Raw genomic sequence first — 72,089 nt, forward strand, 5'->3', positions numbered from 1 at the left:
TCCAATCGCTCCTTCGAAACATGAGGGTCAATCTATCCTTCTCAAGAAATTCAAGTGCCTACAATAAACGATGAGCCAAACGATATAATCGTTCATTCTCAATAGGGCCAATCAAGTACAACACGAGTATAAAGGATACGTGCATGGAAGGGACAAGCAATACATATGGGTTCTATGGTGACTCTAAGGGCCTCTCTTGGTGATGGAAGCACGCCTATGGATGAACGAGGTAGACCCCATCGAATGTGTTGCACCATATTCGAGGAGTATTATTCGAAACTTCCTGAATTCATTAAGCCCCATGTCTTATTTACCGATGATGTGGATGTGGATGGGAATTGTGGTTATCATGTTGCGTCCGAAAAAATAGGTCATATAAGTTTGGCGGAAGATGAGAACCTAACCCAATGGCGACATTTTAGAAAGAAGATGATGGCCTTACGCCCACAAGAAGACAAGGATTTTTACATTTCAATGATGACGGAAGGATCATGAAAGGATGAAGAAGTGAGATTTTATGAAATGGTTGCTGGTGTACAAGGTCCAAAGGGGAATGAACCAGTTACCCCAGAGTATTGGATGAGCATGCCTCTATGTGGTCATCTTCTTGCGGAAACGTGGAGTTGTGTTGTTCATTTATCTAGTCAGGGAACATATTTTACATACGCCCCCAAGTACACCATTTGGGATGAAGAGCTTAAATATCAGAGAATTGTTTTATTCAACCCTAACAACATACATTATATCGGTCTCAGGCTACATGAAGATTGTCCATTACCACCACTGTATAAGTTTCATTATGACTCAGAGCTCACCAAGAAATGACTTGAAAAATACGAGCCCAACATGAAGCGTTTGGAAGAGTTAGTCGAGCCGGATCAAGTGAAGGGTCTCCAAGTGTTGGAATGAGTATTTCCCTTTTGTTAATAACTTGAACTATCAGATGCTTCTATTTTGTCGCTTTCATATATTGTATGTTACAAACTGAACCAAGCTTAATGAATGAAAGTGATTTGTATTTTTTGGGTACGTTGGACTCATGAAATTTGTAACATAATCGGTCTTCTATTTTTAAAATCTGATTCTGGAGGTAGTGCTTTTTCGGAATAGGTTTATACTACAACTATTATAAACCGATTCTAAATTCAAATAAGAATCGGTTTAAGCAGGAACTATTATAAACCGATTTTGAACAAAACTTGTCTGAGATTCTTTCGAAATCGGTCTTTGTGGACGACAATGTAATCCGATTTTGGGAAGAAAAGTTACAAAAGAGCAGACAATTTTTAACCCAATAATCGGATTATATATGGTCTACCATGATCCGATTGTGGACCATTTTCACTTTTCATAAATTCTTAAAATTTAAACTAGCATGGTTCTATTTTTTAGTATGAGCTTCAACTATCAATGCCACTTAGTTGGAATTGCTCTTGACCTCGTTTCTTTGCCTTGAGTATCTCTTCATATTTTATCACAGTCGATGACGATGATATGGTTTCTTTTGTAGTTGTTTGTTTCTTAACACTTCATCCATTACATTAATATATTTGTTAGATGATGAATACAAAGTCGCGTTTGTAGTTATTTGTTCGCTTCTTTTGCGTATCTCTTCTTCCGCTGCCGCAATTGATTTGGTTGTTTGCTTGCATCTTCTAAGTATGTGTTCGATTGATTTGGTAATTGATGACGATGGGCTTGACATCTTAAAATGAAAAAAATTAACAATGGAAAAAGGTTTCTTTGAATTAGGTAGTGTATGATAGAGAATAGGCTATCCTCTTTATATATATAAAGTACCAACGACTATAATTTCAAAAAGAAAAATAGCCGTTAACAGTCAATCAGATTATATAGATGCACTAATAATCTGATTCTTGATTTCTCTACAAATCCGAACTTGATCCCAAAATCGGTTGATGTTTGCACTAGCGTAAAACGATTATGGTTGATGTTCATCACATCAACCCAGAATCGGGTTATGTAGGTGCACAATAAAAACCGATTGCTTGTAACATCAACCACAATCGGACTTATATGGTGCACACATAAACCGATTCTGGGTGGATTTTCAGAAAATTTTATGAATGAACTTTAAAGATTTAAAGGTAAATCATTGTAGAGTACCTCTTAAAGGAATGGATTAAAGGGATTTAACTCAATCACTTGAGTTGTTTGTTTTTGGTTTTCTTTTTCAAAACCCAAAAAGATATTAGATTTTAATTGTTGTTTGTAATTGATTAGGTTTTAGTTTTGATTTTGATTGAAATAGAAAAAAAAAAAGTTTTGATTAATGATTTTTGTATTTGTTAATTAAGTGATTATGATTGTGATTATGTATTGTATTTGTATTAGACTAATTAAGTTTTCTTTAAAGGTTAATTTAGTATTTTTACCATTTGACACCCCATATCCTTCTCATTGGGTTGGTTGAAGAAATTTATAGGACCCAAATAATCACCATAGGGCGCCCCAATTTAGCTTTTCCGGAACGAACTCCTTTTTGGTAGGTATATTAAGCTTTGCAAGAAGACCATATTCCTAAAATATTAGCTTCGCATCCGATATTATTATTTTTATTTTTATCGAAAAGAGGTCTAAAACGGGTACCTAGCTCAGGTGGTCATCTTTGTTTCCAAAAGTTTTATGCGTTCCAGGAGGTCCCGGGTCGATCCCTCAATGGGTAATATTGCAGGAATTAACATGGAAGGTAGTGTTAGCTTGCCCCCTTGCGACACAATCTAATCCCCCATCTGCTTCGGATCCCTTGGCTAGGTTACCCATGAGACTCGCTGATAGGTTAGCACGACAACCTGTTCAATTAATTTAGTAGTATGTCGTCGGAGCTTAGCTTGTTAGGGAAATTCCTATGGAATGAACAAACCTGGAGTTTGTTAATTTTTCTCCCCCAATGGAGTGAACAAACATGAAAAATGGATGTTCAAATCAAAAAATCTGTTGATTTGAACATTGAGTCGGAACACCCCGCACGTGTCTGTGGTAAGGATGCGCGCCATTGCTACCAACGCTGGCGTCAACAGAAAAAACGCCAGTGTTTGCGCTTCGAATGCGCGTTTTTACTTACAGCGCCATAGTCATTACTAGAAACGCCAGCCTCCGGCCTAATGGCGCCAACAACTCAATCTGAACGACTAAGAAATCTTGTGATCCAACGGCTACGTTTTTTGAAATCTATAAATACTCCTCATTTTAACTCTAAATTCACACATTTTACACATTCTCTTCACTCTCAATTCTTGATTGAACATGTCTCGGCCCCGGTTAGTTCCGCGAGTTCCGTATGCTAAAGAAGAAGATGAATCTATTTGCAGAAACTATGTTTTTTTATCTACTCAACTTGCTTTGGCAAACTATCCATGGGTGAATTTCTGGGCGGTTATTAACGATGGGTTATGCAGTGACACTCGTAATCCTAGTCGTCGTTCTATATGCGACATATAACATCATTTTGGTACAATTAAGAAAGAAGTTAGTGAGTTTATAGGTTTAACCATACAAGTAAATCGATATCGATTAAGAGGTGAAACTGATGCTGAGATGGTAACAAGATCTTTGGCTGAATGGCGAAGATGGAAAAATGTGGCTTTTCCTTTCGAATTTTTTTTTGAAATCCTTAAGGTGTTGAACAGTTTCAACCCCTTCTTTGTAGTACCTAGTACTTCTTTTCATTAGTGAAGTCAATGTTATGTAGTCCGTCACAATTTAGTGAAGCCAATGTAAAACGCTTACTTTTAAACATATGTAATTTTATTTAATTAAAGATTGTCGTACTTTTAAAACTAAAACTACAAATATAGCAGAATTAAAAATTACAATAATCTCTATAACGTCGCTCATCTCTAGCTCCCCCATTGTTATTTTCTGGAGCCAATAATTCAGAAAGTCCTGGGGATAGACCCGGGAAATCACCCAAAGCCAACATAGTTTGTAAATTTCCTAATGGGGATAGACCTGATAGACCCGGCTGAACAAAATTAAGAGATTAGTAAGCACTCTGTGTACTCGGTCCTCCAAGCATATAAGAGGTTTGTTGTTGTGGTGATGTTGCTATGTAGCATTCATTTGGGTTGTAGGGCACATTTGGGTTGTAGGGCGAGAATGATGATGAAATGCGCCTAGGTTCAACCCGAAATGCCTGAGGTTGAGATACATGCACAATTTGTGGTGAAGTAGTATTGTGCTGTGTTTCTAGCACCATATTGTGCCGTGTTTCTCGCACCATTGTTTCTTCACTTTCGTGCCATGATGATCTGTTATTTTCTTCACTTTCATGAATGATGATCTGTTGCTCCTGGTGGAATAGGAAGAATGTGACCGCCGCCCATCATCATTTACATTTGGACTTACAGTTGGAGTCAATCCATACATTGTGTCTGTATTCCATTTTCGTACTTGTTCCAAGTGCATCGCCTCTATTTTCCGATTCCGCCAATGCAAATCGTTGAGTTGAATCCGCAACTCTTCCTCAGTGGCAGAGACATTGTAGTAAGGTTAATCACGGTTCATACCTTGGGAAACAATGGGTATCGTGGTTGTCTCACCTTGTGAAGTAATACTTTGCAGCTCCCAACGAATTTCAGGCATGTTTAACGAGGATGATGAAGAACTTGCACCAGTCCTGGGATAAGTCATAAAGCTTGGCTCTTCTGGAGATGATTATCTAGGAACAATACTTGGATTATGGGACATGTTTGATAACCCTGGGAAATCAAACTCATAGACGTGCATGTTCTATGTCCCAATCACAGGCTTCGTAATTGACCGGTACAAGTTGACATACTCCGCTTCACTAATTTCCAACCTTGTATTTAGTTCATATCTCTCCCAACCGGTTCTTCTCAGCCGATAAAAATATGATTCAGAGGCTTGCATCTGTTATAGCGGGTTAATTGCAATTGCAAATATACCTTGTATTTAGTACTGCACTCTTTCTCCCATATACCAAACCCCTCTTTTTGATTCCGGACTGTAAAATACAACTCTACGCTTAGAATAATCAACAATACTTACTCCAAAATCTATACTGAGGTAAATCAGCGTAAGGGTGAACAATTACGTTGTTGTGGCTCCGAGTCATCTGATGTAACCTGTGAACAAAACTGGAACCCAAGACGTCGCTGCCAGTGTTCTTGTCTAAGTTGTCCTTCATATACATGTCCAACATTGGAAATCTAACTGTCCCGTCTTTTAGGACCGATTTACCAACACGGAAGTAAATATACCACCAATACTGCAAATTACTCCATAATTTTAGTATATTGACTAAATAATCTACATTTGTTCATAAAAATTATTTAAATTTAGTAATAATAATAAATTTAAAAATAATAATTTTGATATTTACCTATATGATGTTCCGGAAACCAGTGAAGTTTTTATCGCCAGCGCACAGTACAATTCTGCTAAAATCGCAGATCCCCGGTCATAATCTGGTGCTTTGTCGATATCTTCTAACGCTTCAAGCCAACCAACATGAGCAATAAAAGTTGAGTTTGGAAAGAATGCCTGACCCAATACCCATAAGATAAACATCCTTCCGAGTTCAGGATAGTCATCTAAATGTTACGGGTTTCTGGCTTTGGATAGGAAAATCTTCAAGGCCGCACATCTAATCCCACCTCCTTTCAAACCTTTATAATATCCACGCATTTATGTTTCCAGAAACGAGGGACAAAGCGTTTCCCATTTACTATTTGAAATCCTTCGTCTTCGTTGAATGGTGGCGGGTCTCCCGTTCCACTTGGAATCCCAATAATGAAATACAAATCAATGGAAGTAATTCCTATTACAAGTATAATATCAACTATGATTAATTCTTTTGATTATTTAATAATTATTTAAATTTAAGTTAAGTTAAAAAAACTTACCAATTTCGAAATCCAGAAAATGAAATGTGTGCGTCGTCATCCACCACCTTTCTACCACTGTTTTCGGGATTTTTTTTGCTATGTTTTCTAGGCTGTATTCTATAAAGAGCACGTCAAGGATATCTGTCAATCCTTTCTCGGATTGCAGGCGGTAGACCAACATAAACAACATTTAATTCTGAAAATCCACCTCTCGTGTTATAATAATCCTCAGACCGTTCATGATGCCCCGACACATGACCTGGGACTAATAATGAATCAACAACTATATTTGGCGAAGCAAACTTTGCTTCTCGATTTTGAGAAAAATCTACACCTGTGTGAGGCAACAGTATCGATTCATTTTTCCGATCTCTTTTTCTTATTTATACTATTCGCCGCTCTTCTCATGATGTTCATATTGTATACAAATTTATAGTGTAGGAATTTGACCGTTGGAAATATAAGCGTTAGATAGTCGACCATTAGAGACTTTGTTTCTAACGCCCGCGTCAGCACGCCGAGCGCCCGAGTCAGCACGCCGAGCGCCCGAGTCCACACGCCGAGCGCCCGAGTCCAGCCTTTCAACGCCCGCGTTTTGTTTGCAAATGCCCGAGTCTGTGCTTCGGTCGCGCGCCTGTTGGTCCAACGCCCTTCGTTTTACTATAATGGAAAACCCAGTTTAACCATCCACGTGGGTCAACAAATCTTTGAGTTTGGCCATTACCATAGGAATTGCTGAACGGCTTCCAAACGTATGTTCAATTAATGTGAATTCTTGGTAAAAAGGCACACCTTAAATGCCTCGTAATAAATTAAAAAAAATGGTGCTAATAACACTTCATTTTCCACTACTTAAATTAAAATAACGTTTAACGCTATTTTTATTGGCGTTTCCATGGATTCCACAAACCCTTCCACGAAATGGTGGAATCTTGCTTGAATTTTTTGTGGAAGACCCCAACTTGAAAGCCATTAGACTTGACATTCCATGATTTTTCCACACTTAAAATAGGTTGGATTCCACCGTAAGACTTGCTCTAAAACCCCACTTCTGTTGGAGATTGTCCCAGCGATACAGCATCCAATTCATTAAATAAGATCTTCTGAAGTCTTCGCAAAGAGAAGACTCGCAGAATAAAACACACGAAGCCAAAATAAAACCCTAATCTCCGATCAATTAACTTCAATATCAGATCACTCCCACACAACAAAACCATGATTCTTTAGAGAAATTGAATTGTATTCACAAGATCAAAGTAATGGATCTTCATTCCAGATCTGTAAGGTATATTACAGTTTGGGTTTTGATTATCACCATCGTTATTAGCTTGTCTGGAAGTCCTGTAACTTCTGAGAATCGACGCCCAAAGAATGTTGAGGTAGCTCTTCGTGCTAAGTGGTCTGGAACTCCATTTCTATTAGAAGCCGGGTATGTTACACTCTTTCATTTCTCTCTTCATAAATTCTTCCTTTGTCTCCTGTTTATAATTCTCTTAGTGTATCATTGAATGGTTGGATTATCCTCGCCCCCTGCATCTGATACTAAGTGACCCTAGTCCGACATTGCATATCATTGAAGAGTCACCCGACTTGAAATGAAATTTTGTACACATCATTCAAGTCGTTCGAAAGTTAATTAAGTTTGAGATAATTCCCCACAGTTTAGGAGCAATATATAAGGACCAACAGAGAGAGTTGCCTCTTGGTAACTATCATGATTAAATTATGCAGGACATGTGGGATTTTAAACCTTAGATCGTCTTAAGTCATCTGAGACTTCCAAAACAATATGGGAGTGACATGTTGAGGTCCGCAGAGAGGGTTTCCTCTTGGTAACCGCTGCAATTAATTCTTTCAAACAACTTGAAATTTTGAACATGAATGTAACATGAGTAGATTCGAAGGTGGTAATTAGGTTGACAATATCAATGTTAGCTGATTCAACAGAGCACATGATTAGATGCACTGAGATATGAAGTTGATAATAAAGTAGAGATGGTAATGACGCTACTTAGGATAGGCGTAAATGATTTGACATTTACCGTAAATGATTTGACATTTACCGTAAATGATTTGACATTTACCGTAAATGATTTGACATTTACTATTAGGGTGATATATATGCAACTGAGAAGGGTATGGATCTTCTGTATTCGGGCAGGAAAGGTATTTTCGATGAGTTTGTTATGGTAAATTTTATTTGCATGCTCATTGTTCAAATTGTTCTAGATTCGCTTATATCTTTTGAACTAAATATACTTTTGTGGGGCATTTGACTCTGTTAGTATCTTCTGCTCGTGTTATTTATGTGCAATCGCCTGTGGTGTTTGACGGTTTAGGTGGGGGAATGTAATAGTCTAACCCTTTGAAAAGATTGTTGAGACTGCTTGATGTCAACCTTTTCACATGTCGTTCAAGTGCTTCTGATGTTTCTCTAAAGCTATCAAGCGTTCACCTCCGATGATTTCTAATTCTGTGTTTTCTTGATAGTGAATTACTTTCTAAAGAATGGAAGGACTTGTTCTGGGAATTCATTGAGGTCTGGCTACGTTCCGAGAATGATTCTGAAACCTCTTCAGCCAAACATTGTGCTAAAAAAATTGCCAAACTTGGACGCTCCCTTCTCAGTGAACCTTTATCATCAATATTTGAGTTTTCTCTGACTCTCCGGTCGTCATCCCCCAGATTAGTGCTTTATCGGCAGTTAGCCGAAGAATCTATATCTTCTTTTCCTCAAGCAGATGAATCCAACTCGAGGCATGTGGCTGCTGACACTCTAGAAGAAGGTGTTGAGAGCTTTGGAAGCAAAGGAGCAGATAACATGCTGATAGGCACGAATCCAGAAGGTCCTAGTGGAAAATGTTGCTGGGTTGATACTGGTGCGGTTCTGTATTCTGATGTTTCCGAATTGCAATTGTGGCTTGACTCGCACACGGGATCGTAAGTTCTGCTCTCTCTTTGTTTCTTTTTCTCATCACTCTGTCTCATTAGGATAACTCGCGTTGAAAATTGCATCCTTATGAAAATTACTCTTCTGTTACCAGGTCTAGAGATTCATTTGAGCCGCCTGAAATTTATGATTTTGATCATGTGCATTTTGATTCCATTACTGAGAGTCCAGTTGCGATTTTGTACGGGGCACTTGGAACAAATTGTTTTAAAGCTTTTCACGTTGTCCTAGCCGAAGCATCTCGAAAGGTCTGTTTGAACCTTCTAGTCAACAATGCATGTGTATTATGGTGTATTTTTTCTGTGGTTAACGTTATTTTAGTGTCTGGCTTTAAAGGTTGAATGGAAAATTAATATAGTTAGATTGAAAGGTTGATGTCATAAACAATGTGTTTACAGTTGTTTGAATCTGACGCCCTGAAGCTCTCTTATGGCGAGTGTTTGCTAGTGTACCTGTATCTTATCAGAATTTGGAATAGTGTCAGCCCTGCAACTCTGCAACTTATCCGCCATATATTTATATTATAATAACACCATTGCTTCTCTAATTTTTTTATTCGCGAAGCGAACTCTCATTGGCTGTTCACGAAGGTTTCTAGCTGTAGTTGCTTAAATGCCAAAGTTGTCTGATCTATTCCTTGAATGATAGTGCATATTTTGCAGCAAATAAATCTAACTGATCTTGTATCAACCGTTTTTGTTTCATTTTATAGTGTTGTTGTATTATCACGAGGTTACAGAATTTAGGGCTCATGCTACACCCCATTGGTTCCCTAGTTACTGTCTTTGTCTTTTATGCATGGCATGGGGTACCGTCTTTGTCTCTTGTATCAGGCACGGGATGCTTATATCCTCTGATTTGTAATGTCCGGATGGTTTGGAATTGTCTTCATTATTAATAACACCTTTCAGATGTCCTCTACTTATTTTTGTTGTTCTGTCTGAAATCTTCACTCCTCATTACCATGTCACCTTTTACTTTGATGCTATTGGTAGGTTGAAACTGAAACTTTAGGCTCTAGGTACTGTTAGGCTCATTTGCTGCTGAAGTAATAGCTTGCATGTTGATATAGTACTCCTAATGTATCCAGGGAAGAGTAAAATACGTTGTCAGGCCTGTATTACCTTCTGGATGTGAAGCAACAACTGGCTCCTGTGGTGCTGTTGGTACAGGGGATGCCCTTAACTTGGGTGGTTATGGTGTAGAACTTGCATTGAAAAATATGGAGTACAAAGCTATGGACGACAGTGCAATAAAGAAAGGTCGGTATCATTATTTTTAGCATCATACAGCTAGTTGCTGAGCGGTCAGCACATTGTAGTTTTATGATGTCGATCTTGTAAATCGATGCAATCTTGCGTCCTGCTAGTATAATCTCAATTGTCTCGATTGGCTGGCTAGGCCAGTTTTCTTTGTAGATCAGATTCAAGGCTTTCAACTAAGAGTTGTTTGTCGTGTCTTCACTACCAGCACTCTATATTTAGTAAAATTGTCCATACTATAATATGACAGATAACATTAGCCTTGTAACCCTGTCGACTTGCTTCTCTTGTTGAATATAATTTCTACCCTCTCTTTATACATGTTCACTCAACTTGGGACTTATTTCAGGTAGGGATTTCAATTGCTAAAATCTGTACATGTAGCCCAGGACACTTTGAGACCCATTTTAGGTGTGTTATGTTTCTTCTTAAGTATTCTAAACCTTTCTTCTAAACCCAAAGCAGACACTGCATTAATCAGATCATACACTTTATTCTGCTCAACAAAATTTTAGAGATTGCCTTTAGTAAACGTTTAAGCAATGAGAGACACTTGCTAACACAGCATTATTTCAAGTACAATTATTTCAACTTTAATATCGTCATTTAAGACAAATATAATTTTTATTTCATCAATGCTTGATATAGTCTTGGTGTACGTCAGTCTATCATGAGATATTGTTTCTATATTCTTAGTGGTCAATATATATCTGCCATTATACTGTCTCTGAATACTTTAACTAGTTTGGTATAGTCAGGCATTAGTTCATTTTCTAAAAGCTCCAGGCGATATTTATTCTGTTTTCTTACGATGCATAAAATTTAGTTGCCACTAACCAGATACCTACCAAGAAGCAACATCTGTACATTTACTTTTTCTTCGTTGTATTGAAAAAGCGTGGGTATGGTACTGCTATGAGATAATTCATACATTCACTCGTTTCGATCTTGTAGTCATATGACAGTAGAAGCCTCCTTTTATGTTATTATCTCTCATGTTTAGAAGCCTTCAGAAAGTTGCTTGTGTTATAATAACTGGACTGTATAAGTCATCTAGACATCTTGCTTTTAGAACTGCAAGACTCGAAAATTGAGTTTTTTATATGGATGTTTTGCCTTTATCTCTGACATATAGTTTCCTATCTCTACCTATGGTTATTAGGGTAGAAATTCAAATCTTTCTGGATCTTGATCATGTATAATTATGTATATTAACATCTCAACATGAGCCAGTTTTAACATTACTTTATCCGTTTTTCAGGTGTTACTCTAGAAGATCCTCAGACTGAAGACCTGTCTCAAGATGTTAGAGGATTCATATTCTCCAAAATATTGGTTTGTATTTTAAAATCTTAATGAAATCCCCGTTTCCTATATATATAGTACCTTTCTTTGTTAAACTTAAAAGAAAGCCCATGTGGTGAAACCTGTGGTATTGGCTAGTACATTAATTTCCCATCATAATGTGGTAATGGATGATAAATATGCCTGCATTTTTACTATATAATGTAGTGAACCCTTTTTCCAATCATATTATGGTTGCTATTCAGGGTTTGTATTACGTAATGATAAAGAGGTGGTCAAACTTGACGGAACCATAGGTTTGTGGGCTTTATTTTCTAGTACTGTGACCTACAAGTGTGTAATACTTTAGCTCCCGGTGAATTGTAAACAAATGTAACTTTGTAGCTGTAGGCTCATCCTGAAGGTGTTGTTCTTTGTTTTCTAGTGATGATACTTTGTTGACACGGAGCCATGGTTTTGATGTATCACCCCTCTTCAAAGTATCCCTGCTGAGATATATTATAATCTTGATCGACTTATTTTGGGGCGTCTTTCTCCATTCCACTGTTCTGTATTGAATGTTTCTTTTTAAAATCTAAATGAAATCCCCCAAATTTCTTATATATATAGTACCTTTCTTTGTTAAACTTAAAAGAAACCCCATGCAGTGAAACCTGTGGTGTTGGCTAGTACATTAATTGCCCATCATAATGTGGTTATGGATGATAAATATGCCTGCATTTTTACTATATAATGTAGTGAACCTTTTTTCCAGTCATATTATGGTTGCTATTCAGGTTTTGTATTACGTAATGATAAAGAGGTGGTCAAACTTGACGGAACCATAGGTTATTTTCTAGTACTGTGACCTTCAAGTGTGTGATAGTATAGCTCCTGGTGAATTGTAAACAAATGTAACTTTGTAGCTGTAGGCTCGTCCTGAAGGTGTTGTTCTTTGTTTTTTACTGATGATACCTTGTCGACATGGAGCCATGGTTTTGATGTATCACCCCTCTTCAAAATATCTCTGCTGAGATATATTATAATCTTGATCGACTTATTTTGGGGTGTCTTTCTCAATTCCAGTGTTCTGTGTTGAATGTTTTTTTTTCTTTTTTCTTGTTACAGCATCTTGTTGTTCGTTGACTTTTTCTGAATACGAATGATAGCTCAAAGTGTTACTATTGCAACTGTAATTTGTGTGCTTTCTTTGAATTTGCAGGAGCGCAAGCCTGAGATGACAGCTGAAATAATGGCATTTAGAGATTATCTTTTATCCTCAACAGTATCGGAAACACTGGATGTTTGGGAATTAAAAGGTGAATTTCATTGTATTTGTCGACTTGTAGTCTTCATATTTTCTCCGCAATTTTTTAATATCCATCCTTTTTACAGATTTAGGGCACCAAACTGCACAGAGGATAGTTCATGCTTCTGATCCTTTGCAGTCGATGCAGGAGATCAACCAAAATTTTCCTACTGTAGTTTCATCCCTGTCACGCATGAAGGTACAGCATCTTCTTAGGCAGGATTTCGTGTCGTAAATGTATGAAGTATTTGTCATAGTTACATGTGTTCTGTTGATGCCACTTAATCTCTTCTTTGCAATGTGCCAGATCAATGAGTCTATTAAGGAGGAAATTCTAGCTAACCAGCGAATGATTCCACCTGGAAAGTCCTTAATGGCTGTGAATGGTGCTTTAATCAATATCGAAGATATTGATCTCTATCTGTAATGTTTCTTGACTCTCTCTCTCTCTCTCTCTCTACACATACACATACACACACGCATAAATATATATATCTGCTACTTTCTATAAAAAAATTTACTCCTGAAACGTGCTGTGAGTGGTCACTCTTTCCTTCATCTTTACTCTCTATCATGAAATTGGCTGTGTTGCAACGGTACGCCTAAAAAAAAAATCAGCCGTATCGATACGTATTTACACGGATACGCGTACTAATACTCCGGATACTTCAAGATACAACTCAGTTAGAAAACTTTGACTAAATATTAGATATCAACAGCTGTCAAGATAAATGATAAATCTCAACACCTTAATATTAGAAAATTCAGATATTTTATTAGATTCTATGAGAAGTTTTAACTATAGTGACAAAATATTAGTTCCAAATCTGTTTACTGATCTTGCTCTAGACTTTCTTCCTTCTTATCCAGGCCTCTTCTCTCTCCAGTGAGGTTAATCATACATATTATAATTTAATCATGCAAACACATATATAATATATTTATGTTAAACTACTGATCAATATTGAGTATGCCGTATCGCCGTATTTTAGTTTTTCAAGTTGGTGTATCATAGTAGCGTATTGGTATCTTGTATCCGATACCGTATCCGTATCGTTGCAACGCAGGAAATTGGGCATAAAGTGTCAGCTCACTTGTCTTGAGCTTGTGGTGTAGCGTTTGAACTTTATCTTCTTGCCCACAACATTGTGAAAAAAAAGAAGAAATTTGGAGAAATTTAAAGTTATTTGAACAGACTGAAAACTCTAGATAATATCTACATATTGGGGTCAGTGTTGTAGCACAAGATTAAATGCTGATAGGATTTCTCGTACCATTGATGTCATATGAACAGACATTTTTGGATCGGCTCTCAACTGTTAGAAGTGGGAGGATTGTCTGATAAGTGAAATCGGCAATTGTCCATGAGGTTGGAGTCTAAACTAGAAGTTGTTAGTTACATTCATGTTCTTTAGGGTATTACTTATGTCTCTCATAAACTAGTTTGTGGATTTGACATTATTATGAACTTTCTCTTCATTAAGACGACGGCTCTTATTTATAACTTCGCAGTGCTCAACCAAGTTTCCAATTATTTCTGTAAATGTTTTCTTAACCTAGCTAGAAATATGTTTTTGGCAAGATCATTGCTCGTTGTTTTGGTTATACCTGAATATTTTATTATCAGTATTTGTTTGTACATAATATATATTCAGCTAGCTAATGAAGGTTCATCATCTCCCACCTAAGGCCCCACCTGATTGGTTCTGCTTAGTATCTTTCGTATTTTATTATTTTATTTTTTAATTTGGGATATCTTATTGCCTCAGGTTGCTTGACATGGTTCATCAGGAAATCTCTTTGGCTGATCAATTTTCAAAACTTAAGGTCAGTAATATTGTTTACTGCTTTACTTGCGAGCTTCATTTTCCAAAGCCTAAACTCCAGTCAATCTTCAGTTTGACTTGGATTTATTTTAGTTATAGATGGCATACCTTTTCTGTTAGCCCATCTTCGCAATTATCCACACATGATTTCTCCAGTATCTTTTATTCAGGTAGTAAAGCAAGTTCTCTTTTTTACCTTAAGGTTTCAGCCTTCCACTCCTTCATGCCTTAATTTTACATCTGTTAATGATTTGGTCATACGGTGACATAATTTTATCTATTTTTCTCCATCCTTATCCCCGAATAAGTCAGTTCTTCTTAATGTCGTGTGCTGTCCTCTTATAGTGTTTTCGGATCATTTCCAGTTCACTAGCATCTGTGTACATGTGATCCTTCCTTCTTAGCCGTTATAGTTGTTAATGCTTCAGGAATGGCCATTTTATATGTGATATCCTTCTTCAGTGTGCCGTTAGTTGCGAGTGCATGAAATGCTCGTGTATAGTTTCTGCAGATAAGTAATTTTTTTTCTTTTTTCTGTTGGACAACATGTAATGGTCCATTTGCCATCCTCAGTATTTTGGCGGGGTCCAGGTTTGCTACAAACAAGATTCTGACTGAAAATATTAGTGGTTGCTTGGTATGTGATGATGTAGTTATCATAGTAGATAGTTTGGTTGGTATGCCAGCGATTAAGAGGGGAGGAAAGTAGGGGGGAAATAGGAGGTTGGGTAAACTTGATTGCTTCTTCGTTGTAATATGTTAGAGAGAGTAAGCCAAAGGCCTTCCTATGAAGTTTTCTTTCTTTGAGTACCAGAATGTCTGGACGATCGACATAACCTTTGCCATGTGGTTCTCAGTTACGAGGAACTTTACCGTAGCCTTTACCATGCTTTATCACCAATGCAGTTTTTATGTCTGATCTTCGCTAATTTATTTTACCTGTTGTTGAGGAGCCAAGTTTCCAAGTTATTAACTCAATAACATTTTCAGATTCCAAGACGGACTATAAAAAAACTTCTGTCAACTTTACCACCTTCTGAAGCGAGTTCATTTCGCGTTGATTTTCGTTCAACCCACGTTCGTTATCTCAACAATCTGGAGGAAGATGATTTGTACAAGCGATGGAGGAGCAACTTAAATGATGTAGGTCCTTACTTTTGTTATATGTGGATTCAGAGCTCATTTATTTCAATCCTTGCTATCATGGTTTGTGCTCAGAACTTGACACTGTTCCTTTTTCTATTGTAGCTTTTGATGCCAGTTTATCCTGGCCAAATGAGATATATCCGCAAAAATTTGTTTCATGCAGTTTATGTTTTTGATCCAGCTTCTGTCTGTGGGCTTGAGGCAAGCTAGTTTCCCTGACTATTTCCAGTTTGTTATTATTGTGTTTCTGCTGAGGTTACTAAGATTTGTTGTTTTCTTTTTTCATTTTGGCATCTTTCAGTCTGTCGACACGATTTTATCAATGTATGAAAATAATTTTCCCATAAGATTTGGTGTCATACTCTACTCAGCAAAGTTGATCAAGAAGATTGAACAGCAAGCTGGTAAACTACCTCTATCCTCTGTAGGGAAGGATGACAGTATGGAGGATATATCCAGCCTGGTAATTTGTTATCTTGAGATTCCTTTTTTTTTTTATATTTGTATTTTTTATTTTGATTTTTCTGAATTACTGTGTTTGTTCATCAGCATAAAGGTGGCAGGGTTTAGAAGTTGTTCACATGTTTGAGCATAAATGAAGTTGTTTACTAGTCTTGAATCACGACTCTCACTTGTTGAATTTGAAATAATGAAAATACATCTTTATTAGTTTTCAAAATCAACAAAATCACAAATCCATGAGTTTCTCCAACGTACCTGGATGAACATGTTTGAAATTATTTTCATGCAGCACCGGGTCAATTTAGGTTTGGCAGTAGCATATTTATTATCTTATTACAAATTACATCGTCAACCAAAAAATAAAGCTGTATGAAAGATGAAATGGTCTTTGTCCATAAGGGTGATAGACGATGCTTCAAAATAAAAGAAGAAGAAAAGGGCGATGGATGAGTGCTCTTTATAACCATAAAAATATCACTCATATATAATCAACTGCCTGCTTCATTTTTCCATTATGTTTCGTTCTGTTTTAATTGGTTGTGTTGGACAAGTAAACTGTGGGTTAATTCTATATCCATGTGCAGATTACACGTCTATTCTTATATATTGAGGAGAATCATGGGCCTCGGCTGGCGTACCAGTTTCTGAGCAATGTGAGTCGGGTGATTTGCACTTTTTCTTATAAGTCTAATCATTCTGGTTTTGGAATTTAGCATAGTGGATCAGCAGGACATTTGAATTAAGGCTCTATTGTGTTTTGTAACTCTGTACATATTTTTGCAGGTAAATAAATTGCGAAGCGAGGAAGATCTTACTGAAGAAACACTTGAGGTGCATCATGTTGAAGGAGCATTTATTGAAACAATATTGTATGTCAAGTACTGGGATCTTCAGTGAAATTCATTTCATCCAAGCATCAGTGCAGATTAATTATTTGCTTACTTAATCTATACTAAACACCGTACGGGTTCTTTGTCATCATGTATTGTGTTATTTTGTTTGGCTTAATGATAGTATCGGTTTTTGCACAGACCAAAGGTAAAATCTCCACCTCAAGATGTATTACTGAAACTTCAGAAGGAGCTGACGTTCAAGGAGAGAGCTGAAGAAAGCTCCCTTTTGGTTTTCAACCTTGGCTTGTTTAAGTTGAAATGTTGCCTCTTGATGAACGGGCTTGTCTCTGAGTCAACTGAGGTATGTAATGGCATTTTTGACAGACATGTTTAGCTACCCGGGGTTGTGACTGATTCATAGTTTTTGCATCATATTACGGTTGCAACTGTAGATGTTGTATGGATATTTCCTGTTTAAGGTTTTCTCGTTAAACCTTTTTTTTTTGTTAAACCTTTGTGGCTTCCTATATATTGACATACTGCTTAGTTCGTTCAACCTTTTTTTTTTGTTGAGATTTTTTGCCGAATACCCAAGATGCTATTAGGTTAATCCGCAAATAGTTATGACTCTTACCTCTAGCACTCCGACTCCATTTTCAAGTATTAAACCCTAGTTAGCCGCACTCCTCAAGAAATGCCTATACAGTACTTTGTATCACCAAAAACCCATTTTATGCCTGGAACGTGTTTTCTTGTGTCCTCTTCTAAAAAGGTGCACATAAGGGGTGTTTGTACAGTTAGATCATCATCGTTACTACAGCTTTTCTGTTGTTGTTTTTTTGCACCATAGATCTTTTCCCAAATGTGTCTTATAAGGGTATCATGTTTTTGTCTACCTTTATTTGTATTTCTCGAATACATGTGACAACTCATCATAATGCTTTTGAAATCCAACTTTGTTTAGGATGCTGTGGTAAATGCTATGAATGATGAGCTACCCAGAATTCAGGAACAAGTTTACTATGGTCATATAAACTCACACACTGATGTTCTGGACCATTTTCTTGCTGAAAATGGCTATCGTCGCTACAATCCACAGGTACATCTGCTTTTCCGTCAAGTACTTGACCCTCCTATCTTGGATTAAGGTAGTCTTGTTTATCTATTAAGCATGTCAACTAGCTAACTCTTCCATTCTTATGTGATGATGTAGATTATTGGTGAGGAGAAGAATCAGAAAAAGTTTAAATCGCTTGCTGCCTCCATTCTTGGAAGTGATTCTGTGCTAAATGATATAAGTTACTTGCACTCTCCTGGAAGTAAGACTTGCTGAAACTTCAGATACTACTACTTACTTGCCATAAGTGCTGTTACTCTGGGTCATTTATTGCGCATGTTTCTCATGGTTCAACATATGTTTCAGCTGTTGATGATGTGAAGCCAGTAACTCATCTCCTTGTTGTCAACCTAACATCGAAAAAAGGGATAAACTTACTCCGCGAAGGAATACATTACCTGGTTATTATTCTTCATTTTCCGATTGCGCCTCTCGTGATATTCCTTATTTTCATGTCTGTTCTTCTATATGTTGTTATCTGAACTGGAAAGGGGTCATGCTAATGCAGATGGGGGGATCCAAAAGAGCCCGTCTCGGGGCATTATTTACCACCGCAGATGTTGCAGGATCACCAACTCCTCTTTTTGTGAACGTTTTCCGCTTCACTGTAGCCAAATTCAGGTTTGTCATGTCTCTCATAATTCTAATTATCGGAGTTTCCTCTCAATGAAATCCATAAATTGGCAGTTTCTGTTCAACATACCTATAAAGCTATTTTCTTATTGGACACAGTTATAAAAAAAATGTGTTGGAGATTTTGGACCAGCTATGTGTACTTTTTGAGAGGGACAATCTGTTTACGGTGGAGAAAGTTATTGAGCTAGCCAAAGCAAATAACTTGCCCGCTGAAGAGTTTGAAGCTTCTCTATCAGATGTTTCCAAAGAATTGGTTAGGAGCCATTTGGATAAGGTATCTTTTTATGCGCTGTACTGTGATTGTAATTTCCCGTTTGAAAAGCTGTACTCATTTTCTTTCTTATGACTTTTCTTTTGAGATAAATAGCTTTAAAGGTGAGCTGGATTCGGGATTGATGTTATGTTCTCTCTGTTACAAAGAGTTTAGTAGTTAATCTATATTTCACATCTCCACTTAGATTCCGGAATCCAATATTAACTGCCTCTTGAAATTTATTGCTCAAGGCCTTAGAATATCACATATAGCATGTGTGGTATAAGTTAATTGAGTTCTCATATTCCATATGCAGGTTTCACAATTTCTATATAGAGAAATGGGGCTCGACTTTGGCGCTACTGGAGTGATCACTAATGGAAGGGTGGGTGTTATATGATTTATATTTGGTTATTGTTAGGTTGGGAAACCTACCGTATGGATTTCGGTGGAGTTGCATTAAATATTTTCATTGTTGCTTACATTTTCTTATTCTATATTACAGATCATGCTTCCTGCCCACGGGAGCACTTTTTCGCGATACGATCTTGATCTTCTAGAATCAGTAGAGTTTGGACAAAGAATAAAACACATAATGGAAGCTGTCGAAGAAACAAAATGGGATGATATGGACCCGGATATGCTTACAAGGTCTGTCAATATCAATGTTGTTTATGTATTAGCATGTAATGCATATATTGTGATAACCTCTTTGTTGTTCTATGAGCTCTGTTGTCATTTCCATTGGATATCTTGCACAATCCTTGCCCTAATTGTACGTTTCTGCCAAACAAATCCTAATCCTCCACTGAAATGATACGGGAACGATTCATGATTGAACTTGATGGAATTCCGAGGATCACTGATACAGTTCTATTGAAAAATCTAGTGAGCAAAACATGTCTTCAATTGAAAGAGAAACCACTCAGTTTACAAGCGGATAGGCCAGACCTTTCTTTGCAGCTGTGTTACAACGACACGGACACGGTGTTGGTGTCTTGTATCCAATACGCTACTTTGACACGACAACTTAAAAAACTAAAATACGTGGACATGGCACAGACAACATAAATATCAATGAATTTAGCAGTTTGACATGGATATATAACTATATAAGGTAGTGAATTTGCAAGATAAGGCATTACATAAACTTCACTAGAGAGAAGAAATTGCGATAAGAAGGGAGAAAGTCTAGAGCAAGATCAGTGGACAGATTTGGAACTAATTTTTCAAAGTTTTCTAACTGAGTTGTATCTTGAAGTATTGGGAGTATTAGTACGCGTGTCCGCGTAAATACGTATTGACACGGCTGAATATTTCTTTTAGGCGTGTCCTTGTAACACAGCTTTGCAGTAAAGCCAATGAACAATGAAGGGTCAGCAGTAAGTGTTTTTGTTGATCTTGGTTGAAAAGCTGCTCCAGTCTTAGGAATTTCAGTTACACTAGATGCTGATGCCAGAAGGAGATAATGATGGTGTATGGTTTTTGGGTGGCCTTACATATTCCTTCTGGAGTTTGGTTGACTGAAAAATTGTTTGTATGGTGCCTAGTTTGGTTGCCATTATGTGACAAACGTTGTCATTGTCAAAACTGTGTTTCTTGTTTCCACTCCTTTTCTCTCTGTTAGTTTCTTGGAACTGCTTTCATCTGATTTGCTTCAGTTTATTTATCTATTTAAGCTTGTGTATTTTGCTTTCATTATTATCTTATGAGTTTACTCATCATACTGTGTTTATAAACTTTATATGATATTAAGGTGGAAGTTTTTAACTTCTAATTTAACTGGTACCTGCAGCAAATTCCTTAGCGACCTTATCATGTTTGTTTCTTCTTCAATGGCTATGCGGGAGCGGAGTTCTGAAAGTGCTCGTTTTGAAGTTCTGAATGCCAAATACAGGTACCCTATTTCTTTAAAGTTTAAAGATATATAGTCACCGACTCCTGATAATATTATGTCGTAAAAATTTAAGATATCTCAAATCCTTTAGTTTGTCTGAGTTTCATCTTAGGTCCTTTATATTCTATTATGACGTTTATTAGGTATAAGCTATTCAGATTACCTTAATTATGTTAAAAGTTAATAGTTTTGTAGGTATTCTTTAGAAGGTACCTTTTCCGATTTGCATCCCCTAGAGCATGCCTTTAAAGATTGTTTGAACAATGTATCATTTTGTAAACACATTTTATGTAACTAGTTGACTAAGCAATGAGAAACCTCTTTGTGATTTAGCTAGGGAATACTGTCGATCCTGTTACAAGATGATTTTTATTTATGCAGTGTTGTTAGTCACCTTGTAGTCGTGGTTGAATAAAATTTTGAATTTTCATTTTGCAACCCTCTTTAGGCATACATCTTTAAAAGTTACATTTTTTTTTTAATATGATACCTGTTGAGTTGAGTTTTTTCTTTTGCTTGTTATTTCACTGACAGATAAGTTATAACAGTCTATATTGTTTAAAATTTTCGCCTCTATTGTCAACTCTGATATTCATTTTTTGTTTTATAGTGCTGTTGTTTTTGACAATGATGACGCTAGTATTCATATTGATGCGGTCATTGACCCATTAAGTCCATTGGGTCAAAAGCTTGCTCCACTCCTTCGTTTACTTTCCAAGTTCGTTCAACCAAGCATGAGGATTGTGCTTAATCCAATGGTGAGTAGTAGAAGGCTCTTAAAAGTACTTTGTTTCCTGCAAACAAGACATTAAACTTCTCACATAAGCATAAAGCAAAAGTTGAATGCTACCAGTTTTAAATATCTATCTATCTGTATATATATTAGTGTCTTCAATTTTCTTCACAACTCATCATATCACTTTTATCTAACTTACATTCATGTTCTCGTCTATGGCAGAGTTCCCTAGTTGACATTCCTCTGAAGAATTATTACAGATTTGTATTGCCAACAATGGTATTGTGAATGCCTTTCAACAACTTTGCATTTTCATACAAGTTTAATGTTCTCTGTGTGTATTATCCTAATTGTTACATTTGTTTATAGGATGACTTTAGCAGTTCTGACTTTGCAATTAATGGTCCTAAAGCATTCTTTGCAAATATGCCGTTGTCCAAAACCCTGACAATGAATCTTGATGTTCCCGAGCCATGGCTTGTGCAGCCTGTTATTGCCGTGTATGTTTCTACCAAAACATAAGTAGTAAAATTGTTTGCTTTAAATTTCCTTATTTTTCTCTTCCCAATACAACTAAGGCATGAAATATTAATCCTTTTATCTGTTCATCATGTTTCAGATATGATTTGGATAATATTGTGCTCGAGAACCTAGGTGATACAAGGACATTACAAGCCGTCTATGAACTTGAATCGCTTGTTCTTACTGGTAATTCTTAACTAGTGCAGGTTTTCACTAAATTTTTGTCCACTGGCTCCCTGAAGGTTTTGCATTGTTGAGGAATGATCTCCAGTTATTGTGTGTGTAATTATAATATGTTTCTTATGGATAAACATTTCATGACCAGGTCATTGTTCTGAAAAAGACCATGAAGCACCTCGAGGTCTTCAGTTGATTCTTGGAACTAAGAGCAGGGCCCACTTGGTTGATACGCTTGTCATGGCCAATTTAGGATACTTTCAAATGAAAGCCTCTCCTGGGGTTTGGTACCTGCAACTTGCGCCTGGTAGAAGCTCTGACCTATATGTACTTAAGGAACACGAAGATGGAGATGAAGTCCTACCATTCAGAAAGCAGATAACCATAGATGATTTGCGGGGTAAACTAGTGCACTTGGAAGTAGTGAAGAAAAAGGGTAGGGAGCATGATCAGTTATTATCTTCATCTGATGATGCTAACAACTTGGACGAAAGGAAGGTTAGGTTTTGTATATACTTGCGCATGTACTTTTCTCTGTAAGAAATTGTCCAAGTCGTTGGATGTGTGAAGTATATAATTGTAAGCTGGTTTTCAAGGAGAGTTGTGTCCACAGGTTTCAACGTTGTGTCAGACCAGGTATTTAGTGAACGGTCATTTGTTGGGTTTAGTTCTGTTTTTTTTTGGCCCAAGTAAGAAGTTGTTTGCGTGTAGGCCTAGCTTTGCAAATGATAGTGTTAAAAAAGTCCCGCATCACCTAGATTCTCTGACAATCATGCCCTGTAAGTTAGTTTCTAGGAGAGACTGGTCCATGAGTTACAGTATTCTTCTCTCTTTTTTTTTTCTTTTTTTTTTGTATATACCTTTGAATCTATCTTCTCTGTTAATCTTTTACAGGGGAACTCCAAAAGCTGGAATACAAATTTGCTGAAATGGGCATCTGGATTGATTGGTGGGAGTGAACATGAAAAGAGGAAAGGAGGTTCTGTGGTAATTATCTACTTCTCCTGTAAAATAAATTGATTTCAGTCTCCGTAAAATCTGCAAAAGAAATTGTTGATCTTAAGATCAAAATCAAACTGGGATGGAAGCCCAATTATTATCTGTTTAATTTTAAAGAATGGGCCAACATTTGAACTACAAATGCACCTTTTGAACCACAAATCGGATTTTGACATTATATAGGTTAATTGTACCATCAAAACCATGAAAGACTGCAAGGCTTGCGCTGTGGTTTCAAAGTCTGTGTACATTGCAAACAGTGAAAGCCTTGTAGTGGAGAGTAAATGAAGGCCGCTAGGCAGAAACAACGCTGCATTCCTTGTGCGTTTTAGGATATTTCTAAAACTAATGTTACTACCGATATAAAAATATTTTGGTCCATAATGTGTTGAGGTCCAACTTATATCTATTTTTAGCAGAGTGTATCCTTCTTCTTGTCACTACGTCATTGTAACACCACATACAGCTGAAGTGAGGTTTCTTTAGAGGTCAGTTCTCAATTCTGATTAAGAGAAAGCAGGGATTGCATGTATGCTAGACGGAGAGAAGTAAGAATGATAAGTAAATGTTTAGAATAATTAGTATAAATGCAAACCAGATTCATATAGAACGATTGTGCAAAAGGTGGGCAATAGTAGAGAAGAAGAAAACGTAGACTGCTAATTTGGTTTGTTATTTTCTGTTCTGCTGAATTTATTGGCTTAATACTTGCTACCCATTTCCTTCAGGAGCGAAAGGATGGGAGACATGGCAAGACCATTAACATATTTTCAGTTGCTTCTGGGCACTTGTAAGTTTCTCTCTCTCGTATCTGAACCGAGATATAATATTCAGTTCTATCAAACAATTTTATAACTATATATCTGTTTTTGTAGGTATGAACGGTTCCTTAAAATCATGATTTTGAGTGTTCTTAAGAATACTCATAGGCCAGTGAAGTTCTGGTTTATCAAGAATTATCTTTCTCCTCAGTTTAAGGTTTTACTCAAAACTATACTTGAAAGAGAATCCAATTAAAACTTTCTTTTAAATGGATTTAAAAAGTGCATAAAATCTATAACGAGCACTTGTTTTCTTGTTTCATTATTTTGTGTAGAATATTATACCACATATGGCACGAGACTATGGATTCGAGTACGAGTTAATCACGTACAAGTGGCCGACATGGCTACATAAACAGAAGGAAAAGCAAAGAATTATTTGGGCATATAAAATTTTGTTCCTTGATGTTATTTTTCCACTTTCGTTGGAAAAGGTCAGTTGATTTCCTGACTTAGTACATTTTATATAATACGACAATGTTTTTTCCTTTCCTGATCTGTCTTTCACAGATGTGATTCTGACAATGTTGATGCATGCTATGCAGGTTATATTCGTTGATGCCGATCAAATTGTCAGGGCAGACATGGGAGAGCTGTATGACATGGATATGAAAGGAAAACCTTATGCCTATACACCCTTCTGTGATAACAATAAGGATATGGATGGTTTTCGGTTTTGGAGACAAGTAATTTCCTCCTTAACTACATGAATACTATCCAAAACTGTACTTTTTATGCTGATTAAAACACTGAGCTTACATTTTTTTTTAATGTTATGTGTAGGGATTCTGGAAGGAGCATTTGCGAGGAAGGCCATATCATATAAGGTAGCTACCGACATACTTTAGGGTTTGTGACATATTTTAGGATTTGTGAAGTCTCTCTGCAAAGCAGTCTGTTTCTTACGTGCGTGATTCTTTCTGTAGCGCGTTATATGTGGTGGATTTGTTAAAGTTCCGACAAACTGCAGCAGGAGACAATCTGAGGGTTTTTTATGAGACTCTCAGCAAGGACCCAAACAGTTTATCTAATCTTGATCAGGTGAGCATAACAAAGTTGCTATCAAATTGGTACAGTTTCTTTAAATTAGGCATTTTGGACAATGATCTCAAATTCGTAATGAGTTGTTAATTTGCCTAGTCTAAGTGTCTTTGTACGTTACATATTGATAATGTCAATTTATTACCTAGTTAGTAGGACTGAGAATTTCTTTTCATGTTTCCAGGATCTTCCGAACTATGCGCAGCATACAGTACCGATATTTTCTCTCCCACAGGAATGGTTGTGGTGTGAATCGTGGTGTGGAAATTCCACAAAAGCAAGGGCAAAGACCATTGATCTCTGTAACAATCCCATGACAAAGGAGCCTAAGCTTCAGGTATTTCTGAGTTGTGGAACTTCATATTTGGACTTCTTATTGGATTCTGGTTCAAGTTCATATGTTTCAAATTGCTTGATTTATTCTAGGCTAGACGGCACATATCTAACTCCAAAATCCATTACTCTTCTTGTCCTGAGCAGGGAGCCAAAAGAATTGTTACTGAGTGGCCGGACCTTGATTTAGAAGCACGTCGATTCACTGCTAGAATTACTGGTGAGGAAATAGATGACGCAAAAGAGACTATTACAACTTCAACTCAGGCAAAGAGTGAAGCAAGCTCTATTGTAGAAGAAGATAAAGAATCCAAGTCAGAGTTGTAACAAAATTTCATGTGATCATCAGTACTTATTTTTTTGAGATCACCAGAAATTTAGCAATATTGGAATGTCAGATTATTCCATGGCCGTGTCTCCCCTGCCTTATAAATTTAAGATTTAGGTTAGCTTCTCATTACACACCTGCAAAGATAAAATTGCAAGTGGTACCCATGTGATATCCAGTAGCCAATACAAGTAAGAGGTTAAAGCAAAGCCTCTCAGGATAGTCAGATTAGTCAAGTACGGAAGAAGTTTTGCAGCTAATTTATGTTATGCTCCTGGGATAAATTTCAACAGTGGTATATTGTTACCAAATGTAATCTATACAATGATGAAAGAGAGATTTTGTCGATGATTTCTTATTTTCCCGAGTTCAACTAACCCATTTATCACCGTCTGTTGGGTGGATGAAGCTTGTAAATGATTTTTGACAAGCTCTTGAAACCGTTGTCTTGAACTGAAAACTTTCAGATAGATGCTAGTGAAGTTTTATGAAATGAAGTACCCTCGGAACAAAGCAAAGCTAACATTTCCTTACCGCGTCTGTGAAGTTCTTTGTTTAGTGCCTTTAGTCAGCGGCTGTTGCTGCCGCTGGGCTGTCGTGGAAGTAACAATCAGAAGGTGCCTTTTTTTGTGGCCTAACTGCACCCATCCGAGACTAGTTTTGGTGTTAAGGTTACTCCAAAGCTGAGACATGGCTATATAACGTGCAGTACTCTCTGTCAAGTAAGTCCTTAAATATTCTTTCGCAAACCGACGACTGCAGTGAACAAGAGAGGGAAAAGTCAGAATATAGTCAAAGTAACCCAGAAAACCAAAACGCATTAAAAATTGTCTTTCAAGATTCCCAAGAATTTCGAGTATTAAATTTGCCTTTCAAGATTTCCCAAGAATTTCGAGTATTAAATTTATTTCTGTCTTCTGGCCTTCTACATTTTGGATCATATAAACTACTGGTTAAACTTCTTTCTTTTCATATTTTTTCAGAGCGTAAGACAGATGATCGGTTGACCCACCACCTTACAGGGCCACCGCCATTTTGCAAGTGTGTCCAAAAGGTAAGATATCTTAATTCACTCGTCTGTTATGATTCTTGCAAAATGTTGTAGTTTGTTGTTATTGGGTGTTGTACAAAAATGTTTAAGTCCCTTTATGTTTTGTGTTCTTTTGGATTGTTTTAGGGATGTTGTAGGTAATCATGTGTTGCCGGTTTTATACAGTCGGTTTAGGGAAGATCACTTGTTGTATCGTTGGAAATATGGGTTCTTAGTTTGCTTGTTTTTGAAGCAGGATTCTGAGTTGTAGGTCACTAACTAGGAGTTGCACTTAAAATTGCTCAATTATTCATTTTTTTTAATCAATTTCGGTAATGCATTTTTTGTGGATACTGGTCGTTTATAAAGCTTCCATATTTGAAAGGTAGAAACTGATATTCCCTTGCAAATGTTTTGTCAGATTTATTTGGTAACTCCAATTTTACGCATAGATTTGCTATATATCCAACCTAGGCGTAATTAATTAAACTAATTTAAAATTAGTCAAACAAGGGTTGTTTGGTCATCACAAAATTATATAAGATAAGGGGTTTTTGATATTACTTATAGGTGACCTGTTTTTGTCTTATTGGGTGACGCCCCTCTGAAGGAGTGTGACGCCCCGATAACAGCCTTCAATGAAAAAGACAGGGAGTCAGGGACAGCAAATAAAGATGGAGGGATCAGAGGAAAGGTGAAAACGATTTTGCAGAAGAGGAGGAGAAGTAATACAAAAGAGGCTGTTCAGAACTCCACTACTGCTAGTTCTAGTAGTATTGGTATATTTGATAAAGACATAGTATGTGATATACTAAGCAGACTCCGGGCTAAGTCAATTATGAGATTCAAGTGCGTATCAAAATATTGGTGCACCTTAATCCAAGACCCATACTTCGGTGATTTACATTTTACCAGATCAAAAACATGTATACGTCTTCTTTTCATTGTTCCGCCACTTAAAAGTCAGCCAAAAAACAGAACTGCCGTCACCAATTACAAAGAGTATCCAGTGTGTTTCAAAACTGCTGACTTACTATCTGAAGGTAAAGGCAGAGTTGTTTCAACCATTCACACTGTAAGGAGATCGAAATCTTTTCAGTGTAGTGAAATACTTGGAGCTGTTAATGGTTTGATTTGTTTCATTGAAGATTCCGAGGGTGCTGCTTGCATATTCAATGTTAGCACTAGAGAGGTAACACCATGGATTAGATCGTCATTAGATGATGATGATGATTTTTTTCCTTTAGCTTATGGTTTTGGGTTCGATCCTGCCACTAACCAGTACAAAGTCATATGCATCTGGGAAATGGCAGAAGAAGAGGATAGCAGTACCATTTTCGGTCCCCTTGTGTGTGAGGTCTTGACTTTAGGTGACAATTCATGGAGAAGGATTGATGAGGTACCATCTCGACCTTTTACTCGCATCACCTTCTATTTATGTCAATGGTTCTATATATTGGTTGCCTGACATGTTTGAGAGTGACAATATGAAAGATGGTGATATTGTGTTTATATTGGCAATTGATGTTGGAAGTCAGAAGTTCAGGAAGATTCAAATTCCTAAGTTCATTGTTGATCAGTGTTTCGATTGTCGCTATGGTTCTTTATTCGAGCAATATGGTCATCTGTTAGAAGTGAATGGGTGTTTAGCTATATCAACCAGCACTAGTGCATCCGCTGTCAAGATCTGGATACATGATGACAATCATCATAGTAAACATACATCTGCGGAGACTGGTAACGAAAACTGGACTGAACACACTCTTACCGTACCTAGTTCTGTGGGTATAGGTCCAGTTTTATTGTCATTCCGTTGCGGATACAAGCCAATTGATCCTAGAAATTCATCAAACAAAATCCAACTGCGAGATAAAATATGTGTCTCTTTATTCTTATGATTGGAATAACAAGTCATTCACGAAAATGAAGATCAGCGGGGTTCCCTCCTCAGTTCCTGAATATTTCTCTTCTATAGTATGTACGTCATTTAGCGAAAGCCTATTTTCCTTTGCAGAAGCAGAAAGAGCTGCAGTCGACTTTCAACAGAAAGTGATCAGTAGGAGGCCTGTGGCAAGGAAAAGCAACACTGCACTCGACTTTTCTCTGTAATTTTTCTTAGGCGACTGGTATAGTAGGCTAGCCTTTACTATTTAGCTATGGGGATTCATTTTAAGCTTCTTTTGTTGCCTTTTTGTTTAAACTCTTTCGCGTTTAATTTATTCTATAAAACTTTGATCACAGCATCCATCAGTGACTTAAAGTGTCAAAATTTGTTTTTTGTTTTTTCGCAGAAGGTTGAATCCGCTAAGTTGGCTGGAACTAATAGGTTATTAGTCTTGCTATGATCACAAATAGAGGTTTTGCCAGTAGTTAAATTTACATGAAAGCTAATCTAAAGTTATTCTTGGTAAAGAACGAACCCGAAAAACTATGAAGCTCTTTGCCTATCCTCAGAACTTCATCCAAAATAGCCTGACAATATTGCAATTTGATAGATTGATTTGTGTCTTGAACATAGTTAGTGATTTTTTGGGAGTCTCCTCCAATAACCAAGTACTTCAGAGCCTTTTCTTTTTCCCACTGCAGTTTTTGGACCATCGTGCGCTTGCTTCTCTGTTGGTATCTGTAAAGTTTCTCAAAAGCAGTCCATAACCTGAGCTAGTGAGTGATGATAGCCATGCAACACCAGGATTCATTTTGAGTGTATTCACATCCGGCTGAGTCCAATGATTATGCCCAGTTATAAGTTAAGCAATCAGGTGAGGAGGCTGACTTAAAAGTGATCATGAAGCACCAGGATTCATATGACATTCTAACCACAAATAACACTCAAGTAGTGGTTAAGGTCCCTTGCATTTATCTATTTTGAGTTCCCACAATCAGTGAAATATAGAGATATATTCAAAATGTCTAGAATGTCAATTGTCACCATAGATTATGCAAGGGACCTTAACCACTACTTGAGTGTGTGGCAAATTGGCAACTAGGAATTATTAGGTAGTCCAGGAAACCCAGTACCGGTTACTCTCTAATCCACCCCTAGAATAAAATTATCCGCTGGTCCAAAAACAAATTTTTGGACCAGAATATTTATTCCCTAGTCCAAAACGTGCGGGTCACACAAGACAAGTTTTTCAAAAGTACCAAAAATACCCTTTCTGCAACTCCACGAACAAATCAAATTCAGTTTCTTTCTCTTTTTTTTTCATCTTAGATTGTTTTCTCTTTGGTTTTCTCTGCTCCTGCGTTTTGGTTCATCACAGTATCTGGTAGCGTCTTTCAATTAGGCTCATCACAGCTATTATCTCGTAAATCATCTGTGCTTCGAAATCAGATTCGAACAAGGTATTTATCTCGTAAATCATCTTCCTCTGCTGTTGTTCTTGGAATGTTAATGAATAATTAGGTTTATTCTGATCCGATTTCTATCAGAATAGTTGTCTATGATGTACATTGCTATCTTTCTTTTATGATTTCAGTTTTGTGATGATTTATATTGTTCAATTCAGTTTCCGTTCGATTTACATTGTGATTTTTGTGTGTTTCAATTAGGTATCTTAAAATCGAATTAGGTTAATCTCAGATTCGAACAATGTATGTTACTATAATCACCTTTTCTCTGCTGCTGTTTTGTTTTAGTTTCTTTGTAATCTGATATAGGTTTGTTTTACTGTATTTTTTGATATAGGTTTGTTTTGTTAGATAGATCGTGTAGTAATTTTGTATTCTCTTTTTGATATAGCTGCAGTTCTTCTATTTATAGAAGATGAAACTCAAAACATATTGATATGTTGTAAAATATATTCTACATGTTACATACAAATACATATCAATATGTATAACGTATAGGAATTCAGAGACTTAGTTATTCTACATGTTACATACCAATACGTACGACATATAGCCTGTGGTCTTAGTATGTATCGTGCAATACAGTAGATGCCAATACATACAATATGTATAACTTATATCCATTCAGAGACTTAGTTAATTTTTGGATCATTTACAGGGTTAACATGTCTGACGTTGGTCCCAAACCAGACTTCTCCATCTATTCTCATGTATACCTAAGCAATATCATTTTGCATATGAGGTTACATCGTTTTCAACTTTAGAGGATTTGAAATTTTGCATCTGTAATATGTGGAGCTGGTTGACTCCATCGACTATTCTGGTTAACTATTTCCAGAATCAAGCGATAGTTCCTATTCTTGCCGATGTAACACTCCAGGGCATCTCTGCATTACATTCTTCAAAGCAATCAGCTTTCTTTGATTTGCACGTGGATGTAATTTCAAATGGCGCGTCTAGGCGTATGGAAGTTGACAGTAATGCAGACTTAGTTGTCAGTGCAAAGAATAGTTATTTGAAAGAAGGTAAAGAAGCCAAGAGTGTTTTTTTCAGATGGTTGGGATAAGATTTTTGATGATACAGATCAATTATTCTATGGTGGTGTTGATGCCGTACGTATAGCATGCCAAAAATACTGCATGAGAACTGGATATGAGGTAATTAAGAAGAAGAATGACCTTGAGAGATTCACCGCCGTATGTAGTGTGAAAGGTTGTTCATGGAAGCTTCACGCAACTGCCATTGGTAGTTCTATTGATGTTTTTAAGATAAAGGAATATGTGGGAAGGCACACCTGTGGCGGTGGTTATATGTTGAAGAATCCAAGAGTTACAAAAAAACTCATGAACAGTCTAATTCATGAGATGGTCAGGCACAACCCTCGCATAACACCAGCAGAGATCATAGATTATCTTAAAGTTAGTGGTGGCATTGAAATCCAGTATCACCACGCATATCATGCAATTGAGTTGTCGCATAAACAGATTTTTGGTAATGATGTTAAGTCGTACACTGATCTTGCTTGGTGGGTGAATGCTGTTAGGGAAACAAACCCTGGGTCATTTATTGATTTCGATTTCAATGATGCTACAAAAAGATTCAATAGACTTTTTGTTTGCTTTGGAGCTTGTATAGAGGGATATAAACTATGTCGTCCCATGATTTTCTGTGACTGTACATTTCTCACTGGAACTTTTAAAGGAGGTCTCATGGCAGCAACATGTCTTAATGGTAATCAAGGTAACTGGTTCTTTTTTTTTTTGATATGTAGTGTCTGGTAGTTAGATCACTCATATTGACCTTACTTCACTATCTGACAATGAGTATTGACCATACTACATACTACATATTGACCTTACTGAGTATGAGATAAACCATACTGCATGTGAAAATGTAGTGTCAATCAGTTGCTTAACATGTTATTATGTAGTGTCAGGTTTTCACATATCAACAAAGAGGTAAACCAACTGCATGTCAATATGTAGTGTCAATATTAGTTGCTTAACATAACTAGTAATTCCTTTTTGCAGGATTTTATCCGCTTGCGTTTGCTTTAGTACCTGGTGAAGACAATATCAGCTGGGAATGGTTTTTCAAGAAACTGAAGGAGGCTTTGAATGATGATCGCCCAATCACTTTTATGACTGACCGAGGTGAAGGGTTGGTTAAATATATTCCCAAAGAGTTCCCTGATTCTCATCAAAGATATTGTTACTTCCATTTGGACAAAAACTTACCTATCGCAAAGTCTGACGAAAAGTATAAGGAAGTGACTGATGCTTTCCGAAAGGCGACATATGCTCTTTCTCCTGCAACATACGAGGAAGGTCTTCAAGAAATGGTTAATTTGGGAAGGCCTTGGGTTGCTGACTACTGCACAACATTCCAAAAGAAAAGTGGTCCAATGCTTTCTTCAAGGGTTGTAGTTATGGTTACACTTCATCTAGCGTTGCTGAATCGTTCAATAGCTGGATTAACAGAGAAGAAATTACCTGCGTGTGCGTTCGTTGACTCGATCAGGTTTGTATCAGTTTCCTTAGTCACAGTACAAGCTTATATTAGTTTTCTTTTTGTAACAGTATTAGCATATATGTTCTGTTAATCTACGTATATTTTTAGTATAACAGACTTTGCTATCCCCTTGTCGTGTAGGATACGTATGATGGAAATGATGTCAGAACGTCGTGAAGAGAGTCTCTTGATGGACCCAGAACTGCTAACCCCTACGTATCAAGCCTTGCTTGAACTACACATCCAAATTGGCCGTCCCTGGAAAGTTAGCCAGTCAGATGCTAATCGTTATGAAGTGCATTCTCCAAGGTTAGCGTTTACCCCTAATCTCTATCATCTGAATGTTATTTACTTTCTCTTTCTTTTTTTAAGTACCATGTTTCTGTGAGAACATATAAATATGTACTGTGTATATTAGGTGTACTGAAAAATAACACATGAATATGTACTGTGCAGATCTCATATGGTAGATCTAGAGAAAAAACTTGTACTTGCCAACGATGGCGCGTTTATGGTTTTCCATGCTCGCACGCTACTGCAGCTATTACTAGATCTGGAGGAAGGATTCTTGATTACGTTGAAGATTATTTCAAAGTTACCACTTTTCGTAAGCTATATTCAATAGCTATAGACTCCCGTTCCTAACCACGACAGGTATGTGTCTTTAATCAGTACATTTTGCATAACAATATGTAATGGTAGATACCACTTACACATGTAATAGCAATTGAAACTGTCAACATAAACCTACTTACATATGGATGTTACATACTGATATGTAATGGTAGATACCACTACATTTTTTTATATTTGTTTTTCAGGAACAATATACCGTGTACATATTCATATGTAGTTGTGGTTCATTCCATTTATATGATACTGTTTTTTTCTCACAGGCCCGATGAGTATCACGTAGATGATATCGTTCTCCCAGCAGAAGTAATTAGGTCTCCACCAGGCAGGAAAAAGGGGAAACGTTTTAAGTCTGCATTTGAGACTAGTAGAAAATCTGTCAAGTGTTCAAACTGTAATTTGAAGACTCATCACAACAAGGCAACATGCAATCTTATCCGACAGTATGAACTTTCTGAAGAATGATTTTGTGTCAGGTATGTATTTCAGTCAGATACATATTAATGTCTTAATTAAGTAAGTTTGATACAATACAATGTACTTTTAAGCAAGTAGTGTTCTGATTTCTCTTTTTCTTTTATCACAGGCTTGAACGTGCAGCAGAATGTTATATCGATGATGTTGCCAGATTCCTTTTCCACAATTCTTTCCTCTAGCCCTTGTTCTATTCTACCGTTTTTCTTTTTGATTTTGTCAGTACCAACTGAATTTGGTTAATAAGTATTTCATTTACAGTACATACATTACAAGTGTACTGAAAATACTTTTTTGTTGTTTCTTAGAACATCTTTTGGTTTTTGAAACATTATAAGTCTATCAAAATGTAGTTATTGTAGTTATTTTCGAATAATGAAATATGTTTTAAGTCTATCAAAATGTCAGTATCTATCACCAGTAGTGAAGTATTTACATACTGAAATTACATGTCAGTATTGTAGTGTTAGTATCTACCACTACATACTGATATGTAGTGGTTGTAGTGTAACCATACTAGATGTTTGTAACAAAAAACAATTAAATATGTACTGGTTTGTGGTTTAACCATCTTCCACTAAGATTATTTAGAACATCTTTTGGTTTTCCAGCTGATTCACCATCTTCACGGGGGTCGAGGGGGCAGCGCCCCCTCGTATCAACAACACAAAATCATGTTTAAGTAACACAATTGAAATATCACTACATTAAAGTTAAACCCAAATTCAAATTAAAAATCACTACATATTAGATATATGTTTTTGAACATTCTTGAACTCATGAAATGAAATGAAACCAAATAAAAAGAAAAGAAAATAGGTAAATAGTGATATGTACTGTCAGATTACTTTTAGCAAGTAAGACAATTTTTATGTCATCTTCCAACTGATTTCCGGTGGAGATGCTTTCAGCAATTTGCATGCTAACGGGACCCTTTTGTTACGAATCTTCGCTTGCACTTCTTCATCATCTCCCAAAGGCACTCCCACATATTTTCTTTTTGACATCATCTTCATAAAATGCATCACAAACAGTAGACAGTCTGGCGATCCCCCTTGTTGAGGTGCTTCACATTCATTCACTATTACATTCTTCATTGTTACTTTGTCCTTCTCCATCAAGTACACGTTGATAGGTACGTACATGTAATCTGCCATTTTGCAGGCGTGTGGATAACAAATACCTCCCCATTCAGCCTTAGAAGAATTGTAGTGGTTGAACACCATTTTTCGCAGTCATACTCAAGTAGCGTCCAATGGAGATTGTGGTGGCACATTGGTACAAGAATTTTCTTGATACTTTCATCCATTGCCAATATTGGTTTGTAAACAGAATCATGTGCTGCTCCTTTGAGGTTATCCGGGAACTCGACATTGTACTGAAAACATGGATGTACTTGAAATAGTTTATATCTAATTTTTTTTTATGCAATATTGATATGTAGTGTACCTACCCCTACATACTTTTTTAATTTTTGAATATGTGTTGTAGTAAATATGCAGTGTAAGATAACAACTTACCCAAGCGGATGGATCCAGATGCAACACAGGCAAGTATTTCCTGTATACTTCGTGCATCGGTTGCTCATTCTGAAATTTGGTGTTAAGCTTGTATTGTGCGTAGTTGAGAAGATCTTGTTCTAATAAATCGTTCTGCACCAAGTCATCAACTGTAGTTCCACTTACACAAAGACCACCTTCTCCCACTCTCCAAGCAATTGAGCTAGAAAATAAACGACGTAAAGGTTAGTATTCTTTGTGTAACAGTACATACTGATATGTCTTTCTCAGTATTTTTTATACAAATATGTATGTATATCAAAAGTACATACACAAACTAATAGTACATATCAATATAAAAGTGTCAATTGAGAACTCACCTAAGATTTTTTGCATTATTGATGTATGTGGAAAGAGTACTCTTTTGTTCATCGTTCATGTCATTATAGAATGGTGATTTAGTCAGTTTCCGGAAATACTTGCGCAATTTAAGCTTTCTCTTTTTGTTTAGTGGTAATGCTTCTGCAGCTGCAGCTTTCGGTCCTTTATATGATGGTGAGAACTTACTTCCACTCTCATATATATCATCTACCTTCTTTGCAGGATGGGAACGAGTAACAGGTCTGGTGGGTGTTGTTACCTGCTGCTTTTCGGGCTTTGTAGCACGCTTTTTGTTCACTTTTACCATTTTTTGTTTCTGGCTTGTGCTAAACTGTTCCTGCATTTTTAATCAACATATACATATCAGTATGTAGTGATTTGTAGTGTAATATTAACTACACAAAATGAGATTTTTAGTACATATCATTCACCTGTGATGGAACCTCCAAAACATCTTGCGAGGGGACATCCAGAACATCTTGTGATGAAACATCCAGAACATCTTGTGATGAAACATCCAAAGGATCTTGTGATGCAACCTCCAAATGACTTTTTGAACTGGTTGTAGGTATGTATTCTTGTTGCTTACCTGTAACTTCACCTGCATCTTTCGGTTCAATGGGTTTTTGTTGCTCAGTTGTTTCTTGTGGAATTTGTAAAGGCCGTAAATCTCTTCCAAACAGATTATCAAATTGTTCTCGTAAGTTAATACCAAAAAGGCCATCGTTGTTATCTGGAAGGAGGTCTGCAAACTCTTCGACATAAACACCAATGCCAGAGTTTTCCATTTCTATAAAGTCTGGCATAGACAGCTTTTCAATGTGTTCCAAACTCGACATCATAGTAAACAAAGGTACATCCAGCAAATGAAACTCTTCCGCCGCCAATCCGGCGTTATACTCTGGAAATTTCTGCGAATTAACTACAACTGAAGACTTCGTTTCTAGCATAGTTGTAAGCAACTCCTTTGCTGCTTCCTGCCTAACTTCAAGTTGATCAACCTGCAAAAATCAATTGAAACTGTCAACAAAAACCTACTTAGCTTGAGTTTTTGCTATGTATACCACCACAAGAATGTACTGTTACATATAAATATGTTCCACTACAAGAATGTACTGTTACATATCAATATGTAATGGTAGATACCACTACATATTGATAAGTAACAGATAGATATTGATATGTAACAGATAGATAGTGGTATACAAGAATGTACTGTTACATATCAATATTTAATGGTAGATACCACTACATATTGATATGTCACAGATAGATATTAATATGGTACTTACCTGTGTGTTTTCTTTTCCCTTTTCTCTTGTATCTCTTTGACTTTTTCCTCCAAATTAGATTTAGACCAATTTTTAACCTCAGAACGCGGAACTTCAACATCATGGAACTTCAATACTGAAGTTGTTGACAATTCAACCTCAGAGGTGGCATTAACATGAGTTTGATCTTTCGGTGTTGACAAACCAACTTCAGGAATGTTGACATTAGCATCTATTTGATCTTCCGGAGAACCTTGCATTTCGTTCTCAACTATTTGGTCCACATTCAACTCTTCATTGGGGTTTCTTGGAGTAGGTGTACATCCCAAGCTAACATAATCTTCCTGGATGGCTTCTCTCTGCAAAGGGAAAGCTTTCCGGTAAATATCATGCAACATGAACTCAAGCTTTGAAGCGTCAACCGGTTCGCCCTCTTGCTGCATTGTGTTGAATTCACTCCATTTGGAAGATATTGTATTCCTCAAATCATCGTATTTAATCTTCCAATCTTCACCCCCAATACTGAGTCCTCTTCTTCTTTCTCTTCTTCCTTCTCTTCTTCCTCTTCTTCTTTCTCTTCTTCCGATTCGGAATTCTCATCTAAACAAAAAGCATCATCATTTGCTTCCTGTTGAATCCTTCTTGAAATACGATTAAGGATTTGTCTTTCTTCGTGTGTTATCTCATATTTGAAATCAACATGGAACTGGTACAAATCAAATAAATGTAAATAAGCAACTACATATTAGATATTACCAAAAAAAAACATGTCGTAGTTCTTTCTCTATTAGATACACAGGGATAACTACATATTGATATGCTAATAACTACATATCAATATGTATCACCACAAATTGATATGCTAATAACTAATACATATTTATATGCTAATATGTAGTAGCATATTGATATGCTAATAACTACTACATATTGATACGCTAATTATTACATATCAATATGTCGAACTACGTGTACTTATCAATATATATTTTTATTATGTCAAAATATGTACGGCAAGTTTACATGATACTCAGAAAGATCAATATCCTTTAGGAACTCAGCACATATCTTTGTATGATTCCACCTAACCACTCTTGGCACATACATTCCTGCAGGTTCTGTCACTATATCCTCGGGCGCCACCAAATGGGTATGCTCCGCAAACCATGACTGCAAAATATTGATATGCAGTATTAGATATACTATCAATATGTAGAAAACACATAAAACAAAAACATTTTGAAGTAGAATAAACAAATAAATAGATTCTTACCAACAAATAAATAGCACAACCATTTGTGCGTTCTACGGATTCCACGTTTTCATTCAGCTCTTTCTCTAAATGTGAATGGATGAGGTCAGGCCATGAAATATTCTTAGCCTTCTCAAGATCAAGAACGAAACCAATATATTTTTCAGTCAAAGCGTTTGCATCACTTGTAGCGAAAAATAATGAAGTGCACATATACAAGCAGATAAGCCTAACAAGATCTTCGGCATCTTCCTCGTCTTCCTCGTCTTCTTCAGAATCTTCATTTGATTGATCACCCACGCTTTGCAGAGACTCTTCATCAGACTTCTTCTTTTTCAGATTAATTGGTGTTCGTTTAAGGATATTCAAGATTGCCTTCACAATCGTTGGCCTAGTCACTTTATCACCAGCTTTCATATCAGTAGGAAAAGTCCTTTTGAAAAATTCTGTTTCACGCCATCCACTTTTTTATTGACTTGTGTAAGCCTATAATCAAGATATTCCCTATTTGGAATTCTCGGCATCCCATAAATAAGTGTCATTTCTTCTGGTGTGGATACTAGCTCATTCGGTTGGCCATGCCTTTTAAAGACAAATCTAAGCTTGTTTGGATCTTGACCCCTAACGTAACAGCGTAACATTTTCGTCATTGCATCTTCAATCTTCAACCAATGTTCCAACTCAAATCTTGTGTACCAGAACATTAGGAACAGGTTACCGAATGATGCTTCAGAAATCATCTTCAGCTGCAACTCACTCAACTCAAGGTTTTCAGTGGACTTCGCAATAGCCTTCTTAGTGGTCCTAATAGTCTTCGCAAGCCCCCACAAGCCCCTGAAACCTCCACGGTATAAACTTCGTGGTTTTCCAGCTCCTTTCTTACGCTTATTAGCACCTACACAATAACAAGAACCAAAAACTAATACAGTACATATCAATATGGTATATCAAATATGTAGTTACATCATCAATATGTAGTTGTAATATCTACCAAGTCTTCACAAAACACTTAATACCAAAAACAAGCACAACAATGCATCATTACATACTCATAAATATATGTTATTAAGGATACATATTATTCATACGCTTTGTTCTTATATGTAGTTGTACTACATACCTTCTACATTTGCTTTCCCCCCTTTTGTTTTTGGTGAATGAGTAGCAGCTCTCAAGGCAACTGCTTTCTTCCCCTTCTCTTCCCCTACACCATATCAAATATGTAGTTAATGTATCTACCATGAACATGAAACAAATACATATCAAATACCACAACATACTGGTAATTTTATAACTACATACTGATAACTACACATGAACCACAATTTACGGGGGTCGAGGGGGCAGCGCCCCCTCGTTATTAAGAATTATCTTCAGTTTTAACATTACAAACCTTCTTTCAGGAGCGCTTTTTCTTTCCCCCTTTTTTATTTTCCCTTTCCTTTTGGAGAAGGAGTAGCAGCTCTCAGGACAAGTGCTTTGTCCCCCTTTGCTGTTGGTGAAGGAGTAGCAGCCGTTGTCGCTGTTCTTCCTTTTGCTTTAGTAGTTGCCGCTGCTGTTTTTCTTTTTCTTTTTGCTTCAGGAGCAGCAACTGCTTTCTTTTCTTTGGTTTTTGCTGTTTTTGTAAACCAAAAGTTTTGTACACATTACATATTACAGGCAGATAATAATATGTAGCACACATATCAATTTGAGATGCTATCATTACATATCAATAACTACAAATTGAAGACAACATATTGATATGTAGTACAGATATAAAACATATGAATCACACACTGCATGTCAATATGTTGTGTCAAATTACATACACAACAGATGAAAAACATGTAAAACATATGACTCACAGAGATGTTGTGTTTCTATTGAACAAAAAACATATGAATCACACATTGCATGTCAATATGTTGTCTCAAGTTACATATACAACATATGAAAACATGTATACCAGACACTACATACAAATATTTAGTGATTCCATTGAAAACATGTAAAACAAACACTACATACAGAGATGTAGTGATTCTATTGAGCATATGTAGGATATTAGTTGAACATCACTACATATCTACAGTTTTTCATCAGCATTACATATTGATATGTATTGCATGTCAATATGAAATTCAACAACAGTTTTCTAAGTATTGCATGTCAATATGAAGTACAAAATTAGGCTTTACTTTCTTCTGATTTTTGCTTACCTTCTACCTGAGGAACATTTGTTCGTGACGGAGTACCAACTTTACTCATACTCCTTGTTGTCGGAGATTTAGCCGCAGGGGAGGATTGTGTTGGTGAATCATCAACATTTTTTCTTCTTCTTTTTACCTGGGTTTCTTCTACAATTTCTTCTGTAATTGTCCGCTTGATAGTTCTAACCATTTTTTCTCTTTAATTGAATGAATAAAAATTAGGTTAGGAACTGATGATTTATGTAATTGATTAGGTCAGGAATTGATGATTTATGTAATTGATTAGGTCAGGAACTGATGATTTTTCTGTAATTAATGATTTCCGAAATCGTTTTTCAGATGAGTTTGATTGAGAAGAAAGAAGAGATAGAAGTGATTGGTAAAGAAGAAATTGAATGTCTAAAGGAGCGGTTTTGTAACTGAAGAAACAAGAGAGAGAATCGAAATTTTTTTTCTGAAAATTACTTTTAACGCGTCTATGGGTAGCTAGGTAATTTTAGGCAGGTTTAAACTTTATTGGACCAACCGATAAATATGTTATCCCTCTGGACTAGCCAGTAACACGGATCGGAATTACTGGACTAAATAAGAAATGTCTCTTACATTAATCATTGAAGATTCAAAAATGACTCTTACACAGTCGATATTGAAGATTCGCAATGGTGATTCAAGAAATAAGAGAGAAATCTGTGATTCGAGAAAGAAGAAAGAAATCTAGAGCGAGAGAGGGAAATTTTCTGGGTGTAAAAGGGGTTTTAGGTTTGGTGTTTTTTGGGTTTACATTAATCAACAAATATTGAAAAATGGGGACTGTGTCCCTGGTGTGATAGTGCACGCGTATCAGCTAAGTCAGGCGCATCTGATTATTACAACAAAAGCAAATAAAAAGAAATATGTTATAATTAAGCTACTAAAAATATTAGTTAAGCACTAATAATAGATATAATCTGAAAGTAATTGACTTTAGAAAATTAAGAGAGAAGCGTGATTTCTTATTAAGCTTATAAGAAAAAAATGGGATAATCAAAATACTAAGGCATGAAGAGGTATATATAGTGTTCTCGAATGAACACATTCCTGACACCCACTTACTTCATGTGTCAATCATTAGTCCAACACTATCACGAGTATAGACACATATTACTGTTGGTGTCAAAAAGGAAACACCAATCGCATCCATTAATGCACGCAGTAAGTATCAAGATAGGAGTGAAAATGAGTTTATCAACACCTCATGCTCAAGTGACATGCATGTTAATTAGGATAGCCACTAACTTATTTAATAAAATAATATTTATAAACTTGCAAAAAAGAAAAAAAAAGAAGCAAAAAAAAAAGAAATTTTTTTATTTAATATTTCTTGAAATATGCCTCATTGTCGCAAAAAAAAATTCCATCGACTTAGAAAGGCTAGTGTTCATTCTAAACTGTTCAAAAATCTCTAGAAATTAGAGATTTGTATACGTCAATTTTTTTCTTACCCTACACTTAAATCAAACATTGTCCTCAATGTTTCAGACTATTGCAAAAAGAATAAGAGGAATACTTGAAAAAGACAAGGAAATAAGAATTGGAATTGTTCACCTGATTGACGCATATGAGTAACATTCAAAATAGATTCCTCATATGTCAACAATCTGAAAATTTGGGGGTCTACCCACAAAACAATCTGCATATATAGCAATAGCTTCACAAGAATATAAGCAAATGGTGGGAAAAGTGAAACTACCATCCCACGAGAGTCTCCCCCACGCTTAGTATTTTCCACACTCGGAAGTATATACAAAACATAAGTGGAAGGATCTTCCAAGATTCCTCTTGGCAAACCTGTACGGTGTTAGACTCAAACACATATGGTTGATACTTAAAAGCAAGGAATTCGGAAAGAACTTTAGAAGCATTCAATTCCAACCCCAAATGAGGTACCTTCTTAAAAGATGGATTAACAACTCTTTGAGAAGCTACTTCTAGTTTGGGAGGATCATCATTAGGTAAAGATTCATGTAAATGGATAGACAAACCTCGCACAATCTCACGCATTACAGGATCCTCAGTACTTATGAAAAATTTCATTGATTCTCCTACATCACAAGTATCGTCATTCTCATTCAAACTCTTTAAGAGCCATTCTTCATCAGTTTCTTCTATATCTATAACTTGCAAATCTTCATCATCAGAATCGAAATCTGCTCCAAGCAAGTCATCGCAATCCTTACGGTCTTCATCATAAGTTGACTTCTCATTCAAAGTATTCACAATCTCTGAATTAGGGGTGTTATTCACAAAGAAGTCATAATCATCATCGCTCTCATCCACAACATAAGTCTTACTATTAATAAACTTAGTGTTTCTAGACTCAACTTCTTCTTTTTGGATAGGTGAATGATCATTATCACGATCAAGAGTTGGGCTTGTTACACCATCATTATCAACATTTAAGTATTCGTCTTCTTCGAAATCATCATACTCTATATTGGCATCAATCAGAATGTTAGAATGAGTTTGAACCTCTTCCTTGTTCCGCTCTTCTTGAATTTGATTCATGCCAGTTCTGATGTTGTCTATATTCCGTTGAAGTTCTTGGAGTGATTCATTATAACTCAGCTGAAATTCACAAAATTGTTTTGTTGTTTGAAGAATTTGTTGCATCACGGGAATAGAAGATTCAACAAAACAATCAAATTTCTGATTTGAAGATTGCTCCGCCAAACTAGGATAAACACCACTTTCACTCAATACCTAGTTTCCAGCCCAATTCTCATTCCGTTGAATAGGTGAATGATCATAAAAACGATCAGGAATTGGGCTAGACTCATCGTATCCAGGTCTGGTTGATTGTCTACCAAGTTGTTCCACTGCCTTTAGCTCATAAAGAATGTGATCGAGCATCTGCACATGTCTAGAATTAAACTGATTAAAAGTACAACTATCCTCCCATCCTTGTGATCGTTCATCATATCCAAGAGATTGGTTTTGATTATATCTCAAGTATGGTTGGAAGTCATAAGAATGAGAATGAAATTGATCACCATAGTATGTACGGTCTTGTGAACCATATAAGTTGTTCCCAAAAGGAAACATCTTCAAAAATTATGCGCACAACTCGTTTGGAGACTTATCTCTTGTTCCCAATTGTGCACACACCAAAAGAATGATTGTTTGTACCTGAAAATAAGATTCTAAGAAAACAAATTAGTAAAATCCAAAAATAAAATAAAATAAACAAATGCAAAAATCAGAAAGTAAATAACAACTCAAACTACTGACTGCTCCCCGGCAGTGGCGCCAATTTTGACGAGGTGTCAAACTCATAAAAAATATATTCCTTACTTTTTTGACACTAATAAATAGCACAATGATAAGCAGGTTTGTTCCTAAGGGAGAGTTGAGCTAAAGTTGTGGATTTAATTTCTAAGAATATGAATAATGCAAAAACTACAAAACAAATATGGATGCGAACAATGAGGATGGGAATGATTAGGGGGTCTTTTTCCACTAATGAATACGAATCTTCTTCAAAATACGTTTATTAACAATCCTACACAAGTTATAAGTTTAACAAGTCTAATAAACTCCAAAGTCACTTCGTAGAATAAATTCTCTTCTCGGGTCTAATCAATCAAGCCACTTTGAATAAGCTCTCTAGTGTAACTTAACAAACCTGTATGTTCTATGAGTCGGATTGATCTTTAACCATATGCTCGTAAGTTTGACATGTTGACTTAGGGTTATCAAATACACATCAAAACCCACAAAATCCCATTGCAATGTTGATGTTTTGCTACTTGTGATTATATCATCTTAACAATTACGGATTAAGACTCTAAAATCTAACTTTAGCTTAGCAAACAAGCTATTTGATTCGCCATTCAAACAACTCACAAACAACTCATGGTCATACGCATAGTAGAAGATAAGCAATAAAACGATATTCAAAAGAAAGATCAAATTGATAAAATATCAAAACAAGTCATATAATTTCAAAATATCCCTAATCAAACAAGTATTTAGTTAGTGGATTTCATGGTTAAACAACACAATAAGCAAACTGAAACAACAACAACAAGTGGAGATGTGAATGTGGAATGGTGGTGGATGTCGTGGACTGTTGCGAACAAGTGGGCGTAACTCGGTGGTTGGTGGATATACTGTTGTTGTTGTGTTGCGACTGCGTACTGTGAAGCTGATGGTGTTGAACTGCTTAAGCTTGCTGCTGATGTTCGCAAGGTGCTGGTGGTATGCTGGTATAATGAATGGTGTTGGTGATGATATGCCTTTGCAACTGGTGGTGATGATGTATGTGTTGTAGTGGTGGCAGCGAGCAAGTATGGGTTCAGCTGATATATGAAGTGTTGATGGATGTATGCAGGTGAAGTGGTGATGTAGGGAAAGTAGGTGGCTGTGCAGGTGGTGGTAAACTAGTTGGAGAGGAGCAAATGCTCCTCTTTATTGGAGATGAACGATGTCCTGAAGGGGGTGTCTGGATTTTTTCCTGTAGCTTTTTAGGTCTTCTTTTTATAGCTCTCAACTCTGCAGAGTTTAACACCGACTAAAACCCGACTTTCCTAAATCGTCTCGGCTTCTAAACACAGGTCTCAATCCCCTCCATTCAGCTATAGTAATCAACGGCAGAAACCGACACGAACTACTAGTCTTGGAACTGAATTCTCGGATTAAACACAAACCAAAAAAGTGAAACCAAAATAAGAATCACCTGCCCCTTCATTCTCGCATTTGAACCCTTTAGTAACCCTCATCACAGACTCACGAACATCATGACTCCGTTCAGTGAGCAACATGAGCTGCAAGGAAACTGGTCAGCTACTCAGCCCTTTTATCGAACATCTTATGTGCCAGAAATTGGTAATTTAGAGATGAAGTCCTTCTTGATTTGTATGATCATTTCATCTCCTTCCCTGCATCAATTTGACATTCAGCACAATAACCTATATTTCATATTCATTACAGTTCTCAAATCTCTTCTTTAATCTCTCCGTTCAATGGCAAAAGCTCATCTGCTTCACTGACTTTTCTTGGCACAATACAAAACCATTCATCACCTTGCTGCCAACTTGAATTTGAATTTAACCCTTTCTCTTAAAAACATTGAGTCTCTGTATCAACTCTGAATCTTGTACATCTTCAATGGCAGGACTTTCTTTCTTCCTCCCTGTGTTCTCGGCTGAAATAAACCCAAATCATCTCGACTAGAGTTTGAGCATAAACCCAATTCCCGATTCTTGTCAAACCTTCAAAACCCATCTTAATCTTCTCCATTCATCTTCAATAACTGACAGCAGCGTCTCAAGTCTTTCCCTGCGTTTCCGACCATCAAAATGCTGTCTAAACCCAAAATACTTCCTGACCCTCATTTCTTAACTTCATTAACTTCGATGGATTCCTTAACATAGCACACAACCATCATTTGAGTCACGGCTTGCCGATGGGAATATCTTGGTGTAGCACAAGGAAGAAATAGCTTAAGAAATTTGGCTGTGAACTGGTGGGTGTTATTCTTGGTTAGACCTAGTTATAAGTTGAGAAGGTGGCCCCTAATAGACTGTAGTCTGTCCTTGACAATTCTCAAGATGATTTCATTGACAACCCCGAGTAGAATGACGTCGGTGCTTCAGTAATTTTATTTGCGGCGAAAATGCTTTGAAACTTCTAAGTCCGTCAACTCCAATGTCACCATACCACCAATTAAGTTCATATTTTTCTTATTTTATGTCACATGACTCCAAAATAGCTACAAAATGAAAAACAAGCATAATACCCGAAAATGGTAAAGAAAAATACATGAAATAGATATTCAAATGATGTATTTTAAGCTCCTATCAAATTCCCCACACTTAATCTTTGCTAGTCCTCGAGCAAACAAAACAAAATAAAAATAGAACAACTCCATTTCATTGAGGGTACGATCACACTTAGCATGTATAACAAGCCTTTAAACCCATAGGTGTCCCTGGTAGACGAGTTATAGTCTCGTGAGGGTTTACAAGAGATATACCCACAAAACCTTACTCCAACTCGTAGCTATTTTGGAACGATGGAGGATAAACACTAAACAAGCTATTTAGTTGGCATCTAATCCCTACTCAATTGAAGTATACCTCATTGTCGGAAAAAAAATTCCATCGACTTAGAAAGGCTAGTATTCATTCTAAATTGTTCAAAAATCTCTAAAAATTAGAGTTTTGTTGTATACGTCATTTTTTTTTCTTATGGAACCGTACCCCACACTTAAATCAAACATTGTCCTCAATGTTTCAAACCATTGCAAAAAGAATAAGAGGAATACTTGAAAAAGACAAGGAAGTAAGAATTGGAATTGTTCACTTGATTGACGCATACGAGTAACATTCAAAATGGATTCCCCATATATCAACAATCTGAAAATTTGGGGGTCTACCCACAAAACAATCTGCATATATATCAATAGCTTCACAAGAATATTAGCAAATGGTGGGAAAAGTGAAACTATCATCCCACGAGAGTCTCCCAAACACTTAGTACTTTCCACACTCGGAAGTGTATACAAAACATAAGTGGAAGGATCTTCCATTGATTCCTCTTGGCAAACCTGTACGGTGTTAGACTCAAACACATATGGTGGATACTTAAAAGCAAGGAATTCAGAAAGAACTTTAGAAGCATTCAATTCCAACCCCAAATGAGGTACCTTCTTAAAAGATGGATTAACAACTCTTTGCGAAGCTACTTCTAGTTTGGGAGGATCATCATTAGGTAAAGATTCATGTAAAGGGATAGAAAAACCTCGCATAGTCTCACGCATTACGGGATCCTCAGTACTTCTAAAAAAGTCCATTGATTCTCCTACATCACAAGTATCGTCATTCTCATTCAAACTCTTTACGATCTATTCTTCATCAGTTTCTTCTATATTTATAACTTGCGAATCTTCATCATCAGAATCGAAATCTGCTCCAAGTAAGTCATCGTAATTCTTACGGTCTTCATCACAAGTTGACTTCTCATTCAAAGTATTGACAATCTCTGAATTAGAGGTGTTATTCACAAAGCAGTCATAATCATCATCGCTCTCATACACAACATAAGTCTTACCATTAATAACCTTAGTGTTTCTAGACTCAACTTCTTCCTTTTGAATAGGTGAATGATCATTATCACGATATAGAGTTGGGCTAGTTACACCATCATTATTAACATTTAAGTATTCGTCTTCTTCAGAATCATCATACTCTATGTTGGCATCCATGAGAATGTTAGAATGAGTATGAACCTCTACCTTGTTCTGTTCTTCTTGAATTTGATTCATGTCATTTCTGATGTTGTCCATATTCCATTGAAGTTCTTGGAGTATGTTAGAGCACTGCTTTCTCAATGTTAGTGATCAAAACTACAAGTCTTGATTTCTAGTCTACTTAGAGTGATGTCTCGGACTATGATAGATTGTGTAGTTGAGCATTAGACTTCACACCATTCATCATTTGAAGACGAAGAACTACTAAGCGGAGATCTTGTGGAACTTTATCAACAAAAGGTATGTGGAGACTAAAATTCATTTATCACTTGGAAAGTATATTTCTACTCTATCTCCTATATTGAGACAAAAGTCGTATTGCTATATAGTATTCGATCATACACATTTGAGATTTCGAGATGAGTTTAACTCGCTTACATATTTCTCGAAATATGTGTTGGTAAGCTTTCGCTTCAACCAAGTTCATCTTATATTCTTGAGGAAAGTCAAAAGATGAGATGGAAAAATCGCCGAGTAACATCTTACATGGTTTGTGTGATACAATCATTTGGTGTAGACTTGGAATGTTTCGTTATGATTATTTCAATAACTTGAAAATTTCTTTGATGCTAATAGTTCGTGAAAACAGCTGTCATTCTCTAAGAATGTTTCAATTATTGAAATAGAGTTTAAAACACTTAACCCCATCATTGGATTATGAACATAGTATGCGTGCTTGCATATATGTGATCCATGACCGGAACTATAGTATGCATACCCATATGTGTACCTGTTAGTTGTGAAATTCCGAGAGCCTAAGTACACATACCCGTTCGGGTACTGGCGAAGGGATTGAGACCTGGAATTTCTGCTGTGTTTGGAAGTATGCGTACCCGTTTGCATACTTGAGCGGTTAAAGTTCAAAAATCGGTTTGTTCATGAACTAATACATTTAAATAATAAGGAATGCATTCTATGCAAACCGTGGCTATAATGTTCATAAATTGATTCGAGTGAATCATACCGATTTTGCTTCAATTGTGTTCTTGTATACTTCTATGAGAATATAGCAATTGAACAACTCTATAACTAGTTTCATTTGATTCATTTGCACTAGTTGTGGTTAAGATGAATAAGGTTGATATGAGAGTGTTCATATAGCTAACTTTGGTTAACTACTGTTGAGCCAACCTAGTGTACACGTTTAGGTACAGTTACTCAAACCTAAATGAAGGTACATTTCATTTGTGTATAACAAGCTAAGTTCGATCTAACGGTTTAAAGATATTAGCTTGAATCAAATCAGGTTTTCATCTAACGGTGAGTATTGAATGCTTTGTTACCAAGATAACATTTATTGCAAACCATGATTTGAAAACTATATAAGGGATAACTCTAGCAAGTGGGAAACCTAATCCCCACACATCCTGTGTGATACTAGTTGCGACTAGAGTCGATTCTCCTTTAACCTTAGGTTTTTCACGAAACCTTGTAGGTTAACGAGTTGAAGACTTCATTGGGATTGTGAAGCCAGACCCAACTATTTTTTCTGTAGTTGCGTGTTCTGATCTTACTTTTACTATCGTGATTGAGTATTATCTTTTCAAAGATTTGCTTGAGATTTATCTCCGATAGGTAAGATTAAAAGTAGTCACAAACATCTTCTTCTCATCGTTTGTGATTCCACAATATCTTGTTTCGATTCCATACGATTAAGATTATTGTGAGGTGATTGACAATACTAGGATGTTCTTCGGGAATATAAGTTCGGTTTATCAATTGGTTCTTGTGCACCTTGATTTATCAAAAGACGGAACAAAACTCATAGGTATTTCTGTGGGAGATAAATTTATCTATTCCAATAGACTTTTCTGTGTGAGACAAATTTGTTTATCAAGTCTTCGACTTTGGGTCGTAGCAACTCTTGGTTGTGGGTGAGATCAGCTAAGGGAATCAAGTGCGTAGAATTCTCCTGGGGTTCAGAGACGTAAGGAGCGCAACTGTACTTTGATCAGTGTGAGATTGGTTAGGGCTCAACTACATTCCAGTCCTAAGTTCATTGGTAGTAGGCTAGTTTTTGTAGCGTCTTATTACAGTGTGGTGTTCAAAGTTGGACTAGGTCCCGGGATTTTTCTGCATTTGTTGTTTCCTCGTTAACAAAATCTCTGGTGTCTGTGTATTGATGGTGCCTTTTAGTTCAGGGCTAAAATTTTAAAACCCTGCATTTAATAGGCCGTCACTCTGCAAAAGGACAAAGCCATGTAAAAGTGATGAGTGTTCAACCTCTTCACTGGCACACTTACTGAGAAACTCAATATTTTCTCATGAAATTTACCCAGAATGGTGCATGTAGCAACAATCCCAGATATTCTGTAAATTTTGGCACCTTGCCTATATTCACTTAATATAAGTTTCTTTGAATGCTTTCTGCGCTATGCACCAGCAATTCAGCAGAATATGAAGCCTTTCTCATAGGGTTGTCATTAGCCAAGCAAGTTGGAGCCACACGTCTGGAAATAAGGGGTGATTCTAAATTACTGGTTAACCAGATGAATGGAGTATACGCACTGAAAGAGGTGATGCTAGCCCCGTATAGATCTGAGGCGCAAAAGCTATTAAATGACTTCGCTAACGCGACCATAACACACGTTGACCATAACACTGATTATTCAAGAACTTAACAGTCTCAAAACCTTACAAGACTTCTTCATGCTTCATGGGATGTTGTACCGCCGGAACCCAGATGGTTCCCTATCAAGATGCCTCGGAGATGAAGAGGCATAGCAACGACTTAACCGTATTCATAGCGAAATTTGCGGAAAAACATTGGTGGTAACACTTTATCGTCGTCTTCAACGCCTTGGCTACTACTGGCCAGAAATGGAGGCTCAATCTCGATTGCTCCAAGGATCTTGCTCCAATTTCCAAGCACCGCCGCATCAATTGGAAGTTTTCAATGTTGACCACGCTGGGGACTGGCAAAAGCCGTACATCAGTTATCTTCGCGACGGCGTACTCCCTACAAGCAAGAAAGACGCAACCAAGGTGAAACAAAGATCCAAGAGATTCATACTCCATTAAGGGATCCTGTATCGTAAAAGTTTTGAAGAATATTTATTACGATGCCTAGGCGAGGCAGAAATCCCAATCATGCTGAAAGAAATGCACGAAGGCGAGCACCAAGGAAAAAAGAAGTTGTTTCTCCAAATACACGAGCGATACTACTGACCGACCATGGAGGACGATGCGGCTGCTTTTATTCAAAGATGCCACAAAAGTCAAATTCATGGAAATCTTATCCACGCACCCTCTACTCCCCTGCATTCTGTAAGTAGTCCGTGGTCTTTTTATAGCTGGGGACTCGACATCATTGGGAAGATCAACCCGCCGTCATCAAAACATCATGAGTATATATAATAACCGCAACAGAATATTTCACCAAATGGGTCGAAGCTATCCCTTTACGAGGGACTACTGGAGCCACAATTGCAGCGTTCATTAAGGAATATATCATTTGTCGTTTCGGCGTGCCTAAACACATCATCACCGAAAACGACACTCCTTTCGCCAACAAGCAAGTACGGGAGTTACTTGAAGAATATGGAATTATACAAGTCTTCTCCAAGGGAATGGGCAGGCCGAAAGCACCAACAAGACTCTAATTCAAATCCTCAGCCGGACAGTGCACGATAACCCTCGGACATGGCAGGAACAACTTCCAATGGCGCTTTGGGCATATCGGACATCACCAAGAAGCTCTACTGGCGCCTCCTGTTAGAGCACTGCTCGGTCAAACTCGCATGCGTTGCTATCTCAAGCATGTTTGTCAATGTTAGTGATCAAAACTATAAGTCTTGATTTCTAGTCTCTTATAGCTAAGTCTCGGACTAGGATAGTAAGTGTAGTTGAGCTTAAGGACTTCATGGCGACTCATCATACAAGTAGAAGATATACTCAAGGAACCGGTGGAACTTCTCGACAAAAAGGTATGTGGAGACTTGAACTTATCTGTCACTCAAAAGTCTATTTATTCTATCTCCTACTCTTTGAGACAAAAGTCGTATGCTATATATATAGACTAGATCATACACATTTGGTATTTCGAGTCGAGTATACCTTCCCTATCTATATCTCGAAATATGTGTTGGTAAGCTTTTCGCTTCGACCAAGTTTATCTTTACCTAGTGACGAAAGTCATGAATGTTTCAATCACTTTGAAAATTGCTTTGAAGAGAAATAGTGTAACAACTATATAACGTCCTCTAAGAATGTTTCAATGATTGGAATGAGAGTCTAGATTACATAACCAATGGATTCCTTGAACCGAAGTTTTCGAACTTTGTTGATCAAGATAACCGGAAGTATGGCAAGTGCCAAGTCCGCGAACTCAGTCCGCGAACTGCCGAAGTTCTCAAACCCGAGAATTTCTGCTGGAGTTGACAAACTACTTGCGTGAGCCAAGTTCGTGAACCCAGTCCGCGAACCGGCGTAGTTCTCGAACCAGAGAATTTCTGCTGGAGTTTGTAAACTCTAACCGGTGTCTTAAGTCCGCGAACCTAGTCTACGAACTTGAGAAGGTTATATATCTAAAGATGATTTGTGAACTTAATCTTAAAAGACTAAGGAATGCTTTTGCAAACCGTGGCTATTAAAGTTCATGAACCGATTAGAGTGAATCAAATCATCTTTGCTTCAATCGTGTCTTGTGTAGTTACATAATATTTCCTTGTAATTGAACAACTCTCTTAACTAGTTCATTTGAGTCAATTGAACTAGTTATGGTGAAGAAGAACATGGCTGGTATGAAACGCTCATATGGTTAACCTCTTTGGGTAGACTATTGTTGAACCAACAATGTACACGTTTGGGTGCGGTTAACAAACCTAGAAGCGTACAGTCATTTGTGTATGACAAGCTAAGTTTTCGATCTAACGGTTGATAAATATTAGCTTGAATAAATCAGGTTTTCATCTAACGGTGAATAATGATTGCTTTGTAACTAAGGCAAAACCCTGATTTGAAAGGCTATATAAAGGAGACATCTAGTATTGTGCAAAACTAATCCCCACACCTTACGTGTGATACTAGTTTGCGTGCTAGAGTCGTTTCTCCTTTAACCTTTGGTTTTCTTCTTCTAAAACTAGGTTAACGACTTAAAGACTTCATTGGGATTGTGAAGCCTAACCGATACCACTTTTATCGTAGTTGTGTGATCTGATCTTGCATCTTCTATCGTAATAGTACAATCATATTGATTGTCTAGAGATCGTGAGAGTTCTCCGATAGGAAAGATATAAAAAGTAATCACATAAACCTTCGTCTCATTGTTTGTGATTCCACGACATCTTGTTTTGCTACCATACAATTAAGATTGTTGTGGGGTGATTGATTAATCTAGGCTGTTCTTCGGGAATATAAGACCGGATTATCAATTGGTTCCTGTTCACCTTGATTATTATCAAAAGACGGAACAAAAACTTTTAGGGTTTTTCTGCGGGAGACAGATTGATCCTTTGATAGACTTGTCTGTGTGAGACAGATTTGTTTATTGTTAAAGCCTGCAATTTTGGGTCGTAGCAACTCTTAGTTGTGGGTGCGATCAGCTAAGGGAATCAAGTGCGCAGTATCCTGCTGGGATCAGAGGCATAGGAAGTACAACTGTACCTTGGATCAGTGGGAGACTGATTAGGGTTCAACTATAGTCCAGTCCGAAGTTAGCTTGGAGTAGGCTTGTGTCTGTAGCGGCTTAATACAGTGCGTATTCAATATGGACTAGGTCCCGGGATTTTTCTGCATTTGCGGTTTCCTCGTTAACAAAATTCTGGTGTCTGTGTTATTTCTATTTTCGCATTATATTTGTTTATATAATTGAAATAATACAGGTTGTGCGTTTGAATCAATCAATTGGAAATTCGACCTTTGGTTGTTGATTGATCCTTGGACATTGGTCTTTGGTACCGTCCAAGTTATTCCTTGTGTTTGATTATTGACTCGCTGATTTCTATTAGCTTGAGTAAATCAAAACAAGAGAGAGATATTAACTTCTTGAGATACTTTTGTCTAGATTGAGTCTGACTGTCTAGTTGATTCTCTAGTAAGTGTTTCGGAGTTAGTCCATACAAATTGCTAATCAAAATATTGGGTGGTGTTGTTAGACCCTCGCTTTTTCAATTGGTATCAGAGCAGGCAAACACGTTCAAGACATTATAAGTCTCTGTTTGTAGCAATCTGAGTCTGAGGACAGAATCTCTTACGCATACCAAAATGCCTCCTAAAGCTGTCAACTGTGTCAAGTGTCTCGGAAACACCTCAAAGGATTACTCCTTAGTTGATTCTTCTGAATCCCGAGGTAGGAAGACTGTCCCATCTTGTGTCGGCCACTCTTCCTCCAATGAGACATTGGACACGATGGCAAAAGCTGAAATAGAGCTCACCAGAATTGCAAAAAATTCTACTGAGTTTGTTGATCTTCAGAATCATGAACAACTCATTGATGAATTTGAAAAGTCTATTGATCGTGAACATGTACTCTATAACATCATAGAGTCATTCTCTAATGATATTGAGAAACTTCTTCAAGAGAATAATCTACAGCATGAAAAGATTGGTGATCTTGAAGCTGATCAAAGAAGGCTCAATTAGAGAAAAATGTTTGATCAAGACTCATTCATCTGATCTTGACAGACTTCGTGTTGAGAAAGAAAAAATTGAAGCGTCACTTTCACTAGCCCATGAATAGTGTATGGCCTTGGAAAAGGAAAACTCTTTCTTAAGGAAAAATTCTTCTGTTTCAACTGTTCCTCTTGACATACAGTACATGAAGAAATATTCTCCAAGAGAAGATTGTGTCAAGAAAAGTTTATACAACTTACAATCTTCTCACAGGGCTGAAAAGTTAAAACAGATACTAACTGTTGCGTCTTCTCCACGAACCTGTACCTTCTGTGGTAAGGGAAATCACTATGTTGTCCATTGTTTTGCCAGAAAGAAATTTTTTTTTATACTTCGTAATTTGATTCTATCCACTGTCAACGAAACAAATAGTCAGTTGACTACTGCAATGAATCGAATACCCACAGAAAACCAAGAACCTTATAAACATGTTGTTCTTTCTAGAAATCATCACAGGGCAAAAGTACATTCGAGACAATTTAATTCTTGTACTATTAATGAAAGTGTTCCCTGTGTTTATAAGAATGTTTTTGGTAAATCTAAATCTAGAAAATGGATTCCCATATATTCTGATCCCCTTGAACCAATTACAAGAGGTCCTAGATTTAGTCCTCAGAGAAAGTCTTCAGAAGGATATGCAGAACAAGCTATATCTTATTTTTCTGAATTGAGTGATAATCAAAGAAGGAAGGCTAAGCAAAAACAATGTTCATTTATAGAGATGGATGCTCATACTTGTGCAAATTAATCACAAGGTTGATATCTCACCCACCAAAAATCCTAGTTGTGTGAGAATTGAATAGGTGTACTCCGTGCAAAGTAACTCTGATTATCCAGCTATTTTATTATCGTTCTTAGATGGATAATCAGTCACATACTTTTACATGAGTATTTTATCATCCCTTTTTGTATTGTTTTTGTTATTTTATCTTGTTTCTCTTCTTGACCTTCAAAAAATACAAGTTTTGTTACGGGCTCTCGTAAGGGTACATGCACGGTTTTTGGCTTTGTCTCATATACCTATCTTGTAAACCCTTATTCTCACAAATCATTTATATACCTTTCCTATTGAGTAGAAGCATTCCACTCTAGGTTTCTCAATGGCGTATTCTTCTTGTTCGTGGGATTTGCCTGAAGACTTCGTTGACAACAATATATATTTTGAGTTTGATAAAGAGAAGGGAACTCTTGTTGAAGTTGAAAGATCCTTTCCTCAATTTCCTGTTTCCTACTCAGATATTGAGGAGAAGATTCCAACTAAAGTAGTTGTTGATGCTCAACAACTTGTAGGGACTATAAAGTGTCTTGATGCTGTAAGAGCTGAGTTGAAAAATGTTAACTATAATCTTGCTCTCATGAAGAATCGTGTTAAGGAGCCTCCCAAAAAGGATATTCCCTCAAAGGTTGCAGAGGTCGCTATCACTCATAAGATCGATAATCACAAACCTCCAGAACTGTCCATCTGATGTTGTTAATGTCTGGTTCTGGCATAAGAGTCTAATTTTGAGTTGCCTAGTATGTCTTCTTTTTGGTTTAGTTGGAAGAATAACTAGTGCTTTGAATAACGATGATTGTGACTACACATAGCTATTATTTTTCATCTTCTTGTTTTTAGGTTTTTTGGTTTAAAATTCTAAAACTATTTGGAGGATGATGTTTTGCAATATTTTTGATTTTGTTATATTGCAACTTGTTATGGGATATTTGTGTTTACGTTCGTGAGCTTTGTTGTCCCATATTTTTTGTCAAAAGTAAAGTCGTTCACGATCGGTATTCATGTATTGGTTTAATAATGAATAGACTTTTGACATATACAAAAGTTAAGCCCATATTGTCAACCCTTGACGGAAGATAGGTTAAAATCTTTTGTATCCAAGGATTATTGCTATTGTATATGATTGTGAAAAGGAATGAATCCTTGTGTATTCCACGGTATAGATCTTCATTGATCCATGTTTTTGTATTACCGTAAGGCACCGTGATGTGTCTTATGTTGAGCACGATACAACTAAGTTGATTATTTTTTATTAGCTTGATTGGTTGTTCCGTGAGGTACGTTATGTTGAGCATTTAGAACTAAATTAATCATCTCCTTGGTTATTTAGTTATTACTCCACAAGTTCTCTTGTGTTGAGTACATGAACGATTAAGCCAATCACTCTCTTGTATGGTTAACTTAGTCGTTGCTCCGTAAGTTTACTTATGTTGAGCATAATGAATTAAATTGATCACTTTTGTGGTTAATTTGATTATGTATTCCGATTAGATTATTCATGAGTTTACTTATGAATAAATTGATTGAGTGTTGGATATAAAAATCATTCTCATGGTTTTGGTGTCCAATAAAATCCTTCGCTTCTCTTGAAATTAAGGTCGCTCGTTGTTGTTCCCTTGGGAATGACATCAAATGGGGGAGAGTTCTTTTGAACTTGTGCTTAATGGTCATATCTTGAGGGGTGTGCGGCCGTGAAATATTAGAGGGGTTATCTTGTATCTTTAAACTCCTTGATGAATGTTGTTAGCTTCGGCTATATGATTGCATCTAAATAAGATGATGCGTGTTTATTTCTCTCAGTCATGAAATGTCTCTTACAGAAATTTCATTATGGTCTCGTTCTTGTACCTTTGCCAATTTTGTTGACAAAAAGGGGGAGAATTAATATGTAGTTCACACTACAAATACATATGGTTTTCGGATCATTGTGTAAGGGGGAGTGGTTTTCATGTGAGATGGAGTATTGACTAAGGGGGAGTGATACATATCACCATAGTATTATTGTTGAAGTTGTGATACAATTGGACTTTGACACTGTATAATAATACTATGACACTGTATAACAATGATCGAGACCGATGCTTTCTCATTGTTATAGCTACGGATCTTCAACAACGGTGATGCTAAACTTACAACCTTTGGGATCATTGGAGTACTTGGAAGTGAAGAAGATTTCGAGGAATGTTAAAGATTAGACATGTGGAATAGGAGCTACTAAAGTTTCATTATCTTTTTTATATTCCATATGTATTAATAGTTTTGGCACTAATAATGACAAAGGGGGAGATTGTTAGAGCATTGTTCGGTCAAACTCGCATGCGTTGCTATCTCAAGCATGTTTGTCAATGTTAGTGATCAAAACTATAAGTCTTGATTTCTAGTCTCTTATAGATAAGTCTCGGACTAGGATAGTACGTGTAGTTGAGCTCAAAGACTTCATGGCGATTCATCATACAAGTAGAAGATCTACTCAAGGAACCGGTGGAACTTATCGACAAAAAGGTATGTGGAGACTTGAATTTATCTGTCACTCAAAAGTCTATCTATTCTATCTCCTACTCTTTGAGACAAAAGTCGCATGCTATATATATAGACTAGATCATGCACATTTTGTATTTCAAGCCGAGTATACCTCGCCTATCTATATCTCGAAATATGTGTTGGTAAGCTTTTCGCTTCGACCAATTTTATCTTTACCTAGTGACGAAAGTCATGAATGTTTCAATCACTTTGAAAATTGCTTTGACGGGAAATAGTGTAACAACTATATAACGTCCTCTAAGAATGTTTCAATGATTGGAATGAGAGTTTAGATTACATAACCAATGGATTCCTTGAACCAAAGTTTTCGAAATTTGTTGATCAAGAGAACCGGAAGTATGGCAAGTGCCAAGTCCGCGAACTCAGTCCGCGAACTGCCGAAGTTCTCAAACCCGATAATTTCTGCTGGAGTTGACAAACTACTTGCGTGAGCCAAGTCCGTGAACCCAGTCCGCGAATCGGCGTAGTTATCGAACCCGAGAATTTCTGCTGGAGTTTGTAAACTCTATCCGGTGTCTTAAGTCCGCGAACCTAGTCTGCGAACTTGAGAAGGTTATATATCTAAAGATGATTTCTGATCTATCTTAAAAGACTAAGGAATGCTTTTGCAAACCGTGGCTATTAAAGTTCATGTACCGATTCGAGTGAATCAAATCATCTTTGCTTCAATTGTGTCTTGTGTAGTTACATAAGATTTCCTTGCAATTGAACAACTCTCTTAACTAGTTCATTTGAGTCAATTGAACTAGTTATGGTGAAGAAGAACATGGTTGGTATGAAACGCTCATATGGTAACCTCTTTGGTAGACTATTGTTGAACCAACAATGTACACGTTTGGGTGCGGTTAACAAACCTATAAGCGTACAGTCATTTGTGTATGAAAAGCTAAGTTTTCGATCTAACGGTTGAGAAATATTAACTTGAATCTAAATCAGGTTTTCATCTAACGGTGAATATTGATTGCTTTGTAACTAAGGAAAAACCCTGATTTGAAAGGCTATATAAATGAGACATCTAGTATTGTGCAAAACTAATCCCTACACCTTACGTGTGATACTAGTTTGCGTGCTAGAGTCGTTTCTCCTTTAACCTTTGGTTTTCTTCTTCTAAAACCAGGTTAACGACTTAAAGACTTCATTGGGATTGTGAAGCCAGACCGATACTACTTTTATCGTAGTTGTGTGATCTGATCTTGCATCTTCTATCGTAATAGTACAATCATATTGATTGGCAAGAGATCGTGAGAGTTCTCCGATAGGCAAGATATAAAAAGTAATCACAAACACCTTCGTCTCATTGTTTGTGATTCCACGACATCTTGTTTCGCTACCATACGATTAAGATTGTTGTGACGTGATTGATTAATCTAGGCTGTTCTTTGGGAATATAAGACCGGATTATCAATTGGTTCCTGTTCACCTTGATTATTATCAAAAGACGGAAAAAAACTTTTAGGGTTTTTCTGTGGGAGACAGATTGATCCTTTGATAGAATTGTCTGTGTGAGACAGATTTGTTTATTGTTAAAGCCTATGATTTTGGGTTGTTGCAACTCTTAGTTGTGGGTGAGATCTGCTAAGGGAATCAAGTGCGCAATATCCTGCTGGGATCAGAAGCGTAGGGAGTACAACTGTACCTTGGATCAGTGGGAGACTGGTTGGTGTTCAAGTATAGTCCAGTCCGAAGTTAGCTTGGAGTAGTCTAGTGTCTTTAGCGGCTTAATACAGTGTGTATTTAATCTGGACCAGGTCCCGGGGTTTTTCTACATCTGCGGTTTCCTCGTTAACAAAATTCTGGTGTTTGTGTTATTTCTATTTCCGCATTATATTTGTTTATGTAATTTAAATAATACAGGTTGTGCGTTTGAATCAATCAATTGGAAATCCGACATTTGGTTGTTGATTGATATTGATTGATCCTTGGAAATTGGTCTTTGGTACCGTCCAGGTTATTCCTTGTGTTTGATTATTGACTCGCTGATTTCTATTAGCTTGAGTAAATCAAAACAAGAGAGAGATATTAACTCCTTGAGATACTTTTGTCTATATTGAGTCTGACTGTCTAGTTGATTCTATAGTAAGTGTTTCAGAGTTAGTCCATACAAATTGCTAATCCAAATATTGGGTAGTGTTGTTAGACCCCCGCTTTTTCACCTTCCCCTATTTTCTAGTCTACGACGCAGACGCCGTTCTCCCAGCAGAAATTAAAATCCCATCGGTTAGGATTGCCGAGGCAAGTGGAGTCCAATGGAATGAAGCCGAAACATAAAATGCCAGGGTAGCAGATCTAGACACTTTGGATTCTAGAAAAGCTAAAGCAGAAGATCACGCACAAGCATACAGAAATAGAATTTCCTGAGCATATGACAAAGTTGTGAAACCTCGAGTTTTTCAAGTAGGGGATCTGGTGTTGAAGACCGCCAAACACATCCAACAAGACATGTCAGCACCAAAATTCTCCCCAAAATGGGAAGGGCCTTATGTGGTCACCAAAGCGTATAACAGTGGATACTACAAGGTCATCAAGGAAGATAGAGGAAAAATGGAAGCAGTCATCAATGGAAAATGGCTCAAGGCATACTACGCCTAACTATTACCCCCCACCCTTCGTCGTCTCATAGCACGGCTATCCAGGCATTTTTCCGTTTCCTTCACATCCCAGCTATCAAATTTCATTTAATCGAAGCATATTAATGAAAATTCTCTTATTTCTCCAAAACCACTACAAAAAAAAAAGGAAAAAAAAAAGATAATACATTCGAGACCCAGAAGGAAAACCAGGTGTCTCACAACTACATAACTCAGAAAAGCCCATCCAATAGATTGTAGTTCCTTGAAAGCATCATCTTCAACCTGTTTTGATATCTTTCAGTCCCACTCTTCAAGTCCTGGATTGCCTTTTCTACCTTTTGGGATTCCACGGTCAGAGCCTTCTCCTCTTCCAAAATGGCTTTTATGGCAGGACCGACGTTGGCAAGGATACTGGCTCTATCAACCTTCATAATGTCAAGGCGATGTCGCAGCCAACTTACGCTAAACTCAAGGGATTCACAGGTAGACACCATGTTTTCCCACTTTTCAATAGTTGATTCTGTGACGTCGCGGATGGATGTACCTTCCATTTCAACAATCATGGGAAGGAGACAGTTCACTGTGGTAACCAAGGCAGACGAACAATGTTGCACCACGTTCCTGGTGGCAATATGGCCATATCTTCTCCATATTTTCATGTACAGAGTCACGAATTCCTTTCGCACTAGGAATCTACCAATGTTTCGGTATCTAGAAGATAAATACTTCATGCGGATTTCGAATGACAAACCTGCATTGGGATATTCATGGCAAGAGATACCCAAATCAGCATTTTCCAGATCTGCAGCGCTTGGTGTGCTCGGACTCGAAGGAAGGGGGGTGGTCAGATCATCATCATCGACAACGGTCACACATGTTCCAGATAAATATCTCTCCACAAAAGAAACTCTCTCTTTCTCACTCGCTGGTGGTAACAAACAAATATCTATTGGTAAATAAAAAACGTACCAGTATGATCTTCTTAACTCGGATGATCTGGACGGGGGAGTTGTCGCCAGAATCAGGTATTTGTCCACACTGAGAAAAGAAGAGAGAAGGAATGTTATGGGAAAAGAAGATTCATCATTTCAAAAATTAAGAGATGGTTAGAGACATACTCTGGATGCAAGCCGCCTGCGTTTGATTGAAGAATCTAGCTGACTCGAAGATGATTCTCTTCTGCTCGACATGATGAAGGAAATATGGATTCAACAGAGAAAGTCTTTGTCTTGAATTAAGAAAGACAAACTAATTGCACCAGCATATATACTGTATAAACCCTAAAGAGAAACGAATGTTGAGCAAACACAATGAGTTTACACGGTGGCCGAAAAATCATCCTCAACCAGATGAAGTCTCTCGTTGAAACCCTAATGAGGGTCAGGAGAAAACGGTCAGATAGACAAAGGAGCGCCACCTTCACCGCTCAAAGCAGCGGCATCTCTGCCGATCAGTAGCCAGAATTCCAGCGCCAACGCCAACACCCTATGGCCAAGCCGGAATTATGCAGAATCGCCAATACAAGGATTACGGATTCCTCGTGCCTTCCGCCAAAGGTTAGTCGAATTCCTCCGGCAATCTCTCCACGTCTTTCCCTTTCGATTTTACTCTTGTCTGTCACCATCTCATGCTTACCTCGCAACAATTCCACTGTTACGTGCTAAGCAGGGGACTTAATGTTGATGGTGGCTTTGAGTTCAGGGATAAAATTGTAAAACCCTGCATTTAATAGGCCGTCACTCTGCAAAGAGACAAAGCCATGTAAAAGTGATGAGTGTTCAACCTCTTCACTGGCACACTTACTGAGCAACTCAATATTTTCTCATGAAATTTACCCAGAATGGTGCATGTAGCAACAATCCCAGATATTCTGTAAATTTTGGCACCTTGCCTATATTCACTTAATATAAGTTTCTTTGAATGCTTTATGTGCTATTCCCCAGTTGAACCCTTAATGTTGGTATGGCATGACGATTTGTGTTCACTCGCAGAAGAGTAGCGCGAATTTCCAAGTATCAAGGATAAGGTCTTTGCATAAGGTATTCAATCAGAAAGCATGCTGTTCTCTGGCAATGAACTTAAAAGAAATCTGCGTCAACACATATAATTCAATCAATTACCTCGACTAACTTGCAAAAGTTGGGGTTTTGCGCCTCGCGCAGTATATCAGACCTTGCTTGTCGAAATTAAGCCTAGGCAAACTAGGTGATTAATCTGCCATAGATTAGTAAGTGCAAAATCTTTCCCAGAATCAGAAAAAAAGGAGCCGCATGATAGGAGAAGCAACAAAGAGAGGTGTGGCCATGCCTTAAGCCAGCCGACGCCATTTGCCATCGGCCGCGTCCCATCCTAAACCGACCCTATTTCCCTCGACCAATCAGGTCGCCTTAAACTCGTCACGCGCACATAAGTTGTGGCTGGGCCCATACTTGTCGGCCTCATTTACCATCGACCAATCAGGTCGCTCTAAAGCCGCCACACTCACACCAGATGTGACTACTCGTTTTCCCGTAGTCTACGTAATGTATACAACTCAGAGGATATGATACTATGAAGTATTGATACCTATGTTGAACTGATGATGACAAGTAATAAAAGATATCTAAGATCACAATAATAACGAAGAACATAGATATAAGTAAAAGCTTCTAAGTTATCATGAGACACAAGATATAACGTGGTTCGACATTTGTCTACGTCCACGGGGTAATGAGTGATTGTATTGTATTAAATTTGTGGTGGTTACAAAGATCTTAAATGCTTCCCAAAGTAATAGAGAGAACTCAAGTAAGAGTAAATACTTAAGTTCTAAATATTAAAGAGGTATAAGCTTAAGACTAGATCTTCTCTCCTTGAAATTGAATGCCTCTAGTTTGTTGGTGAGACTCGGTATTTATAGCCCCTTCTGCTCCTGGTATATCTTTGCTGCATCTGGGTCCATCGTCTGCTGATATACCTTTCGTGCCAGTGGTACCTTCGTCCCCCGCACACTTCTCCAGTCGTATCTTGCCACCTCAGCTGGCCCACGTTCCTTCGGGAACTACCCAACCTTAGTACAGGTTGTACCTTTGTTCACCGCAAACTTCCAGAAATTAGGTTCTGCCACGCCTTTTCTCTCCTCATGCCTTGATTCATGCGTGTAGATAAGATATTAGAGCATTTAATGCTGATTGGATGCGTCATCTACCTCTGTCCTCTTGCCATCTGACCCTATGTAGACTAGACTTTTTCCTTCTTTATCTTGGCCGTTCACGTCCACTTTCTTGGGATGAGATAAACTAGATCTGCGGAGGTATCCCTCGTTAATCAGGCTCCTATGTTTAGCGAAGGCTATACAGTTAGATATGTATGCGGCCACTAAGATCATGACACGTGCTCCACAGAATATTGGTATTCACAGTTTGCACCTTTTCTTTCGTATTCTACTGTTTAGTAGAAGTGGAAGAAAATTTCCGTTACACCGCCATTTTTGCACGTACCGATTGGGTGGTCCCTACATGTCTTTTCATGCAATAACTTCCCCTTGAATTTTGATATATCCAACTTTTTGGATTTTCCAGCCGCCTATAAGAAGAGAACAAATAGAAGGGAATTTCATTAACTCCCTTTCTTCTCCTTCTTCGAACTGTCGCTCTCTATCTCTTTCATTGAGATTTTCTTTTGCTGCTAACTGTTCTTCTTTTTCCTTCGATTCTCCTTGTAGTTGCAGGAAATCCTACACTACACCCCTCATATGATTTCATTGTTGATCAACTCATTTTTAGGTTTATATTCTTAATTTTATTGATTAATTTTTGAATGTTCTTACAAGAAAGATAAAGAAGTCAAGAATGATCTATGCTCTGAACTTTCTCTCTCCTATGTACTTGTTTCTTACTCAAAAAAGATCTTTCCCCCTCTTTACAACTCGAACGACTATTTATAAAGGAATACATAGTGGATGACAGCTAATCTGTCCTTTATTTTCGGGTATGGTTTGCGACATTCTCGCAACCTTACAAATGTTAATTTCGCAAACTCTCTAATTTTCGCAGAACTATCATATCTTTCTCGTGATCTTTGATGACGTCATTTATTTTATCATTCCTGAAATTGTTCTGCGACGTTTTTGTGCTGTGTCATTGATAATTTCGCTAAAATGTTGTCGTTGCGAGATTCTGATCCTACATCTTGCCTCTTCTCATATCTTCTCTGCAAAGTGGAGAATGATGTGAGAAATGCCGCAACTGCTTATCTTTTCATATTCTGCATTTTCACACTATTCTTTCTTCCATTTATTTCTCGACACGTCTTTTGTAACCGTTACTTTTTAACCGCTTATATCTTTCCGTATTAACCGTGTTTATTTTCTCGAGGAAAAATTCCCTATATATATATTCCTTTTCACTCTCTTCTTCTTTCCTTTTATTCTCTTTGCAACTTCATCGTTCTTCTGCAAATTCCATTATTGCAACTTTTCATCTTTCTTCTTCAACCTTTTTAAGTTCTTCTTCATCTTCATACTAGATCTTCATAGTTCGTAATTTTCTTCGAGACAATCTCCCTGCTATTATTTTTCATGGATTCATCAAGGTTAGTCTTCTTTTTTTTTCTTTATGAGTTTTGCTGAAATTGACATATTTGAAATTGATCTTGTTTATTGCCTTATTTGATGTTGTTTATGCGATTCCCATACTCTTATTAATTTCAGCAAAAGCGGCTCCAACACTATATTTACAGTTCAGAACCCTAACATTCCCAAATTACAACATAAGGTTGTCGCACATAAAAGAAAGTCTGCGAATGAGAAGGTAGTAAGAAACACTATATTTTTCTAATAACAATATTTTTGCCTCTGTTTCTTATCTGGATTGTAATTCGCAGGGTGATAAAGATCTTAATAAACCTCTCAAGAAATCTCGCCACCTTAAAACTGTTCCAACTTCTGTTCCCTTCCACCTACTCATTTCTTCCAAATCTCCTGCGACATCTTCGCAAGATAAACCTTTATCTCCAATTCGCAAAAATGTTGCCTCTGATTTCATTTCTTCTCTTCCCATTGAGAGTGTTTCTCAACCTTCTATCTCTACCAGTTCTCTACCCAAGTCTCTTCCTCTTTCGAAAGAAACCGTGGAAGGGATAGATATTGCTTTCAAAGTTTTATCTGAAATTACGGATGATGGCAAGAAGTCTTCTACTGATCCCATCAAGTCTAATGTTTGCGAAATTCTGAGCAAGCATTTGGGTTCTGACAGAGCTGCTTCGCAGACAGCTTTAGAAAAAGAATGTAATGCTCTTCTTCTTGAAAATCAGAAGCTTCAGAATGTTTTGCTGGATCGTGACAATCTTCGCAAGAAGAATGATGAATTGAGAGGTATGATTTTCTTATCTATGTCTTTAATTTTCCTTTTCGATGATTTTATCCTTCCCATGTTTAATTATCCTTTAAATCCCTCTTTCGCATGTTAAGCATTAAATCAGAAACGAATAATGGAGAGATATCAATTTGAATCTGTTGTTGAAGAAGCCCGTGTTGATAAAGAAATCTTGATGGATCAATATAACCAATTAGATAACCTCTATTCATATTCTCTTGATCAGATAAATAATCTTACCAATGAAAATACCCAATTAGTTCAAAGACAAGATCTATTAAGTAATGAAGTATCTCATCTTTCTTCTTCTTTAACTAAAGTTAATTTAGGGATGGAAACTTTATCAGATGAGAATAAAACCTTATCTCAAGAGAAGCGAACTTATTTAAACAAGATGGCGATATCTTCGCAACAACTTAATATTCTCCAAAAAGTATGTGTTGACCAAGAGAAATCTCTTCTCTCTTTGAGAAATGAACTTAAAGAAGTAACAGAATCATCTATCGCTGAAAGAGATACACTCATTCAAGGTAGAATAGCTTTAAGTGTGAAGGAAAATCAGCTTAAAGAACAATATTCCAAATTAGAAGAATCTTATTCTTCTCTTACGAAGAAAAATGCCTTTCTTGTTTCTAAAGAGAAAAATCTTCAGTCTCGATTTAAAGGTTTAATTGGAGATAAATTTGATGACGCAATGTACCATTGGGAGAATAGTTGTCTATCCCTGATTCAAAACCTTATTTCGCAAAAGGAAGGTAGTCATAATAGTTTGACTGCCTTAATTATCTTTTCTTTGTCATATCTCTCTGAATTCCTTATCTTAATAAAATTTTGTATTCTATTTTTCGCAGAGTCTGAGAAGAATCTTCATTCTTCTATTTCTGTTTTGGAGGCTAAATATGCTAAAATTCGCAAAGAAAATGCATTGCTCGTCTCTACCCTTACTGGTTCTCGCGACCGAGCAGAAAGAAGACTTGATTATCTTGCTTATTTTAAGGATATTCAAGATAGGAATCATCAAAGAGCACTTCTTCGCCAAGTTCATCTACGGTCTAAAGTCCTTGTAAATGACATTTTATTGTCTAACTCTCTTCCTCCTACATCAATTGATCCTTTAAAAGTAGATGATGATGAAGTTCCTCGTCCTGCTGATAGTGATTATGATTACGAAAGCGGTGCAGAGGATAATTTCTTGGTATATGAAGTATTTGCTGGTGTTAATCAGAATGAGAAAGAAATTTCTCCTGAAGAAGTAATTGCTGGCGATAATCAAGATGCTAGTCATGGCGAAGATCAAAACCGAAATGAAGGAGAAGCTTGCGAGAATATTGGCGAAGAATTTCTGTCATCTCCTGTTACTGACATTAATATTGAAGCTTGAGATTCTTATCTAGCTTTTTCTTCTTGAATTGTCTTATTTCTATCACTTTTGCGAATTACACTTTTCTACCAACTTTGGAATCAACTTTTCTTTTAATATTTTGTTGATGAGAAAGATAATGCTTCTTGTGTATTGATTCCCATACTTGCCTCTCATTATCTTTCTTGCAAAAAATAATCTGTTGCGAATACTTATAATTAATTTTTTTTATCATATGGTCTTATTTTGCCTTCCTAATTAAAGGTCTTATTATGCCATCTTTTGTCATTGCGACAAAATCGCAGGACGTCCTTGCACTTTCATGCAAAACCCCATTGATCTTGCCTTAAATTTTTCTTTTGTATTATGGCCTCTTCAGGAATGTTGCGATAATATGACAGGCCTAAATATTCTTGCGAAAATAAAGCCCCATTACATTGCCGTCTTGCGACGAAATCGCAGGACGTCTTCGCACTTTCATGCGAAAACCCATTGATCTCGTCTTATCTTTTTTTTTTTTGTATTATTTCCTCTTCAGGATTGTTGCACAAATATGACAAGCCTTAATATCCTTGCGAATAAAAAGCCTCATGACATTTGCATCTTAAGACACTTATCAGCTCCCTAATGGAGGGTGCCGCCCTTATCTCCCCCCTGGTTGCCCCTTCAAGGAGGCGTACTTCTACCATACAATGTTAGCTCCTCCCATACAGTCTTAACAGCAATCAGTTGTTTTCGCAGCCTCTTATCCCTTTTACCTATAGGGCTTATGGTTACGAGACTGCACCCTAAGTGGGGTTTTCTTCAGGCCGAGTGCAGTATGAGCCAAGACTTGTCAAGAATGGCAAGGACGCTTCAAACGCCCCCGACACTCTTGACTCAACCGTGTACCTTGGCGCCTTGATCAGATTCTGCACTCCTTGGGAGAGTCCTTATTACCTTAGTCTCCCAACCTAAGTCATATGCTTAAGCTGAGAATCCAAGGTGCCTCTCCCGGATGGGCTTTATTGACCCCAAATCTCCATGACTCAGGTTACGGTAGCGGTGTAGCCTTTCCCTGAGCCATGCAACAGGTACCCCCTAATATGACGTACTTTAGGTCTTACATTTGCCTCTTGCGAAATTGTATTCGTTAACTAGGGTGTACGCCATAAAGGTTCGCCCCTTTCTTTTATGTTATTGTTCTGTGATTATCTCTGCGACAATTTCGCACATCATGATCTTCTTTTGGTATGAGTAATTCTGCAATTATTCTTTCAGAATTCATAGCTTCTCAAAGATTCTTACTGATAATATCTTTTTAAATACAACCTGTTCCATGGTCTGTCTAATCTATGACCAACATCTCTTCCTTCTGGATCCATTAATCTATAAGCTCCTGTTCCAACTATCTCCTTAATTATGTAAGGTCCATCCCATTTTTTCGCTAATTTTCCACCATTTTCTTGCTGATATATTAGTGTTTCTCTCAGAACTAAATCTCCTGGTTGAAATTCGCGTACTTTGACACGTTTATTATATTCTCAAGATAATCTTCGCTGATAATTCTCCATATGTTGTAAATCTTTTTCTCTTCTTTCTTCTAATTCATCAAGTTTGTTTAAAATTAAGCCCACACTAAGATTTTTCTCCCAAGCTTCTCTTTTTGTTGTCGGAATAACAATCTTTGTTGGTAACACCGCTTCAACTCCGTATGTTAAACAAAAAGGTGACATTCCAGTAGCTTGTCTTCTAGTTGTATTATAGGCCCATACTACATTATGTACTTGTTCACACCATGCTCTGTGGTGTCCTTCCAATTTCTTCTTTAATATATATGCAATTGTTTTATTTGTTGCTTCTACTTGCCCATTAGCTTGTGGATACAAAGGAGTTGACTTTCCACATTTTATCTTGAATGCATTAAGTAACATTTCTATATTCTGCCCCTCAAACTGTTTCCCATTATCAGATACCAACTGTGCAGGAATTCCAAATCTGCAAATGATATTTTCGAATATGAATGTAAAGATATCTTTGTCGCGAATATGCTGTACTACCTTCACTTCTGTCCAATTTGTGAAATAATCTGTTGCGACTATTAAGTATCTTCTTTGTCCAGTTCCTGGTAAAAATGGCCCCACAATATCTAAGCCCCATTTTCCAAAGGTCCAGACACTGGTTGAAGATGACAATGGTGCTCCTGGTGCATGTATTTTCTTTCCATGCCGCTGACAATCTTCGCAACGTCTTGATATTTGTTTTGCATCTTCATGCATGTATGGCCAGTAATAACCTTGCATTTTTGCTCTATGTGCCAAAGATCTTCCTCCACTATGATTGCCAGCATCTTCACTATGTAACATTTTCAGCACCTTTTCTCCTTCCTCCCGTGTCAGACATTGTTTATTTGTTCTTCTTTTTCATTATCTATTATCATCACATCCACAACTTCCTCTTCTTTACTGATTGATGGTGACAGAAGTGTTTGTGTTTTTATGCATCTCGCAGTTGGATCTGTCATCATGCTTGAGATGAAAGAAAAAGCGTCTGCAAGTCTATTATCCTTTCTTGAAATGTGCCTCCATTTTATTTTTGGGATTTTCGCTGACAATTCTTCAACCCTTGTATTTATTCAAGGATGGTTCATTTGTAGTATACTCTCTTTTTATTTGGCGAATAACTAGGTGTGAATTACTAGTGATCCTAGCATTTTCTAGTTTCATTTCTATTGCGAATTTTAAGGCATGTATCACAGCTTCATATTCTGTTTCATTATTAGTGGATGCAAATTCTAATCTGAATGAAAAATCCATCTTTATTCCTTCTGGCGAAATTAAAACAATTCCAACTCTATTTCTTTCTCCATTTGATGATCCTATCCCAGTATTTCCCATCTATTTGGTTCTGTTAATGAATCTTTTGGATCTCCATGCTCTTCTTCTACATCCATCATTTCTTCTACTGCTTCATCTTCTTCTAAAGGAAATTCTGCCAAGAAATCCGCAACAACTTGTGATTTTGGTGAAGACAAAATTTCATATTTAATATCAAAGTGGCCTACTTGTGCATTCCATCTCTCCACCCTTCCTGATCTTTTAGAATTCTTCATCATTGATTCAATTGGTACTTTTGTTAATACCTTTATCTTGTGTGCTCGAAAGTATATAAGGAGCTTAAATGATGCATAAACTAATGCTAAGATTAACTTTTCAATCTTTGAGTAATTCTTCTCGGCAGTATTAAAAGTTTTTCTAATGTAATAAATGGGCATCTCCACTCATGCGTCTACTCGCAATAACACATCACTTAATGCATGCGACGTTGTCGCAAGGTAGATCAATAATTCTTCTCCTGGTTCTGCTTTTTGTAAAATAGTTGTATTCATAAGATGTTCTTTGATTCCTTGAAAAGCCTTTTCACATTCATCACTCCATTTAAATTTTGCACCCTTCTTGAGTATATCGAAAAATATTTGCATTTGTCTGATGATCGCGAAATGAATCTCCCAAGCGAAGCTAGAAGCCCATTCAACTTCTGTACATCTTTTATTGTTGCTGGTGTTGGCATGTCACGAACTGCTTGCACTTTTTCTGGATCAACCTGTATTCCTTCCTTTGATACAATGTAGCCTAAAAAATTTCACGATGCAACTCCAATAGTACACTTCTCATGATTCAATTTAATGTTATACTGCCGCATTTGTTCAAAAATCTCCCTCAAATCTTGTACATGGTCTTTAGCTTCTTTACTCTTTACTAACATGTCATCCACGTATACTTCTAACGTCTTGTGTATCCATTTTGCGAACACCTTCTCTACCATTCTTTGGTATGTCGCTCCCACATTTCGCAAACCAAATGGCATTTTCGTGTAACAATATAAACCTCTACGGGCAAAGAAAGCAGTATGTTCTTGATCTTCTTAAGCGAGAGGGATTTGGTTATACCCTTTGTATCCATCTAAAGATGATACCCTATCGTTTCCCGCTGCGGATTCTACCATTTGAGGAATATCTGGTAATGGAAAACTGTCTTTGGGGCAAGCTTTGTTTAAATCAGTGAAATCTATGCAAATCCTGATTCCTTTGTTTTTCTTTGGGACAATGACCATATTCGCTATCCATTCTGGGTATTTAGCTTCTCTTATAATTCCTGCATCAAGCATTTTCTGTAGTTCTTCTTCTATTTGGGAATGGTAAGTTGTTGCAATTTTTCTTATTCTCTGTTTAAATGGTCTCATATTTTTGTTAATCTCCAACTTGTGGCATGCAATTTATGGATCTATTACCGGTATCTCATCCATGCTTCCTGCGAAAACATCTTTATATTCTCGCAACAAGTTAACAGTTCTTTCTTCTTCTTCCTTATCCATTTTGGTTCCAATTCTCAATATTAGAGGTTCCTCTATAGTCCTAACATTTATTTCTTTTGTTGGTTCTCTGGCAGTGTAACTGGGTTTAGGTTCTCCCATTGGTGTTGGTTCTTTTATTGTTTTCATAGGCTCTTCTCCTTCTTCCGAAATTTCGCTGGGTATTCCTTTGCCTTCTTTTGCCCTTATCATATATACTCTAAATTCTTCTTCTTTCTTTGCTTCCTTTGCCAATTTTCTGCGAAATTGTTTCTTTTTTGCTTGTCCTTTATAATGCTTTACTTCAATCTGATGACATAATTTCGCATTGTCAACATCTCCTCTGATTTCACTTATTCCATTTGGAGTGGGGAATTTAATACATTGATGCAACGTTGATACCACAGCTTTTATCGCATGTATCCATGATCTTCCTAATAACGTATTATATGGTGATTCCATATCCACTACGCACGATGTTACATGTGTTTCGATTTCTCTAAGTGGAATTCGTACCACTATCTCTCCTTTAGGTTTTGTTGTGGATTCTCCGATGCCGTGAACAAAATATGTTGAACTGGACATTTCTTCATCTTTAAATCCCATTCCCCAGAATGCGTGATAAAACATTATATCAACTGAACTTCCTATATCAATTAAAGTTTTGTTCAACATCCATTCTCCAGTGGATTTTATTGTTGTCTCCTTCTCTTTTCGTGTAATAGGCACTGTGATGACCAACAGAGATGTGTGGTTCAAATTTTCTTTTGGTATTTCTTCTGCCATGAATGCAATTTTTTGCTTTTCCCAATCTTTCATGGGTGATGTTTTTTCTACTGCCATAACTTTCTTTCCTTCAAAATT

The 72,089-nt window shown here is 37.0% G+C and overlaps 2 protein-coding genes across 2 annotated transcripts; both read left to right on the forward strand.

The window, feature by feature from the left end:
* The first annotated feature begins 6,933 nt into the window (after positions 1 to 6,933).
* Positions 6,934 to 26,162, forward strand: LOC113356597 (UDP-glucose:glycoprotein glucosyltransferase-like). The gene is made up of 37 exons (XM_026599769.1): positions 6,934 to 7,299; positions 8,361 to 8,810; positions 8,915 to 9,068; positions 9,911 to 10,082; positions 11,344 to 11,417; positions 12,589 to 12,685; positions 12,762 to 12,874; positions 12,983 to 13,098; positions 14,445 to 14,502; positions 15,492 to 15,644; positions 15,750 to 15,848; positions 15,949 to 16,110; positions 16,694 to 16,762; positions 16,893 to 16,978; positions 17,141 to 17,303; positions 17,907 to 18,041; positions 18,156 to 18,261; positions 18,366 to 18,460; positions 18,568 to 18,680; positions 18,792 to 18,969; positions 19,265 to 19,333; positions 19,454 to 19,599; positions 20,744 to 20,845; positions 21,456 to 21,603; positions 21,804 to 21,860; positions 21,951 to 22,081; positions 22,201 to 22,289; positions 22,429 to 22,778; positions 23,175 to 23,267; positions 24,008 to 24,069; positions 24,155 to 24,257; positions 24,376 to 24,534; positions 24,646 to 24,786; positions 24,884 to 24,927; positions 25,027 to 25,141; positions 25,326 to 25,478; positions 25,622 to 26,162. Exons 1-37 carry the CDS (start codon positions 7,130 to 7,132, stop codon positions 25,799 to 25,801), a joined length of 4,905 nt encoding a protein of 1,634 aa, XP_026455554.1. The 5' UTR covers positions 6,934 to 7,129; the 3' UTR covers positions 25,802 to 26,162.
* Positions 26,163 to 26,479: 317 nt separating this feature from the next.
* LOC113361393 (putative F-box protein At3g10240) lies at positions 26,480 to 29,067 on the forward strand. The gene is made up of 3 exons (XM_026604648.1): positions 26,480 to 26,524; positions 26,786 to 26,856; positions 27,443 to 29,067. The coding sequence occupies exon 3, from the start codon at positions 27,671 to 27,673 to the stop codon at positions 28,298 to 28,300; it is 630 nt and encodes a 209-aa protein (XP_026460433.1). The 5' UTR covers positions 26,480 to 26,524; positions 26,786 to 26,856; positions 27,443 to 27,670; the 3' UTR covers positions 28,301 to 29,067.
* Positions 29,068 to 72,089: the final 43,022 nt, after the last annotated feature.

Source organism: Papaver somniferum, chromosome 3, assembly GCF_003573695.1.
Source record: "Papaver somniferum cultivar HN1 chromosome 3, ASM357369v1, whole genome shotgun sequence".
In the NCBI taxonomy this organism is placed as follows: Eukaryota; Viridiplantae; Streptophyta; class Magnoliopsida; order Ranunculales; family Papaveraceae; genus Papaver; species Papaver somniferum.

What these genes read in the sequence shown, in the direction of transcription:
- LOC113361393 (XM_026604648.1), top strand. Translation starts at nt 27,671, where the DNA reads ATGAGATTCAAGTGCGTATCAAAATATTGGTGCACCTTAATCCAAGAC.
- LOC113356597 (XM_026599769.1), top strand. Translation starts at nt 7,130, where the DNA reads ATGGATCTTCATTCCAGATCTGTAAGGTATATTACAGTTTGGGTTTTG. An exon ending in TTAGGAGCCATTTGGATAAG is followed by an intron (nt 18,970 to 19,264) that starts GTATCTTTTTAT and finishes TTCCATATGCAG; the next exon opens with GTTTCACAATTTCTATATAG. An exon ending in GTTTTCGGTTTTGGAGACAA is followed by an intron (nt 24,787 to 24,883) that starts GTAATTTCCTCC and finishes TGTTATGTGTAG; the next exon opens with GGATTCTGGAAGGAGCATTT.